The sequence below is a fragment of the Pelodiscus sinensis genome, chromosome 1 (assembly GCF_049634645.1).
Source record: "Pelodiscus sinensis isolate JC-2024 chromosome 1, ASM4963464v1, whole genome shotgun sequence".
Taxonomy (NCBI): Eukaryota; Metazoa; Chordata; order Testudines; family Trionychidae; genus Pelodiscus; species Pelodiscus sinensis.
The window spans coordinates 328,870,965-328,942,290 of NC_134711.1; the positions used below are offsets into that span (position 1 = coordinate 328,870,965).

The window sequence follows — 71,326 nt, forward strand, 5'->3', positions numbered from 1 at the left end:
CCCCCACCCAGCCTTTTTCGGTTACAGTCCCCTTGCGGACTGCCCTCCCCCTGTCCCCAAGGGACTTACGTCCATCAACACAGCACCAACAGTAGATCTCCCCACACCAAACTGGTGTCCCACTGACCAGTAGCTATCAGGAGCGGCCAGCTTCCAGAGGGCAATAGCTACCCTCTTCTCCAGCGGGATGGCTGGGCGCAGGTGTGTCCTGTCGTTGCAGGGTGGGGGCAAGCCAGTTGCAAAGCTCCAGGAAGTGGATTTCCACATCCTGAAGTTTTGGAGCCAAGCCTGATCATCCCACTGCTCCATTACGAGCCGTTCCCACCAGTCCGTACTTGTTTCCATCCTCCAGAATAGCCTGTCTGGGAAAAAGTTTGGCAGCAGGAACAGTGCTGCTGCATCCTGAAGGAGGGGCTCTAGTCCTGGCTCAGGTTCCGGACGAGGCATTAACAGTATGAAAGTCTCATGCAGTTGCAGCAGCATTTGAAGCACCATGGAGTGGGGCCAGCGCCTGGCCAGGGGCAGCTCTCGCTCCATGGCAAACAAAGGTTAGGAAAAACCTTCAAAAAAAAAAAAAAACCCCGCACACTGCTGTGCTGTGCTGTGCCAGGAAGCAGGGCACTCCAAACAAGCACTGCAGACCCTCTGCTATCCCTCTAGGAGGTAAGCAAGGCAGCTGCAGCAGCAGAGCAACGGCTAGTTGGGGGGGTCCCTTTTACCATGCGTCTCTGCAATGTGCAGGCAGCAGAACAAGCAAGTACATGCTGCCCCTGTGACCTGGCAGAAGCAGTTCCGGATACTTTCTTCTGTCGACAGAGTGTCCTGCAGTCTGGACCCGGTCTATCGACAAAGCAAATAGTTTTGTCAATCTGCTTGATGTCGTCTAGACGCGCTTTGTCGACAGAAGTTTTGTTGACAGAATCTGTTGACAAAACTTCTGTCGACAAAACCCTGTAGTCTAGACGTACGCTAAGGGGTTAACTCTGTCCCTATGCAGGTATCTGGTCCGCCAATAACAATGCAGGTAGGAACTGCAGACTGGGACCAAGGATTCTTTGGGTGTGTCTAGACTACCTAGTTTTGTCGACAAAAGTGGACTTTTGTCGACAAAACTATACCTGCGTCTACACTACCGCTGAGTTCTGTCGACATAACGTCGACAGAACTCAGCAGTTTTGTCGACGCTGGTAAACCTCATTTTACGAGGCATAACGTCTTTGTCGACAGAGTTCTGTCGACAAAAGGGTAGCCTGGACGCAGGGGTTTCTTTTGTCGACAGAAGGAGACCTCCAGGGAAGCCCCCTGCTGGAGAGTCCTTCTTTAGGAAAAACCTCTTCTTGGTCCTGTCTGTAGCCATGTTTTAAAGGCACAGACATCCCTGACAGGCATTGTGGCAGGAAGCTGGCCACAGAGAGATCCATTCAGCTCAGAGCTCTCCCAGCGTCACCTGCACATGGCCATGTGTGCAGCTCCAGCGCCACGAGGCCCCCAAGGACCTTCGAGGGAGCCAGCCCTGGTGACCACAGGCGACAAAAGGAGAGCCCCAGCCTGGTCAGGGACAGAGGTCCTGACCCTGCTTGAACTGTGGGGGGAGGAAGAAGCGGTCCAGGCCCTGCACACCCGGCGCAGGAACGCCAGCATCTATGGCCGCATGGCTCAGGGGCTGGCCGATAAAGGGCACCACCCACGGACACTCCAGCAAGTCCGTGCAAAAGTTAAGGAACTTCGCCAGGGATATATGAAGGTGCGAGAGCAGAGCTCGGCGTCAGGTGCAGCCCCAGTGCACTGCACCTACTACCAAGAACTGGACCGCATCCTGGGAGGCCAGGAACCAATGTCTGCATCGGTGCTTGTGCAGACAGGCTTGCAGACACCGGTGCAGCATAGCCAGGAGGAGGTCCCCATGGAAGATGTTCAGGAGGAGGAGGAGGAGGCACAGGAGCAGACGGAGGACACCCTGACCCTGAGTCTGCAGCCTGTCCCAGATTCAGGGGAAGCCTCGCAGGCACCGTCCGACGCTGAAGGAACATCAGGTGAGTGCAGACACAGAACAGAGGAGGTGGGAGCAGAGAGGATGCAGAGCAGTGTTCACATCTTGGTCCTCCCTCCTAGACAGCTTGCATCTCTCTGTGCATGTACAAGCAGGCGGGCAGGTGGTGGGTATGTGGGTGGGGGCCATGGGAGACCCAAGGTGCAGCAGGCCCCTGTCCTACTGTGGCTGCACACTGATCTGGCCTGGACAGCCACAGTGGAGGGCGGGAGGATCCAGGGGGTGGAGGTGGACATTGTCCTAGCCACAACGAGTCCCCTGTGCAGCCGAGGAGGCATGTTGAGGCCATGGAAAAAATGGAAAGGACCATGGCCATCATGCACGAGACCATGGCAGAAAGAGCAAGGGAGGAGGCTCGGTGGCATACTTGCCTGCTGCAGGACTTCCTCCCAGAGTGGAGGAGTATGTGTGCCACCATCCAGGAGTCCCTGACTGTGCTAGGTCCTCTCCCCCTGGGGACTCCTCCTGCCCATCCAGCTCCAGCCCCCTCTGACCCCCCGTCCTCCCCCCCAGCCCCCCTCTGAACCCCCTTCTTCTCCCTCTGCCCCTGGCCACCCCTTCCTCTCCCTCAGCCCCTGCCACCCCTCCAGCCCTGCCCCTCCCCCCCACTGCTAGGGAAGAGTCAGTATCAGCCCCCACTCGAGCCCGAGGACGGCTGGGTCCACGGACCAGGGGTGGCAAAGCCTTGCGACCCAGGCAAGGCCGCCATTACCCTTAAGGTGTCTGCCCTCCCTCCCTCCCTCCAGGTTGGAAATCCATCCTCCCTCCCTCCCTCCCTCCAGGTTGAAATCCCCCCTCCTACCACAGTTATGAACACATGTTATTAGTTAAAAAAAGAACTTTATTTTTCACTGTTGTGGAACAATTCTATTTTGTATTACAGATCTAATTTCTAACTTTACTCGTTTATAAACATATTTTTGAAGTTTAACATGGTGTGTGCCCCTTAACTGTTCAGAGGCTGATGCAGGGATGGATTGTGGGAGGGAAGGTTTTGTGATGGGGGGGAAGGCCCACAGACCCCATTGGGGATACCTTGGGGAGTCATAGGCCTCCAGCTGAGAAGTGCTCACGCAGAGCCTCCCGGATGCGAACCCCTGCCTGATGGGCTTGGCGAACGGCAGCTGTCCGAGGCTGCGCAAACCGCCTGCCCTCCACTTCAGCCATTGGCCCCCAACCTGGGAGGAAGGCCTCCCCTTTGCTCTCCACCAGGTTGTGGAGGATGCAACATGCTGCCACCACCTCTGGGATATTGTGTTCCCCCGTGTCAAGGCGAGTTAGCAGACACCTAAACCTTCCCTTCAACCGGCCAAATGCACATTCCACCTGTAAACAGGCGCGTGTCAGGTGCGCATTAAACACTTAACTGCTCGGGGTCAGATGCCATGGGCTATCCAGGTATCTGGTCCGACAATAACAATGCAGGTAGGAACTGCAGACTGGGACCAAGGAGTCTTTATCTTTTCCTCTTTTGTCTGAAAAGAAGAGTGGTTTTCTTCCAGGTATTAAAGGAGATGAAAGATACTTCTCTCTCCAAGAACGGACTTCCTACAATGTGTTAGTAGGGCAAAGTTTAGATAGTCCGTCAGGATTTTGTTGTTTTCCTGCTTTGGGAATTTGAAACTAATGTCTGAGCTGGTTAGTGGGTTTTTTTTCTCTTTTGTAACTAAAACTGTTAGCCAGGAGTCCCCCGAGTACCTAGATCAACTGGTGGCTTTCTCCATCTAGTCATTTCACTATGCTTGCAACCGTAGTTTTGTTTTGATAATAAAAGTTTGTTTTCTTTTTTCTAATTAACTGGTACTGGTTGCTTTTTGTGTCCTGGAAGGTGTGTCTGTGGATCCCCTCTTGTTTTTCCCAACTCGAAGCAAAACAGAGGTTGGGGCAAAGGGAAAGTTTTACCTTAGGGAGGAAATTTCCCTAGTGATTTCTTCCCTGATTTTTTGTGGAATTACTTGGGTGGTAGTAGCAGATTCCCCAAAGTCTTCATATTAGGATTTTGGGGGGAAGTTTTTGTACCAAAGCCTGTAGACACAAGGTTTCGGGGGGCTCTTGCGGGCCCTCTCGTCTGCATTTGTCGTGCCAGGGTGGGAAACAGCCTTAACACCATCTAACAAAACCTGTCATTTACTACTTGATGGCTACGTCTAGACTGGCATGAGTATCGGCAAATGCTCTTAACGAAAAAGTTTTTCCGTGAAAACCATTTGCACAAAAGCGTGTCTAGATTGGCACGGAGTTATCGTTATAATGATGCGCTATGTGCAAAAGCGCATCTACATTGGCAGGATGCTTTTGCGCAAAAGCAGAAGCCCAGAACCATTTTGCAGAGGGCAAAAAGGCACCAGCCCTTTCCGGGGACGGGGGCTGGAGCTCCTTTGAGACACGTGCTTAAAGGGATCTCCCTGGACAGCTGTTTCTCTCCTGCTCTGTGCTTAAGTACCTCTTGTAGGGACTGACAGCCGTAGCAGTTTTGGTGGTTGCCCTCTGCCTTTTGGACACCACTGCCTTTTGCCACCTAGTGCTTTTGCCTGTTTGTTTTTTTTAATTGTGCCTTGTTTTGTCTGCCATGGAGCCAAGGGTGGCCATGTGACTGCTCTGGCCCCTGCCAGCTATTTTGGAGTGCCTGCAGCTGGTGGCTCCAGGCTGGTGCCCTCCTGTTCCAGGACAAGGAGGCGCAGACCGCTTTGGACTCCCTCACCAGTGAGGCCATGGCGGCCCTGTGGCTTCCCCACCTCAGGGTGGAGACTGGACACCAGTACGGACTGGTGACACCGGCTAGTCCTGGGGCAATGGGACGACCAGGAATGGCTCCGGAATTTCCGCATGCGAAAGCGGACGTTCCTGGAGCTGTGCGCCAGGCTCGCCCCTGTGCTCCAGAGAGCCACCACCCGGATGCGGGCACCCATCCCCGTCGAGAAGAGGGTCGCCATCGCAGTCTGGAAGCTGGCCACCCCGGACAGCTACCGATCAGTGACACAGCAATTCGGGGTGGGCAGATCCACTGTTGGTGTCATGGTGATGGAGGTAAGTCCCAGAGGGAGCGGGGTGGGGGGAGGGTGCTACACTCCATGACCAGGGACAGCCAAGACTCCAGGCTGGGTCGCCCAGGGGTTTGGGCCATCCCTCCCTTGCACAGGCCCACTGGTGGGGGGGGGGTCTGTGGGGAGCCCTGCTGTGTGTGTGTGTGAGGACAGAGGGAATCAAGGGGGGGCCCAAGGGAGTGCACACTCACCCCTGCCATATGTGATGTGTTCCCTTGTGTTTCTCTGCACCCTTCTGCAGGTCGTCCACGCCATCAACGACGTCCTGCTCTCGCGAATCATCCGCCTGCGTGATGTGGATGCTACCGTGGCCGGCTTCGCTGCCCTCGGGTTCCCCAACTGCGGGGGAGCCTTGGACGCAACCCACGTCCCCGTCCGGGCCCCGGAGCATCGAGCAGCCCATTTCATAAACCGGAAGGGGTACTGCTCCATCGTTCTGCAGGCCCTCGTGGACCACTGGGGCCGCTTCCTGGACATCTACGGGGGCTTGTCCGGCCGGGCACATGACGCCTGCATCCTCCGGAACTCTGGACTCTTTCGCAGGTTGGAGGCCGGCACCTACTTCCCCCGGCAGGACTTGACTGTCGGGGATGTGCCGATGCCCATCTGCGTCATCGGGGACGCGGCCTACCCCCTGCTGCCCTGGCTAATGCGGCCGTACACGGGACAGCTGGACCAGAACCGGGCCCGGTTCAACGACCGCCTCAACCGGGCCTGGAATCAAGTGGAGTGTGCCTTCGGCTGCTTAAAAGCCCGCTTCTGTTGTGTGCTCACCCATCTTGAGATGGGTGAGTGGAATGCAACCAAGGTAGTGGCCGTATGCTCCACAACGTTGTGGAGCGGAGTGGGGAGGCCTTCCTCCCCGCATGGATGGCAGCCGAGGGCCAGGCTTAGGAACAGCCCCACACAGCTGCCATCCGCCAGGCACACCAGGATGGGGCGCGCATCCGAGAGGCCCTGACGGACATGTTCGCACAGGCCCCATAGGAGGGTCGCCTCGGTCTCCCCATACAACTCCCTCCCATCCTCTCCTCTTCCCCCTCCCCTCACCTCCCAATAAACACCAAGGCCGTGTCCACACTCAGGGGTTCTTTCGAAAAAAGTACCCTTTTTTCGAAAGAACTTCCCCTGCATCCAGACTCAAGCTGCGTTCTTTCGAAATTATTTCGAAAGAACGTAGCTTTTCTTTCAATGGCGGTAAACCTCGTTTCACGAGGAAGAACGCCTTCCTTCGAAAGTTCCTCTTTCGAAGGAAGGCGTTCGTCAATGTAAAGAGGCCGTCTTCGAAAGAGAGCATCCAGACTCGCTGGGTGCTCTCTTTCGAAAAAGCGGATTTCCTCTATCGAAAGATCCGCCTGCAGTCTACACGCGATCTTTCGAAAGAGGCTCTTTCGAAAGAAGCCTGCAGTCTAGACACAGCCCAAGAGTTTTGTTTTCAACAGAAAAACTTGTATGTTTTTATTTACGGGAGGGGGGGGGGAGACCTTGAACTGGGAGTGGGAGGAGCTACTCCTTAGAGGGGTGGCTACTGTAAGTGCTCCTGCGGGGGCAGACCTGCACTTGGGGGGCAGGTGTGGAGAAATCCCTGTGATATTATACTTTGTATTAAGATCTTGTCCTTTTAGATCTATCTTTAAGTGTTCTTATAGACTCTCTGTAACATTTCTCCTATAACTTTGTATAAAGATAAATAGATCTTGTAAGAAAAAATGTCTTTTAAGCTCTCCCCTTTCCTTGATTGTCCTGTTGAAATGAATGAGGTGTGAATGGAGACTGAAAGGGGAGCACCTACAGCAGCAGTTGCAAGGGTGGAGAGGGTCTGGGAGCCAGATCCAAGACAATACCTGCAAAGTGAGCTCATTAAAGTCAAGTAGCAAGTGCCTGCCCTTGGAAGGACTCTCTTTGAAGCAGCATTAAGAAAGGCGGGGTGATGACTAATTGGCTGCATGAGAGGGATAAATAGGAGGCATCTTGCAGAGAGACCCCGGGTTTTCATCTTGTCACAACGTGGGAGCAACATGGGAGTGAGGGCAAGCAGAGCACTCCGAGACACAAATGCTTTGCTGTCCCTGTGACGGCGCGTTGGGGTTTTCCCGTCCCCTGCACCCCCGTAATGGCACGGACAGACTCCACCAGCCAGTAGAATAGAGGGAGTTTATTGCCTCTCCAGGATACAGCACAGCACAGATGTCATCTGGTTACAGGAACTGGGGCTAAGAGGCCTCAATGCCCCCCCTTGAGATGGGGGGTGGCTGGGCCCTACAATCCCAGCCCCCTCCCTAGTTCCTTCTCCCCTGCTTCCCAGACAAAAACTAAAAGCCGTCCCTTCCAGCCCTGCCTCCCAGCCAGGGGTGGCATTCCACCTCCCTTTGGGTATGTCTACACTACAAAGTTAGTTCGAACTAACGTCCGTTAGTTCGAACTAACTTTCCAAGGCGCTACACTAGTGCTCCGCTAGTTCAAATTTAATTCGAACTAACGGAGCGCTTAGTTCGAACTAGGTAAACCTCATTTTACGAGGACTAACGCCTAGTTCGAACTAAGGGCTGTGTAGATCCTTAATTCGAACTAGTGGGAGGCTAGCCCTTCCCAGGTTCCCCCTGGTGGCCTCTCTGGGCACAACCAGGAAAACTCTTCTCCTCTCCCCCAGCCCCGGGCCCTTAAAGGGGTAGACTCTGGCCAGACGGCACTGGAGTCAGACAGCCCTGCCAGCAGTCTCTGCCCCGAACCAGTGGCTGCAGGATGAGCCAGGCGGCCAGTGCCAGTGACACGTCCCCTGCCCAGTCCCCCAGCACCCAGGGGCCAGCCAGGGGCCATAGACGGCGCGCGGCCTCCTGGTCTAGTGCGGAGGTCATGGACCTCATTGAGGTTTGGGGGCAGGCCCCCAACGTCCATGATCTCCGCACTAGGAGGAGGAATGCGACCGTCTATGGGCGCATAGCAGCCGCCATGGCCAGCAGGGGACACAGGCGCACCCAGGAGCAGGTGCGCATTAAAATTAAAAAGCTGCGGCAGGCGTACGCCAGGGCCACAAGGGGCGGCGCCGCTGCAGGGGCTGCCACCTGCCCCTACTTCACTGCCCTCCACCAACTATTGGGGGGCAGGGCGGTCCGTGCCAGCCCGGGGGACATCGAGCCGGGACCAGAGGGCCCTGACCTGGGCACACCAGAAGGGTCACCGCCAGCAGTGTCATCCAGGGAGACCGTACCAGGTAAGTAGTTTGAATTAAGTAGTTTGGGGGGGGAGGTGGGAGGCAGACCAGGGACCGCGCACGTGGGCCATGCCTTCCACGGATCACGCAGACACCTGTGCACGTGCGAGCACGTGCCGTGCCACCCTTGGGCAGGTGGCTCCAGCTGCGTGACACCCAGGGGCCATGGCCCAATAGGCACATGCTTGTGCAAAGAGACGTGACATGCTCCCGACCCCGGGGCAGGACCCAGCAGGATGATTTCACTTCACATGTCCCCTCTACACAGAGGCAGGGGACATCTCCCCTTCCCCCCCGCCACCCCGGCCACACTATACATGGCACAGGGACATGGGTGCGGTCTTGGGGCAGCTCCCAGTCCCGGGGAGAGCCAGACATCCTGACCATGGCCTCTGTACAAGCACAGCGGCTGTGACGGTGCAGGACATGGTCGCCCTCACGTTGCGGAGTTGGGGAGGGGGCTGGGCATCATCCTCTGCGTCCCCAGGGAGAACTGACCACTTCTCTTTTTTCTCTACAGCTGCACCAGCTGCTTGTGCAGGGCGCACCACCCTGCCCGGGACATGCTCCTGCACCCGCGGCCTGCTCCGGACTGCCAGCACGGAGCAGGAGTACAGGGACCAGCACCTGGGGGCCCTGCGAGCCGTGCACCACACACTACGGTCGTGGATGCGGGAAGACCTGCAGGTCCGCCACGAGCTGCTGGCTGAGGACCGAGGGCTGAGCACCAACCTGCAGCTCCTGCTGCAGAGCATGGTGCCCCGTGCTGGTCCTGCACCAGCTGTCCCCCCAACTGCTGTCCCTCCTCCCACTCCTGCTCCCCCTCCCACCTCTCCCTCCTCAACCCCCACAACCTCTTCCTCAATGTCCACACCCCTCACCTCAACCTCCGCACCCTCCACCCCATTCCCCCGGGGACGCTGAGGCCCCCTCCCTCGCCGTACTGGGAGGCGGTTGGCCCAGCGAGACCCCCACTCCTGATCCTTGAGTTTTCCCACCCCCTCCTTTCCCTTGCTTCCCCCTTTCAGCTCCCTCCTCCCAGTTTTCCCCCTCCCCTCTCCCAGCCTCTCTTCCCCTCTCCCACCTCCTTTTCCCAGTCTCCCCAAGTTTTGTTAAATAAACAGAGTTTCTATTTTTGAACACACGTGTCCTTTATTTTGTACATCAAGAAGAGAGGCTAGGGAGGGGTAAGTGGAAGGAGGTGAGGGAGGAATGGGGCACGAGCCCCCGATGGGGAGGACTGGGCTGGCTCTGCGGGCTTCTGGGGGTGGAAGCTCTCCTGCAGTCCTCCAATTGCCCCCTCTCCGCAGATGGCAGCCTGCGGCAAGTGCATCCGGTCTGATGGCCGAGTGCTGTGATGTGCCCAGTGTGGGTACTCCGGGCACTCCAAGCCAGGATTGGTTTGCAAGCGGGGCACCCCTGAGAACTGTCTGTCTGGGGTGGGGGTCGGGTCCCTTTAAGCGCAGCCCTGAGCTAGCCTGAGACAGCATCTCCACGCTCTAAGTCCTCCTCTGATGCCCTGCCAGCACTGCTTCCGGCCATCCTTAAGCCCAGTTCAGGGTCCACTCTGTGTGGACATGCTAGTTCGAATTAGCAAAACGCTAATTCGAACTAGTTTTTTAGTCTAGATCCGTTAGTTCGAATTAGCTTAGTTCGAATTAACTAATTTGAACTAAGTTAGTTCGAATTAACATTGTAGTGTAGACGTACACTCAGTTCCTCTCCCCGGGAGGTAACCGGTAGAACAGGTACCTCCCTGTCCCATCAGCTACTCGGCTGGGCCGTGGTACAGACAGCAGCCAGTGGTGGTCACCCACAGCCCAAGCCCAGCAACCAGCAAGGTACCAACATTACCTCACAGTCCCTCAGCGAAGTAGACCAGCAAGCAGAGAAACCTGAGAACTGTCTGCCCAGGGTGGGGGGTCGGGTCCCTTTAAGCACAACCCTCGGCTAGCCTGAGACAGCAGCCCCACAAACCCTGATGCCCTGCCAGCACTGCTTCCGGCCAGCCTTACCTTCGATTCAGGGTCCACTCAATGTGGATGTGCTACTTCGATTTAGAAAAACGCTCTTTTGATTTAGTTTTTGTGTCTAGCTGCGTTATTTCGAATTAGCTTAATTCAAAATAGCTCTGTAGTGTAGACATACCCGGAGAGCATCCACGCTGCATGGACACTCTTGCACAAGAAAGCTCTGATTGCCGTTCACAGAATGGCCATCAGAGTACCTGTGCTTTTTCGGATAGCCTTTTTCGGTGCAAGAAACCCCTGCGGAACATCCACAAATGCCTTTTTGTGCAAGAGCTGTAGCGCGAAAAGGGGTTATTCCTCATGGGAGAGGAATAACGCTACCAGCAAAAGCCCTCTGTTCTGTCCATTTACTGTATTTTTTTTGCGCAAAAACACGCTTGAGGTGTGAACGATCCGCCAGTTTTGGGGCAAAAACCTTGTAGTGTAGACATAGCCTCCATGACTATTCCTTTGTAACATATGGGTTGCCGTGCGAGATGAACTCCAGGCATTTTGGCCCTGGAAGTTGTGAAGCAGTTGCACAATGTACGAAGTTCTGTTACCAGTGCTGAGGTGGGAAAACACAACCCGTTTCCTCATCCATCTCTGAACGATCAACACGGTATTGGAATTTAATGCTTCCCCTATGCAGAGAGAGTATCTGCCAGATATATACCCACATGGGACTTCCCAAAATGACACTGGCAAGCACTTGGGATCCCAGAGTCCCGGGAAAAGAAAGTCTGCTGTGTCCTTCCATTTACATCATGTCAGGATCATATCCTTTGGCTGCCACAGTCATGATCTGGTAGTGAATTACAAAGACAAATTCCATGGATATTACAGCAGCTTGGATGGTATGCAGGGTTATGATGCTACGATTAATTGAAAATGGAATTTGTTGCTGTGTCTGTTGGCAGCATTCCCACATGCAGCACAGAAGGTAGTACATTATGCACAGAAAATTAAAGCAATGTCACTTGCTACACTGAACAGTTGGCAAGACTCAACTGGCCCTGACAACCAAATCCCCTGGTATCAGTAAATCATTTCTTCACTCCCAGTAGAGGTTCTCAGAGTCTATTTTTTGCTCTTAATGTGCACAGACATGGGGGAATTGTCTGGGAATCTTAACCAGAGAGCCCGCAGGGACCACAGAGGGGAAATTATAAAGTTCGATGCCCAGCATGTTGCGTGCCACTTCTCCAAGATACATTGCTGATTTTCAGGGCTCTGCCTTCCCGTTGCAGGAAGGAGATTTCCTCTCTCTGATGAGCAGGATTGTGGTGAGTTACATGTTTCTGCATTAACATCTAGGCTGTGTCTACATAGCATCCCTTTTCCGGAAAAGGGATGCTAATGTAGACTTCGGAATTGCAAATTCCACGGGGGAATTAAATATCCCCCGCGGCATTTGCATTTACATGGCTGCTGCTTTTTTCCGGCTTGGGGATAAGCCGGAGAAAAGCGCCAGTCTAGACGTGATTCTCCGGAAAATAAGCCCTTTTCCGGAGGATCTCTTATTCCTATTTGCAAGTAGGAATAAGAGATCCTCTGGAAAAGGGCTTATTTTCCAGAGAATCACGTCTAGACTGGCGCTTTTCTCCGGCTTATCCCCAAGCCGGAAAAAAGCGGCAGCCATGTAAATGCAAATGCCGCGGGGGATATTTAAATCCCCCGCGGAATTTGCAATTCCAAAGTCTACATTAGCATCCCTTTTCCGGAAAGGGGTGCCAATGTAGACACAGCCCTAGGGTTCAAGCCATGAACGATCTGGGCAGGAATTCACCAGAACGGTGACTTGAACTGTTTAGTATTGTCCAAAAGGTCCAGGGATTTGCCTGGTAAAACTGGAATGACAAATGTATTGGAAATAGCTTAGATAATGATTTGTTCTTAAGATCAGTTTTTTTTCTCTCTCTCTGTGTCCTTCTCTCTGTCTCAGTAGCTTCTCCGCTGTTGGGGTTATGCAATTTCAGTTCAGCAACTTCTCTTCCCTCTTAAGTAGCGTAGTCCAAGCTCCTACCCTGGGTATCGGTGTTACAGGCAGGCTCAGAACAAGAATGGGTTACACACTGGTTGAGTTCTGCTCTCACGTTCTGCCTTCACTGGGTCACTCCTGATTGACATTGGCGTTCCTGAGAGTGAAATCAGGGCTACAATTTCACCCTATACCCAAAGGTAGGGATTTAAATGAATGCCCTGATTAGAACAGCCTTGAGCTTGCAGGGATGCCACCTGGAGCTGACCCCTGGCCTCTAAGGAGGGGTGAGCGCCTTTGGACCAAAGAAGGACAGACAGGACAGTTACCGAGATGTCAAAATCACAGACTTAGAAATTTAGATCAACTAGAACAATTCTTTTGCGGGGCAGTGCGCTGTCCTCTCTGAGCCACCAGCATCTCTGCTTCTGGAGAGCATGAGAAAGCAAAAGCAGTAAAAATGAAATCATGTTTCTGGCTTGGAGAAAACCAGGCAGGGTTGGAAATATCATAGGGGATGTACCAGGAAAGGAGAGAGAGAGAGAGTGTGTGTAAGAGAGAGAGAGAGAGAGAGAGTGTGTGTAGATAGTTTTGGGGGGGGAGAGAAGGGCAAGACAGTAGGCCTTTTAGGCTATGTCTACACTAGAGGCTTCTTGCGCAAGAAGCTTTTTGCGGAAGAGATCGTCCACAAAAACTTCTTGCACAAGAGCGTGTCCACACTGCAAAATCACATCGAAAAAAGTGATACGCTTTTGCGCAAGAGAGCGTCCAGACTACATGGACGCTCTCTCGAAAGGAAACTCTGATTGCTATTTACAGAATGGCCACCAGGGCACCTGTCCTTTTTTTCAATTGCCTCTTTTTGTAAAAAAAACCCCTCTTGCTCTTGTGCCAAAAGGAGTTCTCCCTCGTAGGGGGAGGAATACCTACACCGCAAAAACCCCTCTGTTCTTTTGTTTTACTTGCGCAAAAATGCGAGTGAGGTGTGGATGCGCCGCACGTGTTTGCGGAAAAACTCTGTAGTGTAGACCTAGTCTCAGGATCCAGATCCTAATGGTATGGAGTCCTGGAACATGGTGAAGTAGGGACTAGACCTCCTGCCTAATGCACAGACCAAAGAGGCATAACAAGGCCTCCTGAGGCAAGATATGGGGTAGAGTGCTCATATGGATGGAGGCAGTACTGTGGGGGCAGGGAGTGGCATGCATAGGGAGAGAGGAGCAGTACTGCTGACATTACATTTTCTTTGTGAGTGTTGCTCCAAAGCCGATGCTGGGACCTATCCTGGCCCTGAGTGGGTTTGTGCTGGGCTTAGGGTCTCTTTTGCCTGGCACGGTGCACAGCTGCAGCCTGTGTGTCACTGCCTTTACGCAGCTTTGTTTCCAACTGTTGTCGTGTGGGGTATCTTCAGGCCTGTCACCGGTGGGAAGAACCACTGCTCTTTGCTCCTCAGTTGGTTCCATTTCCCATCATCCCCTGAAAGCCTGTTCTCACTCTCCTTCCCCATCCCAGGCTGCCCATGTCTCCTTCATGCTCCCCAGTCACCTCTCACGCTGCCAACGTATCTTCCTCTGCATAGGTGAGGTGCCTGCTGTCACACCTGCTCCCTCGGCTGGAGGGAACCAGGAACTCTGTCTCACGGTGTCAGCCGATTGTCAGGGCAGTACGTGTGTGTGTGTGTGTGTGTGTGTGTGTGTGTGTGTGTGTGTGTGTGTGTGTGTGTGTGTGTGTGTGTGTGTGTGAGAGAGAGAGAGAGAGAGAGAGAGAGAGAGAGAGAGAGAGAGAGAGAGAGAGAGAGAGAGAGAGAGATACACCCAAGTCTTCAACTGCTAGGACAGGGTCCCTTTGCAGCAGGCAGCCTGGAAAGGCCGACGGGTGCCCCAAGGGTCTGTCCCATGGAGGCGACAGGACCCAAACGCCCAGCTCTGCCTGTGTCTGCCCCTATGACCGGCTCAAGTGCTTTTAATTGTGTTTGGTTCTGTTACAGCAACAGGAGGAGTCAGGTTAAGGCTTAAACAGTTACAGGTTTATTAAAAAGGCTTATAAAGCATGTGGTTACAATGGCTATTGTTCTACTTCTTAACTGCTAGCAAATACAGATCTTAAAACGGTTACAAGGAAAGGGAAATTAGGAAAATAGCCGTACCAAGTGACACCTTAATCTTTAAAGAGCTCTATTCTATGCATGCACTAAAACAAAAGGACACATCCAGGTACAATTTTTACCCCCTTCTGCATCTCTCGATTCCAGCGTGTCAGGCCAGGACCAGTCACTCAATTCCCCGGGAAAGACGAATACGAGGCTGGGCATCCCCATGTGGACCTCAGGAGGCAATTACCTAACCCGACCAGCAGGTAGATGGTAGATTGACGCTCAGAGTGAGTGTGCTGCTGGGCCCATCTTTATACCCATAGGGGTCACGTATTCTCTCTCTTTTCTGTGGTGCCAAATTATGCTGGGTCACCTTTGTGATGCCAGCTCTTACAAGGGAGTTGTGAACTTAATTTTCACTTGGAAGAGAGATAACTAAATTGGGAGTACTGGGCCTTCTTTTCTCAGCAAGCGATTCCTCTCCCAGGGACGGCTGTGTGATTGTATCAACATAGATGCCAGCCAAGGGCAGTTCTCGCAGCCTCTAGGTCAGCTTATTGGCTTGATCACCCTCTCGTATCTATGTTTACAGTTATCCAGGGTAAGATGAGCCAGCATATCCAGGCCTCTGTCAAGACTGTGCTGATTTTATTGCTCTCTGCGTCCTGTGTGCTCCGGGCACCTCAGAGGGGCAAGCAAGATGGATGTGATGGGGGGGCCTCTGTCCGGCTACTCACGGGTAAGAAATTTCACACACATAGTAGCAAATGCCAGGGCACTGGTGCTGCTGCTCTTCTTGGTGCACCCATAGACACTGTGTGCAGCTTCAGGAACAACTCGCAAAGTTAGAAGTGTGCTCATTGTACAATGAGAGTGTGTAATTTTCGGACATGTGACGGCTGTAGCCTTGAAATAAAAGTAAATGTTGTAATGTAGTGTCATGATTATGAGGGTTAGCCAGCAGCCTGGGGATTAAGGAGTTAACTGCACCTAGCCAGGTGGAGTGACCAGTAGAAATGTAGGTGGGACTTTCAAACTGGGACAAAGAAATTTAGGGTTTTTTTTTTTTTTGGTCTCTCTGGGTGTTCTCTGCAGCTAGAGAGGGGAGATCTTACCCACAAGATCATGCTGGGCCAATCCTTTACAATCTAAACTCTAAAGAAATATTAATGCAAGAAAGAAAATGTTGAGAGTAAGATTGTTAATGAGAACACTTGTCATACATCAATCACCGAGTGCTTGATGCAGGTGGTTAGCAAAGATAGTACAACTTCTAGCTTAGCAATCTTTGGGTACGTCTAGACTACCGGGTTTTGTCGACAGAAGTTTTGTCGACAGTATCTGTCGACAAAACTTCTGTCGACAAAGAGCGTCCAGACACATTGAGTTCTGTCGACAAAGCAAGCTGCTTTGTCGACAGAACCCTGTAGTCTAGACGCAACCCTACAGGCAATAACACCTTCTGTCGACAGAGCTCTGTCGACAGAAGGTGTTATGCCTCGTAAAATGAGGTATACCAGCGTCGACAAAACTGCTGAGTTCTGTCGACGTTATGTCGACAGAACTCAGCAGTAGTGTAGACGCTGGTATAGTTTTGTCGACAAAAGTCCACTTTTGTCGACAAAACTCAGTAGTCTAGACACACCCTTTAGTGTCAGCCCCAGAGGGCCCTTTGATGTTTCTTGCGTCTTCCAACTGGAGCTGGTCACAGGCAAGCAGTCCATTTTCATTGCTTCCTGAGGTGTCCGGCTGCTTAGCTTTCCCCAGCGCAACTTGGCCCTCCAGTTCTGCTCGCCTCGTCCCTGCTGCTATCTCTGCCAGTTTCACCTCCTGTTGTATACGCCTGGCCTCGGCCTCTCGTTGTGCACACCTGTCCTCCAGCTGTAGGAAAAACTCCAGCTCCTTGTCAGTTAGAGACCTGCTGGTCTTTATGGCATAATCGCACACAGAAGGCGCAGGTGGGGGGGAGGGAGAGCGGCAGCCGGCTGCTCCTGCCTCCTCAAGATTACTTCCCCCAGGGCTCACAGAGGTATGCTCTTGGTTCCCCTCTCTGGGGTTGGAATCTTTCCCGGTACTTAACATCATGCCTAGCTCTGAGGCTGTTTCTGCCTCAGGGTGGTGCTTAGGAAGGACTGGTTTCTCTAGGGTTACCTTGCCCGATCCCAAGAGCATGTACTGGGAGCCTTCCCTACCCTATTCTAGCCTAGCTACCCAGTTGTCACGAAATCTATAAAAAACCAAACTGGTTGGGATGGTCTGTGTCTGGCTTAAGCTTAATCTTCTGTCTGCCCCTCTGAAGCAGCCCAGAAAACAAAAGAAAAAAGCAAGAGAAAAGAACTGCAAAGCTTTCAACTCAAAGAAAAACCTGTGTCCTTTTAAAAATCCTGGGTTCTCAAAATAATCCCACCGCTATACCACCATGACATGGCTTCTTCCCCACTCTGGCATGATAAATGCAGAAGTGGGGGCCAGCAAGTGTACCCCAAAGCCTTATCTACCAGGCTTTGGTATAAAACTTCCCCCAAAATCTTAAACACCTAGATTTTGGGAATAAAACTTCCTATGCCACCACCCAAATATTAATAACGAGATTAGGGGAAAGATCATTTGGGAAATCTCACCCCTATTATAAAAATCAGGACACACAAGTAACCAATGCCAGGTTAATAAAAAGAAAGGAGAAAACTTTTATTATTACAACAATATTCCTGTTGCAAGAATAAGGATCAGATGGAAACGTAACAAAATATACTCATGGAGGAATTACACCATGGGCCAGAACTTAGTTAAAAAGAAAAGCCAAAACATCTTTTAAGCAGTGCCAGATCTCAGATCCCATACCCAACCCTTAAAACAATAAAGCCTAACGAAACTACCTAAACTTTACCCTACTTACAGAAAATGAAGAATGGTGTCTTGGAGAGAAAAAGACATGCTTGTCCCTCTCTGTAGCTGCAGAGAAAACACCCAGAGAGACAAAAAAAAAAAAAAACCAAATTCCTTTGTCCCAGTTTGAAAGTCCCACCTACATTCCTATTGGTCACTCCACCTGGCTAGGTACAGTTAACTCCTTAATCCCCAGGCTGCTGGCTAACCCTCATAATCATGACATAGTGTCACACCACTGACTGTTCATAGAATCCTAGGGTGGAAGAGACGTCAGGAGGTCACCGAGTCCAACGCCCTGCCCAAAGCAGGACCAATCCCAACTAAATCAACCCAGCCAGGGCTTGGTCAAGCTGGGACATAAAAACCTCTAGGGATGGAGCTTTCACCACTTCCCTACGGAACCTATCCCAGTGCTGCACCACCCTCCTAGGGGAATAGTTTTTCCTAATGTCCATCTTAAACCTCCCCCACCTTGGTTACCTTCCTATGCAGACTTCTCTAGACTTGGCCAGGACCTAAATAATCTTAGGCCAGCTCCGAATGTTGCCACCTCACTGCTCATGCCCTTTCTAGATTGTGAATAATTGTAAAGTATATACCATTTATATAATTATAAAATGTAATTATAATACTATTTATAATTATAATAGTGATTATAAAATGTGTAACACCCCCCCAACACACACACACTCACTCACTCTGCTTCTCTCTTCACAGGCACCGTAAGCATTTCTGAACACGATTGACACATCCATCACCTCATGGCAGCTTCCAACAAAACCTCTACTGGTCCTTCAATGTTCATCCTAATGGGCATCCCTGGCCTGGAAACTGCCCATGCCTGGATTTCCATCCCTTTTGCTACCTTCTACGTTATCAGCCTGTTGGGAAATTTCACAGTTCTCTTTGTTGTGACAAAAGAGCAAACCCTGCACAAGCCGATGTACCTGCTGCTCTGCATGCTGGCACTCACGGATATCACCATCTCTACCGCCGTTGTGCCAAAGGCCCTGGATATATTCTGGTTGAATTTGAAAGGCATTACTATGGCTGGCTGCCTCACTCAAACATTCTTCCTTCACACGGTTTCTATGATTCATTCAGCCGTCCTCTTGATCATGGCCTTCGATCGCTACATGGCCATATGTAAACCTCTGAGATACACCACTATCCTCACCAACACACGAATAGCCAAACTCGGGCTAGTGGGTTTGATAAGAGCTATTCTCTTCGTTCTGCCTACGCCCCTACTCCTGAGCCGGCTGCCATTCTGTGACAACTACATTATTCCCCACACTTACTGTGAGCACATAGCTATAGCAAAGCTCTCCTGTGGGGACACCACAATGTACAGAACATATAGCTTGGTAATACCATTTATGGTCATTGGGATAGACGTGACACTTATTGTCCTGTCTTATGGTCTGATTATCAGGGCTGTCCTCAGAATCTCCTCCAAGGAGTCTCACCAGAAAGCCCTCAGCACCTGCACAGCCCACATCTGGGTCATGTTGACATCTTATGCTTCCAGTCTCTTCTCCAACCTTACACACCGGTATGGTCAGGATATTGCTCCCCACGTTCACATCATCCTGGCCAACCTCTATGTTCTCCTTCCCCCCATGCTCAACCCGATCATTTACGGGGTCAAAACCAAAGAGCTTCGTGACAAAACGGGCCAATACATCTACAGAATGTGCTCTCCTGGGGCCAATGACTTTTAACCTATGAGACAGGTTGGGGTATCTCCTCATTAATGAAGGACGCTATTTCCCAGTCTGGCTGAGATCAGCATTGTGGAAGTTCACAGTCCAGGAAGGTCCTCACATCTCCTGTCTTATCACTCCATCACCAAGCACAGCTTTCTGTCACGGCGTTCCCTCACTTGACTACTCCTGATCTATTTCAGTGTCACCTGTCAGATCCCAAGCCCCACACATCTTGCCCCTCCTGCTTTCCTTGACTTCCAGACCATCAGAAAACACTACAGCATTCTGACCCAAGGTGATTTTCTATTAGACCCTGTGTGAAGAATGTTCTCCCTCTGTTCGACAAACTCAAGCTATCCTTTCAGAAAGGGAAAGGCAAACAAAGAAGGTAGAATGCTAAAGTTCTTTATTACAACTATAGTGATCCAGTGAACTAAATGTACCTGATTTATCTACACCCAATCCTTCAGGAATCCTGGATGATAAACCATAGACTTCCTTTGAAAAGTGCTAATACAGACATGTTAATGAAGGAATAAAGGGCATTCCACTAGAGACTGTTCATGACATTTATGAAACTCAAGTATCAGAGGGGTAGCCGTGTTAGTCTGAATCTGCAAAAGCGGCGAGAAGTCCTGTGGCACCTTATAGACTAACCGAAGTGTTGGAGCATAAGCTTTCATGGGCAAAGATCCACTTCGTCAGATGCACGTGGTGGAAATTTCCAGAGGCAGGTATAAATATGCAGGCCAGAATCAGACTGGGGATGACGAGGTGGATCCAATCAGGAAGGATGAGGCCCACTTCTAGTAGCTGATGGGGAGGTGTGAATTCCAAGAGAGGAGAAGCTGCTTTTGTAGTTAGCGAGCCGTTCACAGTCTTTGTTTAATCCAGAGTTGATTGTGTCAAACTTGAAGATGAACTGTAGCTCAGCAGTTTCTCTTTGAAGTCTGGTCCTGAAGTTTTTTTGCTGCAGGATGGCTACTTTTAGATTTGCAATTGTGTGTCCGGGAAGATTGAAGTGTTCCCCTACAGGTTTTTGTATGTTGCCATTCCTAACATCAGATTTGTGTCCATTGATTCTTTTACGTAGGGACTGTCCAGTTTGGCCGATGTATATAGCAGTGGGGCATTGTTGGCACATGATGGCATATATAACGTTAGTAGATGTGCAGGAGAATGAACCAGTGATGGTATTGGCTGATGTTGCTGGTATATATATGTGGGCAGAGTTGGCATCGAGGTTTGTTGCATGGCTTGGTTCCTGAGTTAGAGTTATTATGGTGTGGTGTACAGTTTCTGGTGAGACTATGCTTCAGGCTGGTGGGTTATCTGTGGGCAAGGACTGGCCTGCCTCCCAAGGAGGGGTTGTAGATCATTTATGAAATTGTTTTTTATTACTGGACTGCTGTGTTCAACTATAACTCCAAAGTGATGTTAAATAGCTACCACTTTGTACAGCTGATTTTGGAGTCATTGCTCAGCTGGAAATTTCAAAAGGCACCCTAATGTTTTCCACTGCTGAAGAGTTCCAAAGTAAGTGTTGAGATTTCACGTTGGCGTGTTTGAAACAGGTGGAAAAAAACCCTATGTTCAGCTACCTTCCAGGTGATAGAATTGCTAGCAATAGTAAATCCTTCTATTGTGCGCAGCCTGTCACTACCTAGATCGGCTGCAATCTCGTTTGCACCATTGTTTTATGAAGTCCAATGACAGTTTCAGCAGCACTGGAGAGTCTGGGCTGTGGTTCGCTGGCCCGATACTCACGTCAAGTGAGTGGTGGTTGAAGATCTTGACCACAAGGATCTTGAGTGAACGTGGCTCATTTGCTCTTTTATTGGTGTCACTCATTTTTAATCTTTCAGCTGCCGTGTGGCTAAAACTGCTCATCAGGCGGCAAAAGGAACTTGCAGGCAATGACAAAATCAGTTGTGAAAAGATTGCAGCAATGGAAGAAATAGTTGTACTGCTCATTGATGATGGATGACCAACAGCGATTGTTCATTTTTTTTAATTGTATCCTTTGGTATATATGGTTGTGACTATTTTCTTCCGCTATTTGATCTGAGGAAGTGGGTCTGGCCCACGAAAGCTCATCATCTAATAAACCATCTTGTTAGTCTTTAAAGTGCTACATTGTCCTGTATTTTGTTTCAACAGCGATTGAGACTGCTATAACTAAATAAATACAAAATATGGAAATGGACAACTATCTTTCAATGCTTTTAGTTATAAAAATGAATGATGTTGTTATTAGTTTCACTGCTAAATGCATTTGGGGAGACTTTTGGGCTATTTTTAACACTGATATATCATGTTCTGTTTAAAATATCTGCCAGCCAGCCAGCCAGCCAGCCATAAGGACACAATGGCTGATAGTATTGGGGGTTTGAATGTGAACTGGATTTTTTTCATCCCACAGTTTCGTTGCTGATGTGTACGAACTAAAGCTGTATAAAAAAAAGCAAGTCTGTACTTAGTATTGAACAAAAGAGCTACGTCTACACTGGCATAATTTTCCGGAAATGCTTAAAACGGAATACTATTCCGTTTTCAGCTTTTCCGGAAAAGGAGTGTCTACATTGGCCACAGAGTTTCCGTGATAACGATGCGCTTTTCCGGAAAAGCGCGTCTACATTGGCGGCGCGCTTTTCCAGAAAAGCAAAAGCCCGGAACCATTTTGAAGAGGGTAAAGGCCACCAGACCTTTCTGGGGGCGGGGCCGGAGCTCCGTCCAGACGCGTGGTTAAAGGGGTCTCACCGGGCAGCCGTTGGTCTCGTGCTCCCGTGCCTTGGAACCTCTGCCAGGGACTGGCACCCTTAGCAGGCTCGGTGGTTGCCCTGTGAGTTTTGGGGACACCACCCTTTGGCCCCCAACTGCTTTTCCCGGCGTTTTCTTTTGTCTGCCCTGCTCTATCTGCTATGGAGCCGTGGGTGGCCATGTACCTGCTCGGGCCCCTGTTGGAGCTGTACAGGTGCCTGGAGCTCGTGCTGCAGGCTGGTGCCCTGGCATTCATGTACCAGGAGGCAGAGATCGCCTTGGACTCCCTCACCAGGGAGGTCCTGGCAACCGCGTGGCATCAGAACCCGACCATAGACCGGCCCATCTGGACTTTGGAGACGAGCACCGACTGGTGGGACCGTGTGGTCCTCGGACAATGGGACGACCACCAGTGGATCCGGAATTTTCGGATGAGGAAGCAGACCTTCATGACGCTGTGCACCTGGCTCACCCCCGCGCTGCAGAGAACCGCCACCCGGCTGCGGGCACCCATCCCCGTGAACAAGAGGGTTGCCATCGCGCTGTGGAAGCTGGCCACACCGGACAGCTACCGCTCGGTGGCACAGCAGTTCGGGGTGGGAAGATCCACCGTTGGAGTGATTGTCATCCAGGTAAGTCCCAGGGGGAGTGGGATGGGTGGAGGGTGCTCCACTCCAGGCCCAGTGACACCCAAGACTCCAGGCTGGGTCACTCAGGGGTTTCGGCCGTCCCTCCCTTGCACAGGTCCGCTGGTGGGGGGGGGGCGTGGGGCGAGGGGGGCCCTGGTGTGTGTGTGTGTGTGTGTGTGTGTGGACAGAGGGAATCAAGGGGGGGGGACCCAAGGGAGCACACACTCACACCTGGCTGTATGTGATGTGTTCCCTTGTGTTTCTCTGCACCCTTCTGCAGGTCGTCCACGCCATCAATGATGTCCTGCAGCCGAGAATCATCCGCCTGCGCGACATCGATGAGACCATGGCCGGCTTCACTGCCCTCGGGTTCCCCAACTACGGGGGAGCCCTGGACGCCACCCACATCGCCATCCGGGCCCCGGAGCATCGAGCAGCCCACTTTATGAACAGAAAGGGGTACTGCTCCATCGTCCTGCAGGCCCTCGTGGATCACCGGGGCTGCTTCCTGGACATCTACGGCAGCTGGTCCAGCCGAGCACACGATGCCCGCATCCTCCGGAACTCAGGACTATTTCAGAGGTTGGAGGCGGGCACCTACTTCCCCCGGCGGGACTTGACTGTCGGGGATGTGCCGATGCCCATCTGCATCATCGGGGACGTGGCCTACCCCGATGCCCTGGCTCATGCGGCCCTACACGGGGCAGCCGGACCAGAACCGGGCCCGGTTCAACGACCGCCTCAACCAGGCCCGAAACCCAGTGGAGCTGGCGTTTGGACGCTTAAAAGCCCCTTTCCGTTGTTTGCTCACCCGTCTCGACATGGGTGAGCAGAATGCAACGGAGGTCCTGGCCGCGTGCTGCACAATATTGTGGAGCGCAGTGGGGAGGCCTTCCTCCCTGCATGGGTGGCAGCTGAGACACAGACTTTGGACCAGCCCGACACAGCTGCCATCCGCCAGGCGCGCCAGGAGGCGGTGCGCATCAGAGAGGCCCTGGTGGACATGTTTGCCCAAGCCCCGTAGCAGGGTCGCTTGGGTCACCCCAGAGTACTCCGTCCCAGCTCCTACCCTTCCCCACCTCCTCCCCTTAGCTCCCCCCCCCATAGTATAGCAAAGCGTCGGGTCACAGCACATCGGCCGTCATCGAGTCTGTTCGTCGGGTGCGTCGGGTGTAGTTAGGGTTTTTATTTTAAGTTAGGCTAGGGTTTAGGCCACCATCGCCGTCCTGAAGAACAGCCAACAGGATTTGGGACTTGTGTGGAAGGCTCACATCAGTGCCATCTTCGATGGATCTCCTGGCTGTTCCTCTCCTGAGGCCTGGAAGGACCAAAGGACTGACATGGCCAGCAACACCGTCATCGTCCGTCGAGGGATCTCCTGGCTGTTCCTCTCCTGAGGCCCGGAAGGACCAAAGGATCGAGGTGGCCAGCAACACCACAATCGTCCTCCCTGCGCCTAAACTATGTTTTTGAATCTGTACTGTACTGCATATTGTAACCATTTTTTTTCTGCTTGTTTGTTGCTATGTAAATATAGTTTGTGGTTTACATCTTTACTGAAAAGTCTCAGTATTTTCTTTATGCGCCGCAAACCAATGACCACTGAAAAAGGTCCCCCTCCTCCCCCCCCGGTGATAGTCTCATGAATTTGTTGTCCACAGTTTGTAACCCTCTTAAATTGAAGTGGCTAATTGGCATCTCACATAATTTCTGTACAGTTACTAGAGGAACACAATAACCACACAAGATTCAAATGAAAACAGAACTTTTTATTTACAAAGGAGGGGGGGGGACCTTTAACTGGGAGAAGGAGGGAGGGGGATCTTTAACTGGGAGAAGGAGGGGGGGGCAGTTACTGGGACGGGTGGCCCCTGCGAGCGCCCCTCTGGGGGCGGACCTGCCCACGCTGGGCAGACCGCGTTGGGGCAGCCTGCACGCTGAGGTGCCCACGAGTAGGAGCACGGTCAGGGTCAGGGTCAGGAGTCAGGGTCACGAGCAGGAGCAGGAGCACGGTCAGGGTCACGAGCAGGAGCAGAACCAGGAGCAGGGAGAGGAGCAGGAGCTGGGAGAGGAGCAGGGATAGGAGGGGGCATGGGCTGTGCTCCGGGAGGGATGGCGGGGGCATGCGGTCCGGCCATGCCATAGTGGATGGCATGTATCAAATGTGCCGTCAGGGTGCCCATTGTAGCGCGCATCTCGCGGCATTCCTCCAGGAACGCAGCCCATCCCTCCTGCCGCCACTCCTGGTCCCCCTGCACACGCTCCGCAATGGAGGTCTGGATCCCCTCCACCGCGGTGACATGACGCCGAAGCAGCTGGTGTCGGAGCCTGGGCCTCAGGGCTTGGGCAGCTGGGGGTGCCGCTGCTGCTGGAGTCGCGGGTCTGGTGCTGGGTCCCGCTGCAGGGAAGAGAAGAAAGGACGGGTCAGTCAGGCAGGCCATCCACTGTCCCCACACCTCCATGCCCTCCACCCCGGAGCCCCAGGTGACCGCACAGTTGTGGCTTGGGCCCGCTCGGTTCCCCTCCTGCTCCCGTGTTGTATGTTGGCAAGAAGGACCACGCCTGGGAGTAGGGTCCTCCCTGCAGTATTGCAAGCACCAGTCTGTATCCTGGCCCTGTGCAGGGCGGGAGGGTGCTTGTGCTGCGTTCACCTGTGGAACTCCCTGCCGGTGGACACTGTAAAAAGCTTAGGGCTAATCAGTGGTGTTTGACAGGGAGCGAGATGCATCCCCACGCAGTGCCTGGCAGCACACCTGTCAGTGGCGGTCTGGGCTCTCAGATCCCCTCGCGTGGGATATCTCCTGGTCAGAACCAGAAGGGTGACTGGGTGGGGGGATGTCCCATCCTTGCAGCAAAACTCAGGGGCCCTTCTGCCTCCCACTATCCCTCCCGCAAGCCTGGTAGCCCAGGGACAGGTGTGGCCGCAGTGGGGACTTCCCTCGGGGAACCTGCCAAGGCACTGGGAGCAGGTGAGCGGCTCGGTGGCAGTCCACGGTCACAGGACTGTGACGCTGCACTTATCCCAGGAGCAGCTGGCGGTGCCTCACAGCTTTTCCGGAAAAAGGACTTATCCCAGAAAAAGCTTTTCCGGAAAAAGGACTTATGCCCGAGCGGGAGCATCGTACGGTTTCCGGAATAGCGGCTGATTTTGTACAGTAGAGCGTCGTTGCTTTTCCGGAAATTCAAGCGGCCAGTGTAGACAGCTCGCGGCTTATTCCGGAAAAGCGGCTGATTTTCCGGAATAAGTGGCCCAGTGTAGACGCACCCTGTCTGCAGTAGTTTGCCACTGTCAGAAGCTCCTCTAAGAGTTTAGTTTCCCAGCCAATGGTTATCTGTTTTAACAGGATCTGAATAGCTGGATCCAGTCCAGTAACAAAAGCGGCACCCAGCGCTTGCTTGGCAGTGTCAGCTGGGTTTTCAATGCCAGAGTGCCTTTCAAACACTTTAGTAAGCCTTTCTAAATAGGCACCTGGTGATTCATTTTCTTCCTGTTTGCAGGTGCTAATTTTAACCCAATTCGGAAGTTTGGGAAAGACTTGAAGGATACTATCAAGCAGTCCATTTCTAGCTCGGGTGAGAGCCTCTTTATTAGCTGCTAAATCTGGGTCTCCTGAAATAGGTCCAGGTGGCCAGCCTGCCTTCTTTAAAATCTTTTTACGCTTATCATCAGGCAGAATCACCCTCAAAAGCAGATCGAGGTCTTGCCAGTTATGATCATAAGACCGTATTACTAGTGCCAGTTCTGCTTTAAATTTTACCGGGTCCTCTTCTACTGAGGGAAAATCTTTGGCCATGGCGTGTAATTCGGTTTTGGTCCAGGGTTGGTAAACCCGCATACGCCCTCCTTGTGGGTTTGGGACTTCCCGTAAAGGATAAGCGGCGACGGGGCTATTATTCCCCGTCTCAATACGTGCTACTGATCGTTGTCCCTTAGGAGTTGCTGGCTGGAGGAGAATAGTGCTTCCCCCAGAAATCTTATATGTAGTCGGGAACACCCCTGTTCCTTGTTTTTCCTTCTCAGTCACAGCCTGGCTTCCTGAAGTTACTTGGGGCTCGGGAGCTGGAGGTGGGGCTGGGAATGGCGGGGGATTCCATGCGGGGCACAGGACATCATTCATGTCATCCTGTGAATCGGGGTTTGGGAGACAAGGATACAATTGCCCAATAGGTGGTGCACTAGGCTTAGTTATCACTGCTTTTGATTGAGTGCCAGCCTCTTTCAGCAGTTTAATCTGTGTTTGCAGTTTTTCTTGAGTATCTTTAAAGCTTCTTAATTGAGATTCTTTCTGCCTTTTAAAAGTTTCTTCATACCATGGTAGACAGGCAGACCATTGCAGATCGGGAGTTTTCGCTCCACGACCCTCAAGAGCCTCCCTTAAATGTAAAATTTTAGTTACATCAAAAGTCCCTTTCAATGGGAATTGCAATTTTGGGTCATTTTGAGTATACAGATTCCATTTATCTAGAAACTTGCAAGTATTTTTCCCATAGTGGGTATACATAAAGAAAGCCGGACTGTCCTTAGAAGGCACTGGAATTCCTGTAGACTGACCTAACTCCATTTTCTGCGCGCGCTTAATTCTGTAAGACACCGAACCAAAGTCCGCCTGCTTACACCATATTCTGCAAGTCACCGAATCAGAATCCGCCTGCTCGCTCTGCGAGTCACCAAATCAGAATCCGCCTGCTCGCTCTGCAAGTCACCGAATCAGGATCTGCCTGCTCGCTCTGCGAGTCACCGAATCAGGATCCGCCTGCTCGCTCTGCAAGTCACCGAATCAGGATCCGCCTGCTCGCTCTGCGAGTCACCGAATCAAGAATTCACCTGCTCGCACTGGTCCCCCCCCCCCTTTTTGTTGCGAGGCACTGGACTCAAGGTCCACCTGGCTTGCAGGGGTTTCCGGCACCTGCCCCAGCCCGGCAGAACACCACGTCCTGGCGCCTGGAGACAGCCTGGCGGAATGGGGTACTATGGCCTAGGGTTAGTCTCAGAGGTCAGTACTACGCCCACAAATAACAGAGAGAGACAACAAAGCTTCCCCACAGTTCCGTGTGCCGAGAGTGAGTAATGGCACCACACCAGCTTTTAGCGTCCGAACACAGAGGGTCCAGCGCATGGCTGCCTCACTAGAGACACCGGTGTGCCTTTTTGGAACTGTAACACATAAGACAGGCTTAATAGACAAAGACAGACACGGACAAACAAAAATGTTAGCCGCTCCACAAAATTGAATTCCGTAGCTCCCCTTACCCCGATGGCCGGCCGTCACTCCAAATCCCAAGCCCTCAACAGGAGATTTCATAACAGGTATCTCCTTACCTTCTATTGAGCACTCTGAGAGGTTTGGAAGTGGAGTGCCGGTCCGTCCATACGGGCAAGTGGCGCGTTAGGAATCTCGATAGAACCTCCAAATTGTCGAAGCAAACGCCTCACTCAGTTTACGCGGCTGAACAGACAGTTTTATTGGCCAATAAAAGCAAAGTGAGCCAAACGTGGTCCCAGCAAAGCCGGGCCCAGGAAGGCTGCTTAATACAATCAATCCTAGTATCTTTATACCCTTAACCAAACAGTCTGACGTCAGGGCATCCAATTACAGAAATAATCAATTAAACTAGGAAAAACAAAGCCTTATCAACAAGATGGCGGACAGGTATGAGGGAGTACCTCTCCTCTCTGAACCAGCCCAATTAACACATTCCAATAGCACATCTGTCTTGGCCTGGCGCATGGGGTGATCGAAAGTTCACTCTGGCCTACGTGCAAAGACAAAAAGCTGAAATGGTTTCTGTTATATAAGATGGCTTCTAGCTAAACATAAAATAGCTTCTACATGCGTGAATTTGCCTCTGTTCCCCCAAATGACATCCTACTCTAGACATGAGAGAATCCACAGAAGAGAATTCACTTTTCCCCTTTGTTTCAATCTTATCCACTACCCACTCCCAAATTGACTATGATGAGGAATCTTTGAGAAAGCATAGCATATTCAAGGGCACAAGGAGTAGCCCTCTATTTTTGCATGCCTTGTTTCATGCCACTGCAGTGGAGGAGCAGAAAGGAACTATGAGTTCAAAGAGGAAAGTAGATGCCCATGCCAAGTTACAGAGATTAAACTTCAAAATGCTTTTGTTTACTGATGTGGCAGGGAAAGATGCGCACTTACCCTACCCGGACAGTATTCAAAGAATAGAATGTAAAGCAGCATTTGGAAAGCAAACATGAATCCATAAGTAAGAACATGTCTACTGAAGAGAAAGTCAGAAAAGCCCAAGAGATGGTTCCTTGAAGGCAAAAAGAGCAAAGCGTTTTCACAAGTCTGCCTACAGCACAAGGCAGAATTAAATACAAGAGCAAGTGTGCAATCACGTGTCTGCAACAACAGCCAACCATTCCCCGAGGGAGACTTTATCAAGGAATGTTTGGTTGATTCGGCTACAATTTTGTGCCCGGACAAGAAAAATCAGCGTAAAAAACGTTTCATTGCCAATGTGAACTGCGATGAGACCCACCGAAGAAATCCCCAAGAGCCTGGACCAACAATTAAAAAGCAACAATTCTAGAGTTTCATCAGTTCAGTGAAGAGCTGCCCCTAGACGTACACTCGGAGGGCGTGAGTGTCTGGTAGCCTAAGCTGGGGAAGGCACAGCCTTCCCAAACCGCCTGTCATGCACCTGCCCACACTCCTCCCCAGAACGCCTGCTGTAAGATTTCTAGGGGCAGGGCACCCCTCCAGCGCACCCCTCTCTGTGCGCCAGGGGTCAGGTAAGATGGGGGGTGGGCGAGCATGCACTGCGCTTGGCACTCTACATCGCTTCCTGTCCTGGTGGCAGGAGGTGGGGCGTCAGAGGGGACAGGGCTGCAGGTGAGGCTGAGGTCCTGCCTCCCCCGGTCCTAGCTACACCGTCACACATAGGAGGGTGACAAGCTTACGTGCTCCTGTTCCGCCTAAATGACACCCTGCTCTAGACATCAGAGAATCCACAGAGGAGCGTGTCCTGGGAGTGGGAGGAGCAACCATGGGTTGCTTCCTTGGAGGGGAAGACACCCGGGTGAACTGCATTGGGTCTGGCTGCATCACTGAGGGCTGTGGGGATGGGACACCCGGGTTTCTCAGATCAGGTGCGGCAAGTGACTGGGGTCCGTCCCACCTTGCTGGGAGAGTCCTCAACACCGCTGATTTTCTACCTGGTCCCAGAAGATGCCAATCCCATCTCCTCCTGTAGGCCAATCCCATCTCCTCTTGTAGGCCAATCCCATCTCCTGCACTGGAGGCAGAGGTTCCTCACAAGGAGTCGGTCCTCGCTCACGTCAGTCTGAGGCCTTCTGCACAACGAGTACCAGGCCTGGAGGGCACAAGGGTGTTAGCATTTCTCCCGCAGCTGTGGCCACATTGTAAAGTAACGGCGCCCTTAGACCATGTGCAGAAACTGTAGCTAGCGAGGCTTTACTGCTCTGGACTTGTGCGTAACGCACGGTATATTTTGGCAGGCGAAATACCTGCCAGGGCGCAACAACTTGTTGGCCGATACACTGAGCAGGCCCTTCGGAGCCTACGAATGGTCCCTGAAGGATTCAGCCCTTCATCAGGTCTTCCACCTAGCAGACCTGTTGGCCTCAGCACACAACACGAAGTGCCAGAGCTACTGCTCCCTGCTGGGGTAGGGCAGGGGCAACACTCCAGAGCCGATGCCATGACCGTGCCGTGGCTGGCCAGCATCCTCCATGCATTTCCAGTTTCCCCTAATTCCCAGGGCTCTGACCAGGATCAAGATGTTCAGGTCCACGGTCATCCTGATACATATCCACCAGGATAGGGAACCAGAACTGCCTGGGCCACCGAGAGGCTCAGCGAGGAGCCTATAATGCTCCCGTCGGATCAGGATCTCCTGGCCCAGCCCTGGGACGAGGGGGCTCACGATTCACCCGAATCTCAGCTCTCTCCACCTGACGGCCTGGTTTATCCGTGGCTGACACAGCCAGAAAGGGAATGTTCCCAGGAAGTGCAGATGGTGCTCCTAGGTAGCAAGAAGCCCATCCACCAGGCGTCCTAAGCAGCCAAGTGGCAGCAGTTTACGCACTGGGCGTCCAGAAGGGGGGTGCACCCATCCTGTGCACCTGTCCCGTCCATTTTTGGCCAACGCTCCCGCTAACGTATCGGGGGAGGCTTCCTCTGCCCCGGGAGGGACTGCGGCGGTGGGAAGCGTGCGCCACAGACAGCGGCGGGGCCGGCGCCCCCGCTGGCGCCCCAGGGGAGGCCCCGACACTCGCCGATGTCGGCATGGGGAAGGACGCTGGGGGCGGGGTCAGCAGGAAGAGGGGAGGAGTCGCCCTGGTGGACGCCGGCGCAGGCACCCTAGAAGAGAGGGGCGGCGCCCTACACAATATAAGGGCAGCAGAGGCACTTGGACAAGGGAGGCCAGCCAGAGCACTGGATGAGGGGGCTCAGGGCCTCAAGGAAGCAGCACACGAAGCACCTGGTGAGCAGGGATGAGGAAGTAGCCCAGGGTGGGTGCAAAACAGGAGCCTGTAACCCCCTCAGCCTGGTGAAAGGAAAGGATATTCTCCCCCACCTTAGGGCCCTGGGCTGGGATCTGGAGAGAGGGGGGGCCCAGAGCCCCCTCACCTCCCCACTAGGGGTATCACCTAGACAACGAGGGAGTGGTAGAACCTCATGATCCGGTGGGGGGGAGGCGGCCGGGAGGAAAACGGAAGCGGAGTAGGGGGGTGGGTGACGTGACCAGGGCACCCCATGACACCTGCCCTACCAGGTGTTCTCGGAGAATAACATGAGACTCCGTCCTCACCCAGATTTTCTCCCCAAGGTGGTGTCACCGTTCCATCTGTCCCAAGAAATTTACCTCCCGGTTTTCGTTCCAAAGCCCCATGGCCTCACCTAGGGTATGTCTACACTACAAAGTTAGTTCGAACTAACGGACGATAGTTCGAACTAATTTTCCTAGGCGCTACACTAGCGCTCCGTTAGTTCGAACTTAATTCAAACTAACAGAGCGCTTAGTTCGAACTAGGTAAACCTCATTTTACGAGGATTAAGCCTAGTTCGAACTAGCTAGTTCGAATTAAGGGCTGTGTAGACCCTTAATTCGAACTAGTGGGAGGCTAGCCCTTCCCAGGTTCCCCCTGGTGGCCTCTCTGGGCACAACCAGGAAAACTCTTCTCCTCTCCCCCAGCCCCGGGCCCTTAAAGGGGTAGACTCTGGCCAGACGGCACTAGAGTCAGCCAGCCCTGCCAGCAGTCTCTGCCCCGAACCAGTGGCTGCAGGATGAGCCAGGCGGCCAGTGCCAGCGAGACGTCCCCTGCCCAGTCCCCAAGCACCCAGGGGCCAGTCAGGGGCCGTAGACGGCGCACGGCCTCCTGGTCTAGTGCGGAGGTCATGGACCTCATTGAGATTTGGGGGCAGGCCCCCAACGTCCATGATCTCGGCACTAGGAGAAGGAACGCGGCCGTCTATGGGCGCATAGCAGCCGCCATAGCCCGCAAGGGACACAGGCGCACGCAAGAGCAGGTGCGCATTAAGGTGAAGCAGCTGCGGCAGGGGTACGCCAGGGCCACAAGGGGCGGCGCCGCTGCAGGGGATGACACCTGCCCCTACTTCCCCGCCCTCCACCAACTCTTGGGGGGCAGGGCGGTCCGTGCCAGCCCAGGGGACATCGAGCCGGGACCAGAGGGCCCTGACCTGGGCACACCAGAAGGGTCACCGCCAGCAGTGTCATCCAGGGAGACCGTACCAGGTAAGTAGTTTGAATTAAGTAGTTCGGGGGGGAGGTGGGAGGGAGACCAGGGACCGCGCGCGTGGGCCATGCCTTCCACGGATCACGCAGACACCTGTGCACGTGCGAGCACGTGCCATGCCACCCTTGGTCAGGTGGCTCCAGCTGCGTGACACCCAGGGGCCATGGCCCAATAGGCACATGCTTGTGCAAAGAGACGTGACACGCTCCCGACCCCGGGGCAGGACCCAGCAAGATGATTTCCCTTCACATGTCCCCTCTACACGGAGGCAGGGGACATCTCCCCCTCCCCCCCGCCGCCCCGGCCACACTATACATGGCACAGGGACATGGGTGCGGTCTTGGGGCAGCTCCCAGTCCCGGGGAGAGCCAGACATCCCGACCATGGCCTCTGTACAAGCACAGCGGCTGTGACGGTGCAGGACATGGTCACCCTCACGTTGCGGAGTTGGGGAGGGGGCTGGGCATCATCCTCTGCATCCCCAGGGAGAACTGACCACTTCTCTTCTTTCTCTACAGCTGCACCAGCTGCTTGTGCAGGGCGCACCACCCCGCCCGGGACATGCTCCCGCACCCGCGGCCTGCTCCGGACCGCCAGCACGGAGCAGGAATACTGGGACCAGCACCTTGGGGCCCTGCGAGCCGTGCACCGCACACTACGGTCATGGATGAGGGAAGACCTGCAGGTCCGCCACGAGCTCCTGGCTGAGGTCTGAGGGCTGAGCACAAACTTGCAGGTCCTGCTGCAGAGCATGGTGCCCCGTGCTGGTCCTGCGCCTGCTGCCCCCGCAACTGCTGTCCCTCCTCCCACTCCTGCCCCCCCTCCCAACTATTCTTGTGTCAAATCCTTACAATCGTAGAACGGGAAGACATCGATGGTACCATTCATCAACAACATCAAGTGCAAGCTTGGTGAAGAAAAGGTGACCATGCAGATCGGTCTACAAGATATGGATGGTGTTGGCATCATGGGATCAGACATGATCAAAAGATTGGGACTGATCATTGATCTTGTCAACAAGCGGATCTACAAAGCTCCAGACCAGCTGTGTGCAGGCGACGTTATTTCAGCAATTCATCGCTTAGGTGCAGTAAAGGCATCAGAAGACCTGAAGTTGCCTAGATGGGAATCTGATGTGATGGACATTGTGAATCAACATCGATCAGTGTTTGCATCACGCAAGTTAAGCTGCGGCAAAACAACGGAGACAGAAGAAGTTCCTGGTCCTGATCCTCGACCCATGCAACAATACCGATTTCCACAAGAAGCACAAGATGTTATCAACGAAACCATACGAGCATTGTTGAGCCAGGATGTGCTGATAAAGACAACATGTCCGTGTAATTCCCCGATATGGCCAGTAAAGAAAGCTGACGGAAAGACATGGAGACTCACAGTGGATTACCGTGGGGTGAACAAAGTTACTCCCAGGATGGCTCCTGTGGTTGCCAAGTATCCTGAGATCATGGCGCAGAGCGCAAACGGAGCACGGTGGTTTTCCGTCATCGACATCTCTAATGCTTTCTTCTCTATTGGATTACATCCAAGCAGCTGGCATAAGTTCGCCTTTACTTACAGGGATCAACAATATACTTTTACACGGCTGCCACAGGGATTTCACAACGCTCCCACCATATGCCATCGTGTGGTATCCAGATTGTGGAAAGGACTGGTACATTCTAAGAATATCATCAGCTACGTGGATGACATTCTGATAGCCACACCTGACAGAGAAACTCACTTTGCTGCACTGAACGAAGTATTAGATGTCTTAACGAAAGCTGGATATGTTATCAACCCTGAAAAGGCCCAGCTGTTAAAGAATGAGGTCACCTACCTAGGCGTCCGTCTGGGACATGAAGGCCGTACTCCTGATAAGAAAGAGTTGAGCTGATATCCAAGTTACAAGCACCTACGGATGTCCACAGCCTTCGGATGTTTCTCGGCTTAATTGGTTTTTGTCGAGATTTGATCAAAGATTTTGGGAGCCTCGCACGACCCTTATATAAATTGTTAAAGAAAACGCAGCAATGGAGTTGGGGTACTGAGCAATCAGAAGCTTTCGCCACGCTTAAGACAGCGCTCATAAAAGCACCAGCCTTGGCTTATCCTGACCCTAACCGAGAATTTCATCTCAGAATTACCACCGGAAAAGAGGCAATCGGAGCAATCCTGATGCAACATAATGGGACTACCTTGAAACCAGTAGCTTATGGCTCTTGATCCCTGAGTAACGTTGAGAGACAGTTCACATCTTGTGAAAAGGAAGTCTTGGCCCTTACATGGTCACTCCAGCATTGGGAGTACCTAATTGGAAGTGCACCCATTGTACTGAAAACGAGCCATACACCGGTTCGTTATATTATCTCAGGAAAAGCTAACAACGGACGAGTCAGCCATCCTCGATTGGCTCAATGGACATTGACGTTGATGAACCACGACATCAAGGTGGAACCATCAACTAGTCAATCCAACCCGCCAGCAATACTTTGTCAGCCTGTCCAGGCTACAGACATGCACGAGTGTCCTATACCAGATCAGGCAGTGTCCAATATCATCTCTCCATGTGAATTACTGTAATCGTTTAAAGATGTTAAAGAGAAGACTCCTGAAGGAATCTGGGTGGTTGATGGAAGCTGTCGGCAAAAAGATGGTCCTAGCTTCTGCTGCACATAGCACGCAAGTAGCTGCACATGTCACCACGTGCTGTTGCACACAGTACACTCACCCCAGACAGTTAGAAGCTGTCTATGCAGACACCCAATCAGAGGCCCTTGTTTACCCAGACGAGGTCCAATGAGTTTCAAGTTACAGCTCATAAACATTCATGGGGAGAGACTACTCAGGTTCTGGTCAGCATTCCCGCTCTGTTCGCTTCTCTGCTTCTTTGCTTCTGTAGCGGTCCACCCTGTCCCCTGTCCTTGTTCATTAGGTAGCTAGGTTAGTTAGAGGTTCGTCATCGAGTCTCTCCGTTAGGATTAGTGCGTTGGTTCACTGCACCAGCGGCCGGGTACTTGTTCGTGACAGGAGGCGTCGTGTTAGTTTAGTTAGGGATTTTATGTATCCGGTCTGGGTACAGGAGTAGCTCGTCTATCGCCGGTTCCAGCTGAAGAGCAGAATCCACCTGAAGACAGCGCCAGGCAACTTACCAGCAGCGAATCCTGCGACCAGGAGCGGAAGGCCCCGGAGGAGGACTTCACCACCTGCCTGCATCACACCCGTCCCCAGGGTCTACAAGGGACCGCCTCTCTGTTCCTCGCCAAGGGCTCGGAAGGAACACCGCAGAGGACATCGCTGCATCGAGAGCACCGCAGAGGACATCGCTGCGAGGGATCGCCTCCGTGTCTCTCGCCAGAGGCTTTAATTAGCCAAAGGCTTGAGAGACAGGAGCATCACCGTCCATCGTCGGCGACTGGAACTGTAATTATTGTCTGTGTCATACCTTGTGTCTGTGGGGGACTTTTCTATCCTCTTATTTCTTCTTGGGCTGGGGGTATTAAGGGTGTTTACCTAGTTCCTTGTTGTACCCTTTACAACTCTTACAATATATGGTTTGGCCCTTTTAAACTGCGTACGTTTTTATTTCTCTGCGGCACATTAATCAACAAACACCTAAGATAGATGAGGTTTGGTTGTATCTGCAACTTCCACTGAGGTTTAATTAATTAATTCATAATAATCAGATCGCAAATTCAGGCTTAAGCATCCCTCAGTGTAACACCCCACCCCGGCCGCACCATACATGGCACGGGGGGGCATGGGTGTGGTCTCGGGGCAGCTCCCACTCCGGGGCAGAGCGGACATGCCAACCACGACATCTGTGCAAGCACAGCGGCTCTCACGGTGCAGGGCACGGTCGCCCTCACGTCGCGGCGGGGCTGGGCATCATCCACTGTGTCCCCAGGGAGAACTGACCACTTCTCTTCTTTCTCTACAGCTACAGCAGCTGCTCGTGCAGGGCGCACCACCCCACCTAGGACATGCTCCCGCACCCGCGGCCTGCTCCGAACCACCACCGCGGAGCAGGAGTACTGGGACCAGCACCTGGGGGCCCTGTGAGTCCTGCATCGCACCATCCAGGCCTGGATGTGGGAGGATCTGCATCTCCGCCGGGAGCAGCTTGCTGAGGACCAAGCGATGAACTATCACCTGCAGGCCCTGCTGCAGAGCATGCTGCCCCGTGCTGGTCCTGCACCTGCTGCACCCCAACTACTGTTCCTCCCTCCCACCTCTTCCCTCCTCAATCTCCTCACCCCCCACCTCAACCTCTGCACTCTCCTCTCCATCCCTCTGGGGACGCCGAGGCCCCAGCTGCTCGTGCAGAGCACACCGCCCCGTCCGGGACTTGCTCCCGCACCCGTGGGATGTTATCCGAAGCGTTCTGCATATGTCTGTACTCATAGTGGTTGTGGTGAAAGCTAGAAAAGAGACTATATACCCCACAGTTCCATTGGGCATGTTTGTAAACGGCTCGTTGATGATGCCAGTGCATGATAGAGCCTGGGCCTATACTAAAGACCAGGAAACCTATAACACCGTCAATGTGCAAGCGTGTGTAGAACAACATGGTCTAGGATATGCATGCACAACCGGGCTCTGGGAACAAGGTCACTTGTGTCTAAACCCGAATGAAGGAGAATGTTTGTACGAGCTTCACACAGTACAACCCGAGCATAATAAGTCTGTAGTTGTACAAGTAGACCAAACTTGTGTATGTATTCGAAATCTACGTCCAAGCTTTGTGGTAAATAAGTTCTATACCATCAATATGACTGTAAACATGAACCTTCGTCTATGCCAGTGGTCGGCAAGCCGCGGCTCGCGAGCCACATGCGGCTCTTTACACACTTTAATGCGGCTCTTCTGTGTGCCGGGCGCCCGTTCCCCTCCCTCCTCTCGGGCGGCCGCCCCAAAAGTCAGGACTCTGCAGCTAGCCTCTGTCAGTGCGCGCCCTGTGTGCAGCCCCGGCGGCCGGCTCCACACAGCTCCAGTCGGGTCATGTGGTATAGGGGGGGCGTGACTTTCTGTGTAGCGCCGCGGCGGCGAGGCAGCATCCTCTCTCTGTCTGCCGCCCTCAGAAGAAGACTGTGCCTCCCAAATCAGCAGCGTGTCATCCGGTAGGTGTAGCAATGGCCTGGCCTGCCTGCCTCTGGGGACTCAATTTCTGTGACAGAAAAAGGAAGGGTTGGGGGGGAATGGAGGGGGGGAGGGGATGAATATGAACTATATGCCTCTGGAACTTGGAAATGAGAGATGTGGGCAGGGCCAGGGAGAGACAAATGAAAGGGGTGACTGATGGCCATCATGGAGGGGGGGGATGATTATGAATTATGTACTCATATGAGAGATGTGAACTGTGAACAGGGCAAAAAGAAAGGGGTGACTGATGGCCATCATGGGAAGGGGGGGTGGTGATTATGAATTAAGTGTGCCTAACTATGGAAATGAGAGATGTGAACAGGGCAGGGTAAAAAGAAAGGCGTGATGGCCATCATGGAGGGGGGGGGGGAAATGTGACATGAGGGGGGAGAAATGTGACATGAAGGGGTGAAATGTGACATGAGGGGGTGAAATGTGACACGAGGGGGTGAAATGTGACATGGAGGGGCAGAAATGTGACATAAGGGGAGAAATGTGACATGGAGGGGCAGAAATGTGACATGAGGGGAGAAATGTGACATGGAGGGGCAGAAATGTGACATGAGGGGAGAAATGTGACATGGAGGGATTGATATAAAAAGGGTTGATGTGAAAAGGGGGGTGTGGACATAAAATTGCGGAATATCGTAATCTAGGAGCCAGCAAAATAAGTTAGTGGCCAGGTTCTGAGGTCAATATATAACAGTACCAGTGAGGACTATTTGAGTGTGTTTTCACATACTTTTATATGTACTTTTTTAGTTGTATCTTGATTTTTATTTCATTTTATGTTGTCATTTTTTACTTTTATTCAACTTGACTGCAGAGCCAGTGCAATGTGTGCATGCCTGTTTTATTACTTTTACTTCTTGCCTACTGTTTGGGTGTATCCATCAAGGTGGAGAACCCTGCTTAAAATATCCATGATGAGCCCCACTACTTTTATAATACTATTTACACACACATAAGATGCCATATATGCGTCATCCACAGATAAATACCAGTGCGTCATCCACAGATCCCCCATAACAGTGCGTCATCCACAGATAAATAACAGTGTGTCATCCAATATTACTTCTTTTATGTGATTAAGGATGCCGGTTTGGTGTTGGTGGCTTTATTTTAAAATGAAACATTTTTATAGGTGCCCTGTTTGACATGGCTACAAAGAAAAAACAACGAAAAACGGAAGACGAAAACCGTGAATTTAAAGTGGAATGGACCGAGACTTTCGCGTTTCAGAACGTAAATGGCTTTCCGACCTGTCTTATTTGTAAAGAAAAATTGGCGCATAACAAAAAATCTAATTTGGAGAGACACTTTACAACAAAACACTTGTCCTTTAGTAATAAATATCCTGTTGGTGATGCAAGGAAGAAAGCAGTTGAGGAACTTCTGAAGAGTCAAGAAAAATCAAGCTCTGCGTTTAATCAGTGGGTGCAGTCTTCCAACTATGTTAATTTTGCAAGTTTTGCGGTTAGTCAAGAGATTGCTAAGAGAGGCAAACCATATACAGATGGCGAATACATAAAACGTTGTTTTATAAGTGCATCAGAAGAGTTATTCAGGGATTTTAAGAACAAAGAAGAAATTCTAAAAAAAATTAAAGAGTTGCCATTGTCTGCTAAAACAGTGAAGGATAGAACAGCCAAAATGTCTTCCAATATAACCAACCAACAAGTTGATGATCTTAAAGTGGTTTCAGCTTTATCAATAGCAGTTGACGAGTCTTGTGACTTAAATGATACAGCTCAAGTTTCACTTTTTGTAAGATTTATGTCAGCTACAGGTCCTAAAGAAGAACTTTTAGGATTATTGCCACTGAAAGGTCAAACACGTGGAGAGGATATAGCAAATGCTGTAATTGGTTGCATTGAAAAATATCATATTCCACTTGATAAAATCGTCAGAAATCAAAGCATTTTTCCTCGAGAAGGGTGTTCACCATCCAGAATTAACAAACGATCAGTGGATCCAAAAACTGTATTTCATGGTGGATGTTACTTCCCATCTAAATCAGCTTAATCATAAACTACAGGGGAAAGGAAACACAATTTTTTCGATGTTAGAAGAACTTATTTCGTTTGAAAACAAATTATCTGTTTTTGCTCAAGATTTTGACAGAGAAACTTTGATTCACTTTCCAAGCCTGTTGAAACATCGCCAAGAAAATAATTCTGATATTGACATTACCTATTTTAAAACAGCACTTTTAAATATGAGGGAAGCTTTTCTCAAGAGGTTTCAGGAATTCAGAAACAGCAAAGCAACGTTGGCCTTTGTTAAAAAACCTCTGGATGCCACTGTAACGGAATTAAATTTTTCTCCCTTTAATATCGACATTGGCAACTTTGAAATGCAATTGCTGGATTTAAAAAACAAAGAACGTTGGAGCTCGAAATTTGAACGTCTTTGTGCTGATTTAGAAAGATTGGAGAAAAACAAATGTGAACTTAGTTCACAGCACAAGTGGTCTGCTTTGAAAGACCTGGAGAAGGAAGATATGTTGATTTTTAACACCTGGAATAGTATTCCTGACTCATATAATCAACTAAAAAAGCTAGCGTTTGCTGTTCTTTCCTTGTTCGGGTCTACATATTTATGCGAACAATCATTTTCAAGCATGAACCTTATCAAGAGTAAATTGAGAAATCGTCTCATCGATGAGAACCTGGAATCGTGCCTAAAATTAAAAACAACAACATACAAACCTGACTTACTCAAACTATCCAAGGAAATGCAAGGCCAATGTTCACATTAGTGGTTGTGACTTTGTCAGTCATTGTCAGGATGTAATTTTCTCTACATTTGTAAGGCAAATTTTACGGAATTTAACGTTATCGATAAATAATATCGTTCTAAAGTTTTTGTTTTATTAGTTGTGTTATTTGTATCCTCCCGACCTATGTGGATACTTGCATGCAGAATATTCTCAATAAAAACTTATTGAAACTAAAAACAGTGTACCATCCTATGTATTTTCGGGTTTAAAAATGGTACTCAAAATAAATTTCAATCGTGGTTTTGGCGAGATTTGGCTCAGTTGAAAAAAAAGGTTGCCCACCACTGCCCTAGACGTACACTCGGAGGGCGTGAGTGTCTGGTAGCCTAAGCTGGGGAAGGCACAGCCTTCCCAAACCGCCTGTCATGCACCTGCCCACACTCCTCCCCAGAACGCCTGCTGTAAGATTTCTAGGGGCAGGGCACCCCTCCAGAGCACCCCTCTCTGTGCGCTAGGGGTCAGGGAAGATGGGGGGCACAGGCACTCGCCCCCTCCCTGGGGTGAGCGAGTATGCACTCTACATCGTTTCCTGTCCTGGTGGCAGGAGGTGGGGCGTCAGAGGGGACAGGGCTGCAGGTGAGGCTGAGGTCCTGCCTCCCCCGGCCCTAGCTACACCGTCACATAGAGGAGGGTGACAAGCAAACGTGCTCCTGTTCCGCCGAAATGACACCCTGCTCTAGACATCAGAGAATCCACAGAGAAGAGTGTCCTGGGAGTGGGAGGAGTAACCTTGGAGGGGAAGACACCCGGGTGAACTGCATTGGGTCTGGCTGCATCACTGAGGGCCGTGGGGATGGGACAACCGGGTTTCTCAGATCAGGTGTGGCAAGTGAATGGGGTCCGTCCCCCCTTGCTGGGAGAGTCCTCAACGCCGCTGATTTTCTACCTGGTCCCAGAAGATGCCAATCCCATCTCCTCTTGTAGGCCTATCCCATCTCCCTGCACTGAAGGCAGAGGTTCCTCACAAGGAGTCGGTCCTCGCTCACGTCAGTCTGAGGCCTTCTGCACAACGAGTACCAGGCCTGGAGGGCACAAGGGTGTTAGCATTTCTCCCGCAGCTGTGGCCACATTGTAAAGTAACGGCGCCCTTAGACCATGTGCAGAGACTGTAGCTAGCGAGGCTTTACTGCTCTGGACTTGTGCGTAACGCACCGTATATTTTGGCAGGCGAAATACCTGCCAGGGCGCAACAACTTGTTGGCCGATGCACCGAGCAGGCCCTTCGCAGCCTACGAATGGTCCCTGAAGGATTCAGCCCTTCATCAGGTCTTCCACCTAGCAGACCTGTTGGCCTCAGCACACAACACGAAGTGCCAGAGCTACTTGCTCCCTGCTGGGGTTGGGGCAGGGGCAACACTCCAGAGCCGATGCCATGACCGTGCCGTGGCTGGCCAGCATCCTCCATGCATTTCCAGTTTCCCCTAATTCCCAGGGCTCTGACCAGGGTCAAGATGTTCAGGTCCACGGTCATCCTGATACATATCCACCAGGATAGGGAACCAGAACTGCCTGGGCCACCGAGAGACTGAGCGAGGAGCCTATAATGCTCCCGTCGGATCAGGATCTCCTGACCCAGCCCTGGGACGAGGGGGCTCACGATTCACCCGAATCTCAGCTCTCTCCACCTGACGGCCTGGTTTATCCGTGGCTGACACAGCCAGAAAGGGAATGTTCCCAGAAAGTGCAGATGGTGCTCCTAGGTAGCAGGAAGCCATCCACCAGGCGTCCTAAGCAGCCAAGTGTCAGCAGTTTATGCACTGGGCGTCCAGAAGGGGGGTGCACCCATCCTGTGCACCTGTCCCGTCCATTTTTGGCCAGTGCTCCCGCCAACGTATCGGGGGAGGCTTCCTCTGCCCCGGGAGGGACTGCGGCGGTGGGAAGCGTGTGCCACAGACAGCGGCGGGGCCGGCGCCCCCGCTGGCGCCCCAGGGGAGGCCCCGACACTCGCCGATGTCGGCATGGGGAAGGACGCTGGGGGCGGGGTCAGCAGGAAGAGGGGAGGAGTCGCCCTGGTGGACGCCGGCGCAGGCACCCTAGAAGAGAGGGGCGGCGCCCTACACAATATAAGGGCAGCAGAGGCACTTGGACAAGGGAGGCCAGCCAGAGCACTGGATGAGGGGGCTCAGGGCCTCAAGGAAGCAGCACACGAAGCACCTGGTGAGCAGGGATGAGGAAGTAGCCCAGGGTGGGTGCAAAACAGGAGCCTGTAACCCCCTCAGCCTGGTGAAAGGAAAGGATATTCTCCCCCACCTTAGGGCCCTGGGCTGGGATCTGGAGAGAGGGGGGGCCCAGAGCCCCCTCACCTCCCCACTCGGGGTATCACCTAGACAACCAGGGAGTGGTAGAACCTCACGATCCGGTGGGGGGGGGGGAGGGCCGGATGGGAGGAAAACGGAAGCGGAGTAGGGGGGTGGGTGACGTGACCAGGGCACCCCATGACACCTGCCCTACCAGGTGTTCTCGGAGAATAACTTGAGACTCCGTCCTCACCCAGATTTTCTCCCCAAGGTGGTGTCACCGTTCCATCTGTCCCAAGAAATTTACCTCCCGGTTTTCGTTCCAAAGCCCCATGGCCTCACCTAGGGCATGTCTACACTACAAAGTTAGTTCGAACTAACGGACGATAGTTCGAACTAACTTTCCGAGGCACAACACTAGCGCTCTGTTAGTTCGAACTTAATTCGAACTAACGGAGCGCTTAGTTCGAACTAGGTAAACCTCATTCCACGAGGATTAAGCCTAGTTCGAACTAGCTAGTTCGAACTAAGGGCTGTGTAGCCCTTTAGTTCGAACTAGTGGGAGGCTAGCCCTTCCCAGGTTCCCCCTGGTGGCCTCTCTGGGCACAACCAAGAAAACTCTTCTCCTCTCCCCCAGCCCCGGGCCCTTAAAGGGGTAGACGCTGGCCAGACGGCACTAGAGTCAGACAGCCCTGCCAGCAGTCTCTGCCCCTGAGCCAGTGGCTGCATGATGAGCCAGGCAGCCAGTGCCAGTGAGACGTCCCCTGCCCAGTCCCCAAGCACCCAGGGGCCAGCCAGGGGCCGTAGACGGCGCGCGGCCTCCTGGTCTAGTGCGGAGGTCATGGACCTCATTGAGGTTTGGGGGCAGGCCCCCAACGTCCATGATCTCTGCACTAGGAGGAGGAATGCGGCCGTCTATGGGCGCATAGCAGCCTCCATGGCCAGCAGGGGACACAGGCACACCCAGGAGCAGGTGCGCATTAAAATTAAAAAGCTGCGCCAGGCGTACGCCAGGGCCACAAGGGGCGGCGCCGCTGCAGGGGCTGCCACCTGCCCCTACTTCACTGCCCTCCACCAACTATTGGAGGGCAGGGCGGTCCGTGCCAGCCCAGGGGACATCGAGCCGGGACCAGAGGGCCCTGACCTGGGCACACCAGAAGGGTCACCGCCAGCAGTGTCATCCAGGGAGACCGTACCGGGTAAGTAGTTTGAATTAAGTAGTTCGGGGGGGGGGAGGTGGGAGGGAGACCAGGGACCGCGCGCGTGGGCCATGCCTTCCACGGATCACGCAGACACCTGTGCACGTGCGATCACGTGCCATGCCACCCTTGGGCAGGTGGCTCCAGCTGCGTGACACCCAGGGGCCATTGCCCAATAGGCACATGCTTGTGCAAAGAGACGTGACATGCTCCCGACCCCGGGGCAGGACCCAGCAGGATGATTTCCCTTCACATGTCCCCTCTACACGGAGGCAGGGGACATCTCCCCTTCCCCCCCGCCGCCCCGGCCACACTATACATGGCACAGGGACATGGGTGCGGTCTTGGGGCAGCTCCCAGTCCCGGGGAGAGCCAGACATCCCGACCATGGCCTCTGTACAAGCACAGCGGCTGTGACGGTGCAGGACATGGTCACCCTCACGTTGCGGAGTTGGGGAGGGGGCTGGGCATCATCCTCTGCGTCCCCAGGGAGAACTGACCACTTCTCTTCTTTCTCTACAGCTGCACCAGCTGCTCGTGCAGGGCGCACCACCCCGCCCGGGACATGCTCCCGCACCCGCGGCCTGCTCCGGATCGCCAGCACGGAGCAGGAGTACCGGGACCAGCACCTGGGGTCCTTGAGAGCCGTGCACCGCACACTACAGGCGTGGATGAGGGAAGACCTGCAGGTCCGCCACGAGCTGCTGGCTGAGCTCCGAGGTCTGAGCACCAACCTGTAGCTCCTGCTGCAGAGCATGGTGCCCCGTGCTGGTCCTGCACCTGCTGCCCCCGCAACTGCTGTCCCTCCTCCCACTCCTGCCCCCCCTCCCAACTATTTTTGTGTCAAATCCTTACAATCGTATAACGGGAAGACATCGATGGTACCATTCATCAACAACTTCAAGTGCAAGCTTGGTGAAGAAAAGGTGACCATGCAGATCGGTCTACAAGATATGGATGGTGTTGGCATCATGGGATCAGACATGATCAAAAGATTGGGACTGATCATTGATCTTGTCAACAAGCGGATCTACAAAGCTCCAGACCAGCTGTGTGCAGGCAACGTTATTTCAGCAATTCATCACTTAGGTGCAGTAAAGGCATCAGAAGACCTGAAGTTGCCTAGATGGGAATCTGATGTGATGGACATTGTGAATCAACATCGATCAGTGTTTGCATCACGCAAGTTAAGCTGCAGCAAAACAACGGAGACAGTAGAAGTTCCTGGTCCTGATCCTCGACCCATGCAACAATACCGATTTCCACAAGAAGCACAAGATGGTATCAACGAAACCATACGAGCATTGTTGAGCCAGGGTGTGCTGATAAAGACAACAAGTCCGTGTAATTCCCCGATATGGCCAGTAAAGAAAGCTGACGGAAAGACATGGAGACTCACAGTGGATTACCGTGGGGTGAACAAAGTTACTCCCAGGATGGCTCCTGTGGTCGCCAAGTATCCTGAGATCATGGCGCAGATCGCAAACGGAGCACGGTGGTTTTCCGTCATTGACATCTCTAACGCTTTCTTCTCTATTGGATTACATCCAAGCAGCTGGCATAAGTTCGCCTTTACTTATAGGGATCAACAATATACTTTTACACGGCTGCCACAGGGATTTCACAACGCTCCCACTATATGCCATTGTGTGGTATCCAGATTGTGGAAAGGACTGGTACATTCTAAGAATATCATCAGCTACGTAGATGACATTCTGATAGCTACAGCTGACAGAGAAACTCACTTTGCTGCACTGAACAAAGTATTCGATGTCTTAAAGAAAGCTAGATTTGTTATCAACCCTGAAAAGGCCCAGCTGTTAAAGAATGAGGTCACCTACCTAGGCGTCCGTCTGGGACATGAAGGCCGTACTCCTGATAAGAAAGAGTTGAGCTGATATCCAAGTTACCAGCACCTACGGATGTCCACAGCCTTCGGATGTTTCTCGGCTTAATTGGTTTTTGTCGAGATTTGATCAAAGATTTTGGGAGCCTCGCACGACCCTTATATAAATTGTTAAAGAAAACGCAGGAATGGAGTTGGGGTACTGAGCAATCAGAAGCTTTCGCCAAGCTTAAGACAGCGCTCATAAAAGCACCAGCCTTGGCTTATCCTGACCCTAACCGAGAATTTCATCTCAGAATTACCACCGGAAAAGAGGCAATCGGAGCAATCCTGATGCAACATAATGGGACTACCTTGAAACCAGTAGCTTATGGCTCTCGATCCCTGAGTAACGTTGAGAGACAGTTCACATCTTGTGAAAAGGAAGTCTTGGCCCTTACATGGTCACTCCAGCATTGGGAGTACCTAATTGGAAGTGCACCCATTGTACTGAAAACGAGCCATACACCGGTTCGTTATATTATCTCAGGAAAAGCTAACAACGGACGAGTCAGCCATCCTCGATTGGCTCAATGGACATTGACATTGATGACCCACGACATCAAGGTGGAACCATCAACTAGTCAATCCAACCCGCCAGCAATACTTTGTCAGCCTGTCCAGGCTACAGACATGCACGAGTGTCCTATACCAGATCAGGCAGTGTCCAATATCATCTCTCCATGCGAATTACTGTAATCGTTTAAAGAAGTTAAAGAGAAGACTCCTGAAGGGATCTGGGCAGTTGATGCAAGCTGTCGGCAAAAAGATGGTCCTAGCTTCTGCTGCACATAGCACGCAAGTAGCTGCACATGTCACCACGTGCTGTTGCACACAGTACACTCACCCCAGACAGTTAGAAGCTGTCTATGCAGACACCCAATCAGAGGCCCTTGTTTACCCAGATGAGGTCCAATGAGTTTCAAGTTACAGCTCATAAACATTCACGGGGAGAGACTACTCAGGTTCTGGTCAGCATTCCCGCTCTGTTCGCTTCTCTGCTTCTTTGCTTCTGTAGCAGTCCACCCTGTCCCCGTCCTTGTTCATTAGGTAGCTAGGTTAGTTAGAGGTTCGTCATTGAGTCTCTCTGTTAGGATTAGTGCGTCGGTTCACTGCACCAGCGGCCGGGTACTTGTTCGTGACGGGAGGCATCGTGTTAGTTTAGTTAGGGATTTTGTGTATCCAGTCTGGGTACAGGAGTAGCTCGTCTATCGCCGGTTCCAGCTGAAGAGCGGAATCCACCTGAAGACAGCGCCAGGCAACTTACCAGCAGTGAATCCTGCGTCCAGGAGCGGAAGGTCCCGGAGGAGGACTTCACCACCTGCCTGCATCACACCCGTCCCCAGGGTCTACGAGGGACCGCCTCTCTGTTCCTCACCAAGGGCTCAGAAGGAACACCGCAGAGGACATCGCTGCATCGAGAGCACCGCAGAGGACATCGCTGCGAGGGATCGCCTCCGTGTCTCTCGCTACAGGCTTTAATTAGCCAAAGGCTTGAGAGACAGGAGCATCACCGTCCATCGTCGGCGACTGGAACTGTAATTATTGTCTGTGTCATACCTTGTGTCTGTGGGGGACTTTTCTATCCTCTCATTTCTTCTTGGGCTGGGGGTATTAAGAGTGTTTACCTAGTTCCTTGTTGTACCCTTTACAACTCTTACAATATATGGTTTGGCCCTTTTAAACTGCGTACGTTTTTATTTCTCTGCGGCACATTAATCAACAAACACCTATGATAGATGAGGTTTGGTTGTATCTGCAACTTCCACTGAGGTTTAATTAATTAATTCATAATAATCAGATTGCAAATTCAGGCTTAAGCATCCCTCAGTGTAACACTCCGCCCCGGACGCACTATACATGGCACGGGGGGGCATGGGTGCGGTCTCGGGGCAGCTCCCACTCCGGGGCAGAGCGGACATGCCAACCACGACATCTGTGCAAGCACAGCGGCTCTCACGGTGCAGGGCACGGTCGCCCTCACATCGCGACGGGGCTGGGCATCATCCACTGTTTCCCCAGGGAGAACTGACCACTTCTCTTCTTTCTCTACAGCTACAGCAGCTACTAGTGCAGGGCGCACCACCCCACCTAGGACATGCTCCCGCATCCTGCTCCGGACCACCACCGCGGAGCAGGAGTACTGGGACCAGCACCTGGGGGCCCTGCGAGTCCTGCATCGCACCATCCAGGCCTGGATGTGGGAGGATCTGCATCTCCGCCGGGAGCAGCTTGCTGAGGACCAAGCGATGAACTATCACCTGCAGGCCCTGCTGCAGAGCATGCTGCCCCGTGCCGGTCCTGCACCTGCTGCACCCCAACTACTGTTCCTCCCTCCCACCTCTTCCCTCCTCAATCTCCTCACCCCCCACCTCAACCTCTGCACTCTCCTCTCCATCCCTCTGGGGACGCCGAGGCCCCAGCTGCTCGTGCAGAGCACACCGCCCCGTCCGGGACTTGCTCCCGCACCCGTGGGATGTTATCCGATGCGTTCTGCATATGTCTGTACTCATAGTGGTTGTGGTGAAAGCTAGAAAAGAGACTATATACCCCACAGTTCCATTGGGCATGTTTGTAAACGGCTCGTTGATGATGCCAGTGCATGATAGAGCCTGGGCCTATACTAATGACCAGGAAACCTATAACACCGTCAATGTGCAAGTGTGTGTAGAACAACATGGTCTAGGATATGCATGCACAACCGGGCTCTAGGAACAAGATCACTCGTGTCTAAACCCGAATGAAGGAGAATGTTTGTACGAGCTTCACACAGTACAACCAGAGCATAATAAGTCTGTAGTTGTACAAGTAGACCAAACTTGTGTATGTATTCGAAGTCTATGTCCAAGCTTTGTGGTAAATAAGTTCTATACCATCAATATGACTGTAAACATGAACCTTTGTCTATGCAGAGTGTTCCAGATAAAGGGATGTGATCTGGACGTATCATTACTAGATCTGTCCTTTGAAGATGTGGGCTTAGACTTTACCGTAGTGAGACATATATCACCAGTGTCTTTGGGCCCTGATATGTCAGTTGTCAGGTCCATGATGGACCACGAAGACTTAAAAGCTTTAATAGAAGAGGCGATAGCTACGGGAGATAAGGCACACATTAGTGTACAACACGCAGCTCAAGATATCATTAGTATCGGGAAACGTATACAAAGTATTTCCGGAAGTGGTTGGTGGAGTACTATGTTGGGAAACGTTTTTGGAAATGGTGACGTTACGTTTCAGTCGTTAATATCTAATCCTTTATTCCTTCTGTATATCTCTGTAACAATATTGTCAATTCATGCTCTTGTAATAACATGTTATCTGTGTGGCAGATCTAGAGGTAGAGAGAAGTCCCATCTTTTCATTTTTGTGATGGATGATTCTCTAGTAGTCACACACAAATCACCATCAAGGAGGGGATTGTAACGGGGTCCTCCCCGCCTTCTCATCAATATATATGAGCAGTGACAGTGAATATGCAATAACTGTCATGAATATTTACATAGATGGTTCTAGCTTCTGCTGCACACTGCACTCAAGTAGCTGCACATGTCACCACGTGCTGTTGCACACAGTACACTCACCCCAGACAGTGAGAAGCTGTCTATGCAGACACCCAATCAGAGGCCCTTGTTTACCCAGACGAGGTCCAATGAGTTTCAAGTTACAGCTCATAAACATTCACGGGGAGAGACTAACTCAGGTTCTGGTCAGCATTCCCGCTCTGTTCGCTTCTCTGCTTCTTTGCTTCTGTAGCGGCCCACCCTGTCCCCGTCCTTGTTCATTAGGTAGCTAGGTTAGTTAGAGGTTCGTCATTGAGTCTCTCCGTTAGGATTAGTGCGTCGGTTCACTGCACCAGCGGCCGGGTACTTGTTCGTGACGGGAGGCGTCGTGTTAGTTTAGTTAGGGATTTTGTGTATCCGGTCTGGGTACAGGAGTAGCTCGTCTATCGCCGGTTCCAGCTGAAGAGCAGAATCCACCTGAAGACAGCGCCAGGCAACTTACCAGCAGTGAATCCTGCGTCCAGGAGCGGAAGGCCCCGGAGGAGGACTCCACCACCTGCCTGCATCACACCCGTCCCCAGGGTCTACGAGGGACCGCCTCTCTATTCCTCGCCAACGGCTCGGAAGGAGCCTAAGGCCTGAGGTCGAGAGCACCGCAGAGGACATCGCTGCGAGGGATCGCCTCCGTGTCTCTCGCTACAGGCTTTAATTAGCCAAAGGCTTGAGAGACAGGTGCATCACCGTCCATCGTCGGCGACTGGAACTGTAATTATTGTCTGTGTCATACCTTGTGTCTGTGGGGGACTTTTCTATCCTCTTATTTCTTCTTGGGCTGGGGGTATTAAGAGTGTTTGCCTAGTTCCTTGTTGTACCCTTTACAACTCTTACAATATATGGTTTGGCCCTTTTAAACTGCGTAAGTTTTTATTTCTCCGCGGCACATTAATCAACAAACACCTATGATAGATGAGGTTTGGTGGTATCTGCAACTTCCACTGAGGTTTAATTAATTAATTCATAATAATCAGATTGCAAATTCAGGCTTAAGCATCCCTCAGTGTAACAGTGGGGAGGGCCTTCCTCCTCACATGGATGGCAGCTGATTGCCAGACCTACGAACAGCCCCACACAGCTGCCATCCGCCAGGTGCACCAGGATGGGATGCACATCCGGGAGGCCCTGACGGAGATGTTCGCCCAGGCCCCATAGTAGGGTCATCTTGGTCTCCCTTTACAACTCCCTCCCATCCCCTACTCTTCCTCCTCCCCTCATCTCCCAATAAACACCAAACACAGTTTTTTCTTTAACACAAAAACTTGTCTTATTATTTACAGTGGAGAGAGGGGAGACCTTGAACTGGGAGGGGGAGGAGCTACTCCTGGGAGGGGTGGCCCCTGCGACCATTCATGGACCTGGATGGGGCCCGTCTTTTTCTGGCCTTGAAGACCTCCTGTGCTGGGGGTGCAGGTGCCTGACCCCCCCCTCTCCCCTGGAGCTGCCATCGTGTTCTGGGGTGGCTGTTGAGGACAGCAGGGGGCACGTGGCAGACCTCTGGCCAGAGGTCCGAGAAGGGCTCCTGCCTCGTGACCTTAGCAGCCTGCATCTGCTTTAAGGGGGCTCGGGTTACCAGGAAGTCCGTGAGCTGACTGCGGCTACGGAGTCTCCAAGCAGCCACTAGGGCTTTTTTCCATTTAGCCTGTTTTTGCGCAAAATGTCTTAGCTGCCTGCCTACACTGGCCCTCTTGCGCAAAATCATTTCCGCCAGAGAGCTTTTTCCTGAACTGGAGCGTCAAAGCATTTGTGCAAGAAGCACTGATGTCGGACAGTAGAACGTCAGTGCTCTTGAGCAGAATCAAGCGCCCAGTGTAGACAACTGGCAGGTTTTGCACAAAAGCGGGTGCTTTTGCGCAAAATCTTGCCAGTCTAGACGCACCCAGAGGGTGTTACCCTCAACTGTTAAATTATTTCTTTTGTCCTTCAGCCTGAGCAGTGATTGGTAGGGAGGGACCTTAATCCTTTAACAAAAATAGGAGAGCAGAGGCCTGGGAGTTTTGGCTGGGCTGCACCTGAAGGAAGGGGCCAGGGACCCCAGGGTGTGGAAGAAGCCCTGGTTTGGAGGGGTAGCTGGAAAAGAGGTCTTAGGGTGAGTTTGATTAAGTTTGTTCTGAGGTTTCAATGGTAGACTTAGCCAAGCGGTTTTGTTTCTTTTGATTTGTAACCTACTTTGCTCTGCCTGTTTTCACTTATTACTACTTCAATCCTACTGCTTCAACTTCATAAAACCATTTCTATTTTCTATCAAGCCCAGTGTAAGTGATTGTTACTTGAGGGGGGGGCAACCAGCGTGCACGTACCCCTTTTCATTGTTAAAGGGGGCTTACCCAATTCCTTAGGGTCTGATCTCACCTGGGGAGTGCTACCTCAGGAGGCCGGGCCCTAAACTGCACTCTCCTTGGACCTGAAGTGGTTCAGTGTCTGTGCGGCTTCTCAGTGAGGGCAGGGACCTCAGCTTGGGGTCTTGGCTGGGGGAGACCAGCCAAACACAAAAAGCACAAAACTTAAACTTAAGCACAAAAAGGGAGCGGAGGGCAACCAAAATGATTAGGGGGCTGGGGCATATGGCCTACGAGGAGAGGCTGAGGGAGTTGAGTCTGTTTTGTCTGCAGAAGCGAAGACTGAGGGGGGATTTGAGAGCAGCCTTCAACTTCCTGAAGGGAGGTTCCAAAGAGGATGGAGAGAGGCTGTTCTCAGTAGTGACAGATGGCAGACCAAGGAACAATGGTCTCAAGTTGTGGTGGGAGAGGTCCAGGTTGGATATTAGGAAAAACTATTTCACTAGGAGGGTGGTGAAGCACTGGAACGGGTTCCCTAGGGAAATCGTGGAGTCTCCATCCCTAGAGGTGTTTAAGTCTCGGCTTGACAAAGCCCTGGCCGGGTTGATCTAGTTGGGATTGGTCCTGCCATGGGCAGGGGGCTGGACTTGATGACCTTCTAAGGTGTCTTCCAGCTCTATGGTTCTATGATAGCTTTTGAGCATCTTTATAGCTGCTTAAATACTGGAAAAATAGTTTAATTTGTTTGACGAACAAATGACAGTATGTTCATTGAACACACACTTTATGGTTGTTAATTCCTAGTAAGTAGACATCAAATTGTGGCTGTGATTTTGGAGACTGCTTCAGATTATGTAGTCCTATGATCTGTAGCTGTGGAACGGCCCCAAAACTCAGCACCGTTCTGAAAGCTGTATGGTTAGCTTTCATTCTTGGTGCCATAAGGCATGGGTAATTTCGGGTTACCTCTATCAGTCTGAATACTCACCAAAAGGAGCAGTAATTTAGACTGAAATCTCCCACTAGCCATATTAGCTGACTGTTCTTGGATATAAGTTTTAAGGGGTCTTATTTTTATAGCCATTCTTACCGTCTTGGGTTGTCATTAAGTATGGTGCAGTGACTCTCAGAATTATCAGGATATAACCTAAACAGGGATGTTAAAATAAATAACTAAAAATAAAAAATTGACCAGTTAAAATAAAAACTCCACTGGATTTGATGAAAAAAGTATGTTGCTTGGAATTTTAAAACAAAATGTTGGCTTCTGATCAGGAACGTCTGACTAAGGTCATGTCTCAGAGGGAAACTGGAGTCTGGAGACTTTCAGCCGTAGATTGAAAGTTGATAACTAGAAATGAACCTGTATACAACATTATAATCTACAGCTGCATGCAATTTGGGTTTTGAAAGTGTTTCTCTATACCTAGCATGTCCTGAAAAGGACTCACTCTAACTGTGCACGGAATGAAGCAGCACATGCATGAAAATATAAGAATTAAAATTAGTCAACCCAGAGAACTCTTTGGGTCAAGCAAGGGAAAACCCCAATAGCACTTAATTCATTTCTGGAAAGCATTCTGGAGCATCCTGCAGTACTTGTAGACTAAAAATACCCTGGATAACATGGAGTCCCCTTGCTAGTCATACAGCCACCTTAGTTAAACAATAAAAACATTACTGGAAATCCCAGTGAAAATGCCGACAAAGCAGATGAAAACAAATGTCTTTACTGATTTTCAAGCCTGTATACGCAGAAGTGGTGGTGCCCCCCATGTCTGGCTCCCTGCCTGTAGAGCTACTGAGGAAAGGGCAAGGGAATGATTGGAGGAATGATGATGAGGCTTGGAGATTTGCATGCACACAGACCTCATCTCACTGCAGTTTTTACCCAGATAATATGAATACTGTGAATGGGAAGGAACAGGGGAGGCAGGAGAATTGTCCATGCACTGGATACGCTGACTCCACCTGAAACTCATTTGGCTGAGTTTTAAATGCACATTTCAGCAGGGTGCCGTACAGAATAAAGTGAGTTAAGCAAGTGATGGGGCTGTAGGGAAACAAGAACATGTCAGAATAGAAGGTATTTTCTAGAGAATTTTTTCCTGGCATGTTTCTTCTACTCTCTCTCCCTGCCCTATGCTAAATACAAGGGTACCCCTCCTATGCTGTGCCTTGAAATATCAGCGTGTTCTCATGCAAGGTGTACACATTGGAAGCAGAGCATTGGACACTCGTTAAAACTCCGATTCAGCCAGAGCTCCAGTAATGTACTGTTGTGTTACATCTCCCCCTCCCAACACACACACACACACACACACACACACACACACACACACACACACACACACACACACACACACACACACACACACACACACCATAACTCAGGACCTCCATCTAAAACACAGAACCTTGCTTATTTTCATAGCCTGACAGCTTGGCTAGGCTTCAGCGGATATCAGAAAGCAGTGGGTCGCAGTCCACTTGCCATATCCCAAAAATCAATGCAAATTGCCACTGAATGCATTTGAAGACTCAACTACCTGCCTCCCTGCCATCCTGAAGACCTATCCCCACCAAGTTTGTACTGAGGCAGATGGAGAAGCTTGCATAGCTGCTTTGTGTGGACCAAGGGAGGACTTCAGTGTCTAGCAATGACATAGCCAGAAGTGCCCACTTGGGGGGCACCTAACTTTGGGTGGCTGGGCGAGCATAGGGGGCAGGGAGAAGCAAGACAGGAGGAACGGGAGGGGGATAAACCCTGCCCACTCCCCAGCAAGAGTGGGATAAGCCCCATTCCCTGGCCAGAGCACCAGTTTTGAGTGAGGCAAGCCCCAAGCATTAGGCTTGCATTCAAAGAGGGTGAGCCTGTTTAGGCTGGTGTCTAATGCATGTCAGTCTGGCACCTTTCAGCTGCCTAAACAGAAGCCTGAAAACTAAAAGGCTGGAAGGGACATCGAAAGATGCTCCCCATGCTGACAGGCTGGACTTGGATGGGCTAGATTTACTCAGTCCTTACTCAGACTTTCACTGATGGGGATACCACACCCTGCCTTGGAAGGCAGTTTGCTTCACTAGCCTTATAGTTAGGTTATAGATTAGTGAAACATTTCAAACTCTTCCTTGCTGCAGATGAAGCCTGTTACTTCCTGTCCTACTTTCCATGGACACAGAGCAATTCATCACAGGCCCCTTTTTTAAGAGCCCTAACCATATTTGAAGACTGATCGGATCTCCCCGTTAGGTCATCTTTTCATGGCTGGTAGGAAAGAAGTGTTCGGCCACAGAAAATTGGGCCTAGGGCGGTTATGCTAAGACAGACCGAGAAAAGTCCAGCAAACGGTTCTGGGTGTCCCTGAACAAAATCTGAGACATAAGTTGAGAAAGGAAATAAGGTAAGCGAACAGCTGCATCTTTGTACTTGCTGAGCTGAACAGCTTGCTTAAGGAATTGATAAGAAAACTCCCTGTCTCCTCGTTGTCTGGTACTCGCCTTCTGTCTTAATAAGAAAGTTGCTGATGTATCAAGGCCACCTTGTATAGTTGGCAAGGTATGCATGCATGCTAGAAGTTTCTAACTAATAAGGGGGGAGGTTGCTTCAGTAAATAGTCTATGAAATGACAGCACTGTCTATATAACCCCACTTGCTATAGAAATTGGGGGCTGGTTCTTGGTAGAGACAGACTGCTTTCTATTGTCTTGTGCACTCTTCAATAAAGAGCTTTGTGATTAGACCTTGCTGGTGTTGCCTGTCTCTGCGGTCAGACAACGAACTGAAGCCGTCTGGGTTAGAATCGCTGACAGAAGGTTCTCTAAAATACAGATATTGTTTTGTTTCAAATTGCATGTGTTGGGGAAATCTCACTCCCCTGGGGTACAAGTCCCCAGAAGGGTCCGAGACTGGAGGTCAAAGCAGTGCGGCAGGAGAGAAACCTAGAAGGAAAACTTTATTATGCATGCAGGCTGACTGCTACCCAAGAGAGCAACAGCAGCCTTGAGAGACAGTTTTAGGGATTCTTTATACAGTATGCTCAGACAGTTTAGTTGTTGGTTGTTTTCTTTAACATATCAAAGTCTCAGCAGAAGTCTCTGAGACGTTTCTGGTCACACCAGAAGTGCTAGAAGTCAGTTTTACAGTACAAAAGCACATGAGAACCTGAGTGAGGAACCTACAAGGCAAACTGTGACAAAGATAAGAGTTTACATGACAAATTGTGACAGACTAGGAGTCTCCATGAAGTTGAGATAGGAGGCATTGTAAGGGTCTTGATTAGAGTTAAGATGATTTCTCTTTGTTACAGGGAGAGAAGCCTGGAAAACTTTTAACCCTTACAGCAGTTTTCTTTTAGAGAGTTTTGATTTCCTGCACAGTCCCCCCCTTAGACACAACTGGAGTTATTTGATTTTTCTCCCACACATGCAACATGCCCACTACAAACTCAGTCTTTGAACTTACAGATTTTGCCTCCCTTCTTAGTGGACCTGGTTTGTAGAGCGGCTACACAATTTGAACAGCTATGGAAAAAAATAGGGATTCATTTTTACCAAGTCTCTATTTCTTCCAGCAAAGTCCTAAATTCATATGGCTGCAGTGAGACCAAACAGGCTGACAAGTTTTGCAGCCTGAGAAGTAGCTATTGCTCAAATGTAACACTACAGTCATAGGTAGAAATGGGTTTTGTTTACAATGGAAGTTTGTGGCAGAGACTGACACTGAAAGTAGAAAACAGAAATCAGTTTGCAATCATAGCAATGGCTGCTGCAAATACCAAGCAGTTTTTACATTACAAATGGGAGTTTTGGTACTTTCTGGAGACACACCAGAATTGCTGCAGCTGCATGTAAAGGAGTAAAGTGTTTTGCAGCTGAGGCTGGAGTTCCCTAGTGCATTGCTACAGCCACCCTCACCATAGCATTTGCACAACTGCTGAGAAAGCCAGCCTGACTAGCTACTACTACATCTGATGCAACATTAACAGCCCATAGTTGATAGGGCTCTCCCTATCCAAGCCAGCTTTTTCTGAGAAGGGCAATTCCCCTGACACTGCCTACTGTGCACTGCATGAGGGACAGACAAAACTAGACCTCCTTGCACTAATCCAGAGCTTGTTTAAAGCAGTTACAGGGAGCTGCTCCTCCTGCAGCCTACATGCCTTCTCCTGGCTTGCAAAGGGTCTTTTTAAGTGTTCCCTCCAAACTCTTCCCCCTGCAACCTTCCTCTCCCCCACACTACAGGCAAAATCCTTGCAGCAGCTAGCACATGCAGAGCTGGCTTTGCACAGCACATGTCCAGAAACTGGGACACTACTCTGTATCCTAAGCACCTGCACTGAGATGCAAACACTCCAGCAGAGCTAACCCTGCCCAGGCACTCCTCCAAGCACTCACACAGACAGATTTGCCTTGCTCTGGTCTTTCTCCCAGCCACCCTCCTTCCCCCATTTTCTGAGCATGTGCTCAGGAGACAGCTCAGCTTTATGGCCCTGCCCATGCCTCCAACTGGCCCTGTCTGCTTATAAAACAGCAGGCAGCAATCCCAAAGGACAATTCTGGGAAGGGGCTGAGCTAGGGAGGAGGAGGGGCTTATCTTGATTGGTTCTAGGGCAGTGGGGGTGTTAAAACAACTTTCTGCTTTTTCTGGCAGTGCAGACCATGCTGTGCCCCAGCAACAGACCTCTAGCCAATGGGAAAGCAGGTGTAGGGTAATCCATGTACTTAATAGGGAGCTAGCTCTTAAGGAGGGGGTAAGAGTCAAGTCTGGGTCACTGTTACTAGGCAGATTTAGCCCTTCCCATACTAGCCATGTCTACTTCCAGAAGTTTCTGAGTGGGGCCTGCTCCAATTGGGCCTGTCTCTGTTGCTGGGTCAGACTCTAGGCAGCTGTTTGGCTGAAGATCTGATAAGCTGGGAGAGGCTGAGCTAGGAGCAGAGAGCAGGATGCTGCCCATCCCCCAGAGCACATGAGCAGGGCTAATGACAGCCAGGGGCTGCTGGTGTTTGCCTGCTTGGCCAAACTGCTTTAGTTACTTTCTCAGCCCTTCTGTGTCTTCGGCTCGTCTTTAAGTGGAGCAAGGGGGAAAGAGCCACTTCTGTTGCGGTGTTCTCGGGTTCTGGATCTTCTTGTCATGGGGGTTTCTTTCAGTCTGTTCCCTTGGGACTTAGCTCGAAGTTTCTCCAACTTTTTTTTTAATAAAGTGCCCCCAGTACCTACGGCTTTCAGACACCATTTTTTTCTACCATTGCAACACATTTGTTTAAACAACTTAATTGCAGCCTGGCGGGCAATGTCCTTTTTGGGTGTAAAAAGGACAAAAATAATAAAATGCTGTCAAACTTAAAGCAAAATTTCAGTTTTCTCCAAATTTCAGTTGTTGATGTACACCCCCTACATGCCTCCCCCCCCCCCCCCCCCGACTTCTCTTTAGTACTCCTAATAGTACTCGTACCACTAATGGAGAAACACTGAGGCTACGTCTAGACTGGCCTGATTTTCCACCAATGCTTTTAATGGAAAAACTTTTCCATTAAAAGCATTTGTGGAAAAGAGTGTCTAGATTGGCACGGACGGTTTTCTACAAAAGCACTTTTTGTGGAAAAATGTCCATGCCAATCTAGACGCAGTTTTGTGCAAGAAAGCCCTGATGTGTAAAAGGGAAGTCAAATCCCCCGGAGCCATTGATTCCCCTATGAGGGGCACGTACAATATACATACATTGCTAATGCTTAGATATATTTGCTATTTGTATAGGAGTAAGACATGACAAAGGTCAAGGCCTGTCACAGGTAATAACTTATAATAAGGAGACGAGGGGAAGTGAAACCAGTCTTCTGTTAAGTAGAGATATGGATAGATTCCACATCCTTTAAACTTGTGACTGGCTCAAGCAGGAAAGGAAAAAGGGAGGTATGGCTCGCCCATTGTTCAGCAAAAGTGAATGAATGTAACACAGCTGTAACCGCAAAGTCAGCAAGTAGGCGCTGTATTTAACCTCATTTGGAAAATTAACCTGACCTATAGGAATGCTAAATGTCAAAGATGAAGTAACCTATCATGTTAAGGCACCTAAACCAGGAAGGATGTGAACCCTATAAAAACCCCTGCCTATGAGATGTTGGGGGTCGGCTCTGCTTTGAACATTGAGTTCCTTAGCCGTACCTTGGTTGCAACCAATAAACTTGAGTTGGACCCAGCCTGAAAGTGTGACTCTCTTCTTGGGGTAAATCAGACTAGCCTCCAAGGGGACGAAACCTTGCAATTTATGCAACAGCCCCAATCGCCATTTTTGCCATCGGGGCTTTTTTTAATAATTTTTAGCTGTCTACACTGGCCCTCTTGCGCAAAAACACTTCTGGAAAAAGGCTTTTGCCCGAACGGGAACGTCAAAGCATTTGCGCAAGAAGCACTGATTTCGGACAGTAGAATGTCAGTGCTTTTGTGCAAAATCAAGTGGCCAGTGTAGACAGCTGGCAAGTTTTTGCGCAAAAGCGTCTGCTTTTGCCGAAAACCTTGCCAGTCTAGACGCAGCCTGACTTAGCTGACTGGTTAATCAGTGGGCTAGCAGTGATCCACAGCAGAAGAAGAGGCTGCCTGGACTCCTGCTGAGGATCCCTGTAAGCAAGTAGAGACTCTGCATGTGATGCAGCTTTAAGGATCCAAGACACAAACTGAGACTGTGAATGAAATCGAAGCTTTGGGGCACTCTGTTGCTTCCTATTGTGCCTTGGGGCCTAAACTGTTGAAATTTCACTTTGGGGTGCCTGCTTGTTTGGTGTAACTGTGAAAACTGTGTCTGTGGGTCATAAAATAGTTGTGGTAAAACTAGATTAATTGTTTCTTTGTATGATTTTATAAAGTTATTTAATTAAAATCACAGCTTTAGTTTCTTTGGGGACTTGAATGGAGGGAGGCTGACACTTTTTGTAATCCTTACTGAAAATCCTTAGACTGAACTCTAGGTCTCCAGCTATTTCTCTATGGGCGTGGGGCAGTTTTAAATACTGGAGAAGAGCAGTAAAGTCTAGCCCACTCAAGGTTACACCAGGACAAGCAGGTAGTGCCTTAGCACCCCTGCTGATCACCTGATACTCCCCGTATCCACGAGACCCTGTGCCTAACATTCCACCACCCAGGATTGAGGGGTGACCCATAGGTTGGAAAACCACTGTTATAGAGTGTCTTTTTTTTTAAAAACAATACATCTCAGGAATAATCTGCTACCTGAAACAGAGACCCAAAATGATCTGTACATTACCATTTTAGTTATCCATTTCAAAATATATTACAAACAGTAGTAAAAGAAATAAATGACAAATAAAAGGAAGTTCTTCTTCATACAGCGCATTGTCAACCTGTGGAACTCCTTGCCTGAGGAGGCTGTGAAGGCTAGGACTATAACAGGGTTTAAAAGAGAACTAGATAAATTCATGGAAGTTAACTCCGTAAACGGCTATTAGCCAAGATGGGTAAGGAATGTTGTCTCTAGCCTCTGTTTGTCAGAGGGTGAAGATGAATGGCAGGAGAGAGAGATCGCTTGATCATTACCTGTTCAATTCACTCCCTCTGGGACACCTGGCTTTGGCCACTGTCAGCAAACAGGGTCCTGGGCTCAATGGACCTTTGGTCTGATCCAGTATGGCCATTCTTATGATAAGAACTGTGATAGAGCTGTGGAGTACTGTCAGTGCTCCAAATTTGGGGACATTTGACTAAGGGATTTTCAAAATGCAGCCCCCACCAAACCCCGCACTTCTTAAACTTGACATTTTTGGCACACCAGTAGACACTACAGCACGATCTGAAAACGCTTGAGGTTTATGCCAACAAGCTGTCTTGTTGGAAGAATCAAATGAAAAGATTATTGGAAAAGAGTTTGCTGCTTCTGTGAGAAACACACTCAATTGAGGCTCATGCACTTAATGGATCACAGTGGGCATGTGCAGGGAGAGAAACAAACTGTGTGGAAAAGGACCCGTTCTGGTGGACCTGCATGGTTCTGAGAGTAAGTTAGTCACCAAATCTGAACTCCACTCTTGGCACATTGAGTTCACCTCCAATCTGCCAGTGAACGGGAGTTGGGCGGGAGGTGCTTAATACAAGTGCAGCAGAACATGAAGAAAGCACTGGAACTTTTCTTTTTTGAAAGAAAATAAACAAGATAAGAACATAAGAACGGCCACACTGGGTCAGCCCAAAGGTCCATCCGGCCCAGTATCCTGTCTGCCCACAGTGGCCAATGCCAGGTGCCCCAGAGGGAGTGAACCGAACAGTTAATGATCAAGCCATCTCTCTCCTGCCATCCATCTCCACCCTCTGACAAACAGAGGCTGGAGACACCATTCCTTACCCATCCTGGCTAATAGCCATTGATGGACTTAACCTCCATGAATTTATCTAGTTCTCTTTTAAACCCTGTTATACTCTACGCCTTCAAAACCTCCTCAGGCAAGGAGTTCCACAGGTTAATTGTGCACTGTGTGAAGAAGTTGTCAGTGCTTGTTGGGATTCCTGGGGTGGAAGAGTAGGTGAGACTAAGGGAGAGGGCTGGCGGATATAGCAGGGTGAGAGAAGTCTACAGAGGGGAGCCTCGCTCTTGAGCGTTACTCCCGGTCTCAGTGATAGGATGGCTGCTGCAGGCCCGGGACTCAGCACTAGCCCATAAGTCAGGGTCGGCTCGGAGGCTCTGTGGTGGGACATGTGGCCTAGCCGAGATGCATTGGGCAGCTGCATTTACCTGGTGGTCCAGGACAGGTGGGAGCTGGCGGCTGTTGCTGCGGCCCAGAGGCCGTTTGGCGTGCGGCCGGAGCTCGGTGGCCCTTGCACAGTGGGGAGGCCAGGCCTGCTCCACGCCAGGCACGTGGGCAGGAAGAACACGAGACCCTGTGAAGGCCGGTTGAGGAGGTTTTTTGAGCAGTCACAGGCTGCAAACCACGGTCTGGCCTGGCAAGAGAGGCTGCAGGGCAGAATTAGTGTGGAGCGGAGCCGCTGGGGGGCCCAGGATTGGGTCAGCAGGGAGCCATAGGCTAGGGCAATTCAGAGTACTGGCCAATCTGGGGACGGGCCTGCTTGTAGAATGGCAGAGCTGTGGGGGGCAAGAGTGGGGAACCTAAGCCAGGGAACCGGATGCAGCCCCTGTGTTGCCTGGATCTAGCCCCTAAGGCTTAGGGTCTCGCCCTGCATTGGGGAGCCCATGCTGGCTTTCCTCCCCCATCCCCGCAGCTCTTGTCCTCCACCCCAAAAAAGATCCCCCACCCCTGGGTTAGGGTAACTGTTGGAACAACTCTAAACATTCAAAAAGTAGGTGTCGGGCCTCAAAAAGTGATGAATGGTTTGAAAGCTGAAAAAAAATAGATACATTGGGGCTCATTCTGTCCTCTGGGTTCCAGGCCTTTAGGGGACACCTGGGGTGTGTGTTCAAATTTCTCTCTGTATCCAGAAGTGGAGAACCCCTGCAATTCGCATTTACTCCCAGGCCTCCAGGAGCCGGGGCGCTGAGGCAAAACATCTACCTTTGAGGAGACTAGATCATGTTAGGAGGGATGGGCGTGCTGAGGCGTGGAATGGGGGGGTGAAAGGCAGGTCTTAGGTAAATCTCTCAGGGTGTGTCTAAACTACATGGCTCCGTCGATGAAGCCATGTAGATTAGACAGATTGGCAGAGGGAAATGAAGCTGCGATTTAAATAATCGCAGCATCATTTAAATTTAAATGGCTGCCGCGCTGAGCCGACAAACAGCTGATCAGCTGTTTGTCGGCTCAGCGCGCTAGTCTGGACGCTTCCCTGCCGACCTGAAAGCCCTTTATCGACCTCCCCGTTATGCCTCTTAGGATGAGGTTTACCGGGGTGGTCGATAAAGGGCTTTCATGTCGGCAGGGGAGCATCCAGACTGCCCCGATCTGCTGACAAACAGCTGATCAGCAGAGCGGGGCAGCCATTTAAATTTAAATGAAGCCGCGATTATTTAAATCGCGGCTTCATTTCCCTTTGCCGAACAAACAAAGCTGCATGGCTCCGATGACGGAGCCATGTAGTGTAGACGTACCCTCACTGACTGCAGTGCAGGGTGATAGCCGGGGCTGTGTACTCATGAATTATGACAGTAATTTGTACTGAAGCACAAACAGCACGTGTCAGTGGAGTGCAGGGGCAACGCATGAGCTGCTGATTGCGGGCAGTGAACTCCCAGCTTTCCACCATAGGCTCTGTCCCTTCCATGCCCCCCGGAAACCAGAGTCCTCCCGAAGCAGCCACTGAGAGGTTAGGTCGTTCCTAGCTTCAGAGCGCTTGGAGGGAGAGTGTGTGGCCATGGTGCACCCTCAAATCCCCCAGCCCTGGAGCGCGGGGAGGGAGCGGCAGGCCATCTTGTCCCTGCGAGTAGTGAAGGAATCACACAATGGCTGTGTCTAGACTGGCAAGTTTTTCCATAAAAGCAGCTGTTTTTATGGAAAAACTTGCCAGCTGTCTACACTGGCCGCTTGAATTTCTGCAGGAACACTGACTTCCTACTGTCTGAAATCAGTGCTTCTTGCGGAAATACTATGCTGCTCCCGTTCAGGCAAAAGTCCTTTTGCGCAAAGCTTTTGCACAAAAGGGCCAGTGTAGACAGCTCAGATTGGTTTTCCGCAAAAAAGCCCCAATCGTGAAAATGGCGATTGGGGCTTTTTTGCGGAAAAGCGTCCGTGCCAATCTAGACGCTCTTTTCCGCAAATGCTTTTAACGGAAAACTTTTCCGTTAAAAGCATTTACGGAAAATCATGCCAGTCTAGACATAGCCAGTGAGTGGACATGTTCCATGGTACGCGTTCTGGCACACGATAGCGCAACCTATTTCTCCATTGATTTCTGAAAGATCGTCACAGGACTGAACCTTAGTTTACCTGATGCACAGAGTAGAGACGTTATTCGAACAGTAGCGAGATGCCAGGTATAGATCCACATTAAACCTCATAAAGGGAGACTAGCAAATACCATTGATGCCAGAATCTTGGGAGAAGAAAGCCTTTCTCAAGCCCTTAGGCCTGTATCCATTCAAGATTCTGCCTCCCCTGAGTTGCAGTGATACTTAACAGCTAATAGACTAGATATTACAATTGCATGGGCAGTATCTCATGGAGCACTGCTACGATCTACTGAAAACGGTTTTGGTTCCTGTATCGTGTGGGCACCTTCCCACGCCTAGTGCGGATGGCAGCACTTCACACACAGGATAGACAGCCATTGTCAGTTCCTAGGCTGAGCAGTCTGCAAGACTCAGTTTGCCCTGACAAACTGAGCCTCTGGTATTGGTAAAGCAGTTCTTCACTCCCAGGGGAGGCTCTTAAGCTGTTGTTCTCCAGGAGCTATTTTCTGCTCTCTGGTCATGGAGCCGAGGGAATTGTCCATGAATTCTGACCAACCTGAGAGTCCTGAGGGACTCCACAGAGGAACCATAAAGATTACTGTCCAGCCCGGTGTCACGAATGAGAGATTCACACAATGATTCTCAAAGGTCTTCATTCCTGCGGCGCTGCCCAGATTTCCAATCTCTGCTAAGCAGGAATTTGGTAAGTTCCTATTTCTGCATTAAAGTTAGTGCTAAGAGGTTCCAGGGCTCGTGCCAAGAAGCGTCTGGGCTGTATTTAAATAATACAGAGACCTGTTTAGTATTTTCAGAAACATCAAGCAATTGAAATGGTAAAACTGAAACTACAAAAGTACTGGAAATAGTTTAGACAAATATTTGTTTGGAAGATCAGTTTCTTGTCTCCTACAGTGTCCTGTCTGTCTCAGTAGTACATAGCATACAAACGTCTCAGACACTTCTCCAAAGAATCAATGCCCACAAAACAAATATTAGACAGGATCACAAAGAAAAACAGTTTCTTGCCATTTCAACCAGAAAGGACACTGTCTCAATGACCTAATCACATGCATCCTACTTCAGAAGACTTTCAAATCTGCACTTGAAAGGGAATCCTCTGAACTGGCATTCATGCTAAAATTCGACACTCTCCGCAGGGGGGCTGAACAAAGACCCCAACTACCTTACCCATTACAAAGATAGCTTCCCCAATTATCACCTCTAATACCATTAGCTCACAGACATCTACCTTTCCCCACCTCTAATATCATTAACTCACAGGCATTCACCTTCCTTCTCCCCCCCCCCCCCCCCAGCATCCCTCTTCTGTTCTGAAATGTGATTTGTCCTTTTCATATGTTTTCACTTTTTTTTTAATTGTATCCTTTGGTATATATGGTTATGACTATTTTCTTCCACTATTTGATCTGAGGAAGTGGGTCTGGCCCACAAAACCTCATCATCTAATAAACCATCTTGTTAGTCTTTAAAGTGCTACATAGTCCTGTATTTTGTTTCAGCTACACGGCTACATTTCTATCACTATATATATAAAGGGTACCTTATTAAAAAAAATTGAGAAACTGTTTTAGAGCCATTGTATCCAATCAGTCCTGAAGCAGTAGCCACTGTAATAGTTACTGCTATAGCAAACTAGCCACACTCAACTGGCCAAATAGCCACATGTGGCTAGTGGCTAGCATGTTGAACACCACAGTTTTAGAGAAACATCCAACATTGATTTACATTTTCTTAGTGATGCAGAATCTGCTGGGACTCCTAGTACATTATTGCGATGTTTAATTACTCTCACCATGTCAAAAACGTGCCTTGTTTCCAACCAGAATTTCTTTAAATTCGACTTTCAGCCATTGGGATGGTGTTACACCTCAGTATGCTGGGCTGAAAAGCCTATGAGTAAACATTGGCTCTCCACACAGATAGTTGCAGACTGTTTTACCAAGTCACTCCTTAACGATCTTTGTTAAATTAAAGGGGATTGAGATTTTTGAGTGAATCCGTATGTCGCATTTTCAAATATTTTATTAATTCTCGTGACTGTTCTCTAAACCGCCTTCAGTGGATCAACATCCATCTTTAACCATGGACACCAGCATGGGACACACCATTCCAACCGTGGTCATGCCAGTTGCAAATATAGATGTAAAATAACTACTTTACCTCTCCATGAGATTTCCCCGGTTGTGATCCTAGGATCTCCTTTAGCCACAGGGTCACACTGGGAAAATCTCAATATTTATTTCTTCATGCTCACAAATCTTTTTCACAGTTCTTGTGCTTCCCATGGTAGTCCCTCCCCCCCATCCTGTAAGCATCACCTACTTCTATGATCCTAGTTGTAGATATCTACTTAGCTACATCAGAACACACAATTGTTTGCACTCGGTGTACCAACCAATCCAGATTCTCTTGATTCGGTGACTGTTTTGCATTGTTTAAGAACATTCAATGTGTGTGTCATCTGAACATTTCAGCAGTGGGAATGCTATGTTGATGACATGTATCTCTGCTTGCACTTATCAGTTACACCTATATCTCATGTCTCAGACAAAGCTGGGTGCCTGCAAGAAAGTGTCTCATCGAAAGAAACGTGGGAAGTAACAGAGGGGCAGGCCTGTAGCCCTAAATACTAAGACCCTTGTGCTCTGCATGCCTGTTCCATTGAGCACTGAGCCATAGAGTATCATGAAGATGTCTCTCTCCATAAGGTAAACTTGGCACATTTCCAACATAGGTGTTGCATCGTAGATCAGACCTATGATCCATCTAGTCCCATGTCCTCTCTCAGACAGTGACAGCCCCAGGTGCTGCAGAAGATGATGTAAAGCAAAACAGGAGTAGATGAATGGGAGTGGATTTGTCCGCTATGAGGGTCCATTATAACAGCTAGGGTGTGTCTACACAGCACCTTAAGGGGTGCCTAGACTACATGGCTCCGTCGACGGAACCATGTAAATTAGTGTATTCGGCATAGTCAAAGAAGCAGGGATTTAAATAATCCCTGCTTCATTAAAATCGGCAAAGGCTTCCCCAGGCAACAGATCCGCGGCTAGACTGCCGTGCTGTGTCGGATCAACTGATCATTGGCACAGCGTGGCGGCCATGTTTATTTTGATGAAGCGGGGATTATTTGAATCCCCACTTCTTTGACTATGCCAAATACACTAATTTACATGGCTCCGTTCACGGAGCCACGTAGTCTAGACACACCCTAAAATATGCAATTTGCGCGACGAAAATGGCGTATCTTATTTTGTATCTATTTCAAAATATCTTATTTTGAAATTTGGCACAGCTATACAGTGCCAGATTTTGAAATAACACACTATTTGGAGCCATTCCTTACCCCTCGTGCAACAAGGTTTACCGGAATGGTGAAATAATGCGGCTGTTATTTCAAAAAATATTTCAAAATTACAGGCGGCTTGTGTGTCTACCTCGGATATCCCAAAATACCTGTGCAGTGCAGATGTACCCCTAGATATTGGTTTCTGCCCTGAAAATATGTTCTCGAAAATATGTATTTAGCTGTAACTATTGTAACTGGACAATCACACTATCCATGTCAATTTCCAACCCCTTCCTGATTCTTATTTTGTGAATGGCCACAAGTACGTATTGTGGCAATGAGTTCCTCAGGCTCATTGGACAGTGAGTGACCAAACCATTATTCTTCTTCTGTTTTCAACTTTCCACATTAAATTTAAATTTCCCCTTAATCTTATATTATGAGACATTCTCTGACTTCAGTATTTTATAGACTTTTGCTGTATCTCCTCTCATTCATTCATCTCTTTTGGAAGGTAACAATCCCTGCCTTTTTAACTTCTCTCGTTAATGTTACCTTATTTTCACTAAAGATCAACCCAGGGTTACACTTACGTTGCTTTTATTAAATGCCACTGTTGAATTAAATAGAAACGGAATTGAACGTGATCACACACATACATCTATCTATACACTCATATACAAACAAACAAACCAACCCTGTCTTGCTTTTGCTTAAAGTTACCGGTCTTTTGCTCATGTTAACTCACTGCCAGGTGAGTTAAATGTGAGGGGGAAGAGTGGGGATTCATTCTTCCATGCAAGACATTTCATGGAAGTCATTCTTCTTTGCCAACTGGCATCAGTATGTTGGTGCCTCCTTCCCAGTGTTATTTCAAATCTGTCTTGTTTGTAAAAGGGCGCTTGCTTTTAACACCCCAAAGCTGTCAAGATGTCCTCCATCGGTCTCCTTTGTTTTGGGCCTCAATTTATGGTACCTCGACACCTCTTTTCCAAATACAAGCAGTCCCCGGGTTACATGGATCCGACTTACATCGGATCCCTACTTACAAAAGGGGTGAGGCAACCCCGCACTAGCTGCTTCCCCCCACCAGACCAGGGAGATGCAAAGCTAGCACCCCCCCCCCCCCCAGCAGACCAGGGAGACGCAGAGCGGCTTTTCTCAGCAGACACCTCAGCTTGAGAATAAAGGACTGAGGGAAGTGAAGTGTGGGAGAATAGAACTGAGCTCTGGAGAAATGTTTGGCTAGAGTTTCCCCTACAATATGTACCAGTTCCGACTTACATACAAATTCAACTTAAGAACAAACCTACAGTCCCTATCTTGCATGTAACCCGGGGACTGCCTGTACTCACATTCCAAACTCCTTTACTCCTCTTCCCCGGGAACTACACAGTCATTGCACACATGGGAAAAGAAATACAATTGTCCATACAAAAGGTATCAATCTATTTCTATACAAAGAATCAGTCTCCATATTTTCTTTATAACGCAATCTATATTCTAATTACTTCTAAGAGCAACAGTGTGATCATGCTGAATCACAAGGATCCTTCTGGTCTCTTTCTCACATAATGGAATATTACAGAGCTCAAAAGGTTACAAAAGTTACATTCACATTATACTGAAATTGACATTGATGTTATACTGTATTGGGCGGAGGCTTTATACAGCACTTCTGATGGTTTCTGCTTATCTTTGATCATTCTCATTGCCCTTGCCCGAATACCCTTATTTCTGCCAGCATCCTGTGTGAGAAGGGTGCCCCATACTATGCAGAGGAGTCTGGAGAAATGTGAAACATTGCCTGATCTCATGGCACTATATTTTATGTATGATTCTGCATCCCACTCCTCTGTAATTCCAATGTTTCGCTCAGATTGTGTCCATTCTTGCGCTGTGAGCCGGGTTTCCCAGAGCTGCGTCCCGTGATGCCCCAGGCCCCATCCTGAATTCATGCAGTAAAATTAGAACCTTGTTTGGTGTTTAAGGGTTCAAGCTTTTCCCTTCAAAGGGCAGACACATCACAGTTATTGACATTGGAACTTCATCTGCTGTCATGATGCCCATTCATCTGGCTTCATTGGCTCCTTCTGAAAACTTCGCTGAACTTGACTCTGACCTTAATATAACCCCTTTTTTCTTCCCCGGGGTACTCGGGAGCATGTCACACTCACAACATGTGCCTGGGTGCCTGATGGTTTTAACATAAAAGGAGATCCTGAGGTGATATTTAGTTGGGGATTACTTATCCACCCCCTGGCTGCAGTCCCTTGCTCATAAAGAATATAGAATGGTGGTGCCTCCATCTGGCTGGCCGTGCACACACTTAATGATGTGCCTTCGGAGCCTCCAGGAATTAAATTATTCCATCAATAATGTGGATTTAACTCCAGAACAATAATTACAAATGATAAATAATACACATCAAATAGATTACATTAGAAAGAACACACCTTTACTTAGCAACTTAAAGAAACGGGGTTTAAACAGATTAACAGTGAATATCATTAACAAAGTACACTGAAATAATAGGAACGTATCTATCTGGCATTTGCAGTGCCACCATCTATCCCACCCCAGAGTGTGCCCTCCTCTGGACTCAGAGTCCCAGACACTTGTGTGGGTGCGCTTGAAGATCTGCAGCTGGAGTGGAGGTTCTCTGTAGGTTCCGTGTATGAGTCCAAACTGTGCAGCCAGCTGCAAACTCCCTCTGCCACTGGAGCCGGTCCCACCAAATGCCAGCAGCTCTGGTTCATTGGGCTGGATACTCTGCCTCTCTTTGGACCCAGAGTTAGTCTATATCTCTGAGGTCTGTCCCAGGCAGCGCTTTCCCAAAGAGCCCAGTTACTTACAGCCTCCTCTTGTGTGCTGGTTTTTGTGTAGTCCTCCTCAGCTGTAGGTGCAGCCAGTCTCTCCCCTCTAGGGCAATCAGCAGCCTGCTATATCCAAGCACCACAGACTTTCAGTCCCAGGCAGTAGCAGCAATACAACAGCTCCTGGGCTGGATATAAGGCTCTTCCACAGCAGTCTGGTTCCTCTCTCCCAAAATGGAGCACTCCAGACTGCTGAGACCCTCTCTCAACATGCCCGGGCCAGCCCTCTTTTCCTGGTTTCCTCAAGGGCTCATGGGAGTTGTAGTCTCCGGGGCTAGATTGCAGCACACAGGATCCTCCCAGAAAAAGTCAGAGGTACCTTTCATGAGGGGACTACATAAATAATCTGGTGCCATCTGTAAATGTTGCTAGGTTACTGATCACCCCCCTTCCTAGATAGTGTGGTTAATATTGTATAGTTACTGGCTATTAGTAAGAGTGTGATTGCCTCTCAATGTACTTTTCTCCTTTTACAGGCACCTTGACTATTTGCGAGCTGGATTGTCAACCACCTCATGGCAGCTTTCAACCTCACCCCATCTGGCTCTTCAACATTCACCCTAAATGGCATCCCTGGCCTGGAATCTGCCCACATCTTGATTTCCATCCCCTTCTGTATATGCTACATTATTGGCGTGCTGGGGAATTTCACAGTCCTGTTTGTGGTAGGCAAAGAGCAGACCCTGCACAAGCCAATGTACCTGCTCATGTGCATGCTGGCCCTCACAGACCTCGGCATGTCTACCTCTGTGGTGCCCAAAGAACTGTTTATATTTTGGTTCAGTTTGAAAGACATTACTCTGATTGGCTGCCTCACCCAGTCATTCTTCCTTCATTCGATATCTGTCATGTACTCTGCCATCCTCGTGATAATGGCCTTTGATCGCTACGTGGCCATATGTAACCCTCTGAGATACACCACCATCCTCACCAATGCACGCATCGCTATGCTAGGCCTGGTGGGTTTGATAAGAGCTGTTCTCTTAGTTCTGCCTCTGCCCCTGCTCCTGAGCAGGCTGCCGTTCTGCGCCGGCCACGTTATCCCCCACACGTACTGTGAGCACGTAGCTGTGGCAAAGATCTCCTGTGGAGACATCACAATCAACAGGATGTACGGGTTGGTGATAGCCGTTGTAGTCATCGGGTTAGACCTGACGCTCATTGCTCTGTCCTATGGTTTGATCATCAGGGCCATCCTCAGAATCTCCTCCAAGAAAGCCCACCTGAAAGCCCTCAACACCTGTACTGCCCACATCTGTGTCATGCTCATTTCTTATACTTCCAGTTTCTTCTCCATCCTGACACACCGGTTCGGTCAGGGCATCTCTCCCCACGTTCACATAATCTTGGCCAACTTCTATTTCCTCTTCCCTCCCATGCTCAACCCCATCATCTATGGGGTCAAAACCAAAGAGCTTCGAGAAAAAGTGTGGAAATACACCTGCAGAAGGTGATGGCCATGTACCACTGAGTTGAAACCTGTGTGACAAGAGGAGGAAAGGATATCTCCTGGTTAATCAAAGGAGCTCGATCCCAGTTTGGCTTAGCTCAGCATCGTGGAAGTTCACACTCTGAAGAATTCCTCGCACCTAAGGCCTTTTTAATCCATTGAGGCACTTTGCTCTCTTTGTTGCTGAGTTTATTCTGTCATTTTTTGAGTACAGGCTCTACCAAAAAAGCCCCCTGCTGTCGGCAGAAACGTGGCAGAACACTTTACTTTCACTTTCGACACTGAGCCTGATCAGCACAGCGATGGAACGTGAGTATGAAAATGAAGCCCGGGATATTTAAATCCCGGGCTCATTTGCACTTCCAAAGTGCTTGATTTACATCCCTCTTTTGGCAGAGGGATGCAGTCTAGACACAGCCTCTAACTAGTCTAAACAGGGTTGATCAGTTTGATGAACTGAAGCTTGACTTTTCAGAAGCCAAAGAGAATCAGTGAACTATAACACTGAACTTCTGTATCATATATGCAAACATCCTGCGAGTAAATTTTACTTGATTTTTCTATGAATTCTGGAGGACAAAAAAAAAAAAAAAAAAAAAAAGATTCAGCTGGGAAGAGCTAATATAGGAAAGGTGCTTCAGGAA

The 71,326-nt window shown here is 50.4% G+C and overlaps 2 protein-coding genes across 3 annotated transcripts; both read left to right on the forward strand.

The window, feature by feature from the left end:
* The first annotated feature begins 11,496 nt into the window (after positions 1 to 11,496).
* LOC106731530 (olfactory receptor 52P1-like) lies at positions 11,497 to 21,289 on the forward strand. Of its 2 annotated transcripts, XM_075919706.1 has the most exons (4): positions 11,497 to 11,600; positions 14,547 to 14,650; positions 14,980 to 15,126; positions 17,994 to 21,289. In XM_075919706.1, the coding sequence occupies exon 4, from the start codon at positions 18,038 to 18,040 to the stop codon at positions 18,998 to 19,000; it is 963 nt and encodes a 320-aa protein (XP_075775821.1). In that variant the 5' UTR covers positions 11,497 to 11,600; positions 14,547 to 14,650; positions 14,980 to 15,126; positions 17,994 to 18,037; the 3' UTR covers positions 19,001 to 21,289. The 2 variants fall into 2 exon arrangements, with proteins under 2 accessions (XP_075775821.1, XP_014425763.2); XM_014570277.3 differs by lacking the exon at positions 14,547 to 14,650 and having other exon boundaries at positions 11,522 to 11,600.
* A 48,458-nt stretch (positions 21,290 to 69,747) lies between these two features.
* Positions 69,748 to 70,686, forward strand: LOC106731531 (olfactory receptor 52P1-like). The gene has a single exon (XM_014570278.2). The coding sequence runs from the start codon at positions 69,748 to 69,750 to the stop codon at positions 70,684 to 70,686; it is 939 nt and encodes a 312-aa protein (XP_014425764.1).
* Positions 70,687 to 71,326: the final 640 nt, after the last annotated feature.

What these genes read in the sequence shown, in the direction of transcription:
- LOC106731530 (XM_075919706.1), top strand. Translation starts at nt 18,038, where the DNA reads ATGGCAGCTTCCAACAAAACCTCTACTGGTCCTTCAATGTTCATCCTA.
- LOC106731531 (XM_014570278.2), top strand. Translation starts at nt 69,748, where the DNA reads ATGGCAGCTTTCAACCTCACCCCATCTGGCTCTTCAACATTCACCCTA.